The 57,015-nt window shown below is 33.9% G+C and overlaps 3 protein-coding genes across 3 annotated transcripts; 2 read left to right on the top strand and 1 right to left on the bottom strand.

The window, feature by feature from the left end:
* The first annotated feature begins 21,024 nt into the window (after nucleotides 1-21,024).
* Nucleotides 21,025-21,462, top strand: LOC130673872 (uncharacterized). The gene has a single exon (XM_057479085.1). The coding sequence runs from the start codon at nucleotides 21,025-21,027 to the stop codon at nucleotides 21,460-21,462; it is 438 nt and encodes a 145-aa protein (XP_057335068.1).
* Nucleotides 21,463-24,293: 2,831 nt separating this feature from the next.
* On the top strand, nucleotides 24,294-27,911 carry LOC130673467 (uncharacterized). The gene is made up of 3 exons (XM_057478485.1): nucleotides 24,294-25,148; nucleotides 25,264-25,377; nucleotides 25,465-27,911. Exon 3 carries the CDS (start codon nucleotides 25,956-25,958, stop codon nucleotides 27,909-27,911), a length of 1,956 nt encoding a protein of 651 aa, XP_057334468.1. The 5' UTR covers nucleotides 24,294-25,148; nucleotides 25,264-25,377; nucleotides 25,465-25,955.
* Nucleotides 27,912-44,943: 17,032 nt separating this feature from the next.
* LOC130673870 (uncharacterized) lies at nucleotides 44,944-46,896 on the bottom strand. The gene has a single exon (XM_057479084.1). The coding sequence runs from the start codon at nucleotides 46,894-46,896 to the stop codon at nucleotides 44,944-44,946; it is 1,953 nt and encodes a 650-aa protein (XP_057335067.1).
* Nucleotides 46,897-57,015: the final 10,119 nt, after the last annotated feature.

Here is a 57,015-nt window from a genome sequence, read left to right as displayed (position 1 = left end):
ATATTAGGGTGCTTCGTTTCCGGCGAAAGTATTTTTTTCGTTGTTCATCAATCAAAATATTATTCCTTATGCTAAAACAAAAATTCTTGCCAAGTTCGAGCTCTTAATTTTAATCCTAAGTACTTTCCATTTGATTTCACAGATTTCCCATTTAAAATACACGTAAATTAAATTACTTTTTTTTTAACTTTCTAAGACTCAGCTGCGTTTTATGATATCGACGCGGTTTTGGTCGCAAATTGTAGGGCATTTGGTGTTCTTCAAAAGTGCCCATGGTTACTTAGCTGTAATTCCAGCTGTTTCACTTGTGTCCGTTGCGGAAGTCATTTTTCCTATGAAATTGACCTTTATTGGCTTGCAGAACTTAAACCAATGGAAGTACACTAAAAACGTCAATAGGAATTTTATAGGAAATTTTATTCCCTTTAAAAAAAGTCCTATGAGTTAAGTCGCTAAAGTCCATAGTTTCCGAGTTATAGTAATTTTAATAATTTGAAAAATATAATATAAAAGAAAAATTATAATTGATATTTTATTTTTCAAATTATTAAAATTACTATAACTCGGACACTATGGACTTTAGCGACTTGACTCATAAGACTTTTTTTAAAGGGAATAAAATTTCCTATAAAATTCTTACTAACATTTTTAGTGTACTTTCATTGGTTTACGTTCTGCAAGCCAATAAAGGTCAATTTCATAGGAAAAATGACTTCCGCAACGGACACAAGTGAAACAACTGGAATTACAGCTAAGTAACTATGGGCACTTTTGAAGAACATCGAATGCCCTACAATTTGCGACCAAAACCGCGTCGATATCATAAAACACAGCTGAGTATTATCAAATCAAATTTAAATATAGATATCATATTTTATGGAGATGTTCAAAAACAGTCAATTTTTGATAGATATTTTATTTATCGAGATATTTATTTTTACATAATTTTCTTATATACAAGTTTAATTATGCCAATGTTTGTTTTTAGAATTTTTTTAATCCTAATTATTCTTTTAGTTCTCTTTAAAATTGCATACTCTAATTTATTCATTTATTCAATTAAAGAAAATATTATAAATATATTTAAATGATTTTACTATTATAATTATAGTTGTTTAAAATTATTTATGTTTTCATGTATTGAAATTAAATTTTATACAGTAATTTATATGAAAGTATATCTTTATTTATAGTAATTACTTTTTATTAACTTTTTAATTTAGTTCTTTTTGATTATGAATATCTTCAAATATACACAAAAATTCTTTACGAATTTTTAGATAATGACCGTACTTTTTTTTGGTGATTTACAAATCTACAGATTTTTTTTATTGAGACTTTTCTTTTATTCACTCATTTTACAAAACATTCACAATTTTACATTTAATAAACATACATATATTTTTAAATTTGAATTTTCTTTTTACAATTTATGATTTTTAAATTTTTTACATTTAGTAGAAAACTAGTTATACATATTTTTATTTTCAGAGATTTCTTTTTTCCCGATGCTATACTACCCGACAAGATCTAATAGTCAATATTATATATATATATATATATATATATATATATATATATATATATATATATATATATATATATATATATATATATATATTTATGTAATATAACGGACTTTTGAGGACACGATTGCGTCTACAATCCTCATCCGATCTTAATGAAATTTTCTACACTTATTTTATGTGTAATTACGACGGTTAAGTTCGAAGATGGGCTGAATCGGTCGATTAGTTTAGAAGTTATAGCTGTTTGAAATTTTAAGGATTTTTCGAAAAAATTAGATTTCAATCACTTTTAAAGTCCATATAACTTTAAAACTAAAACTCATACATAATTTCTGTAAAAAGTATTTTAAAGCTTGACTAATAAGCTTCAATTTATGACCTTAGACTATATATTTCGACCATTTCATCCTATAATTTGATGGCCTTGAAAATTTTGATGGAATCAAAAAATGTTGAAAATATGGGTTTTATTCCACATAACTTATGAATTTCCCATTATAATCCGGTTTCGTCAGTTGTATTTTATTGTGCACAAAATAACCTGTAAATTTCACTGCTATTTTATATTTTAAAAGTATTTCTTTTATTACTTATGATGGATCAAATGTACCTCTACTCCCTATGATTATCACTGGTCTTGTCATTACGATAGCACCTACAGTTCTTATTGGATCTTAATGAAATTTTCCACACTTATTCTATAGGCGATTATCTTGATCAAGTTCAAAGATGGGCTGAATCGTTCGAATAGTTTTGAAGTTATGGCTGTTTAAAATTTTCACGATTTTTCGAAAAAATCAGTTTTTATTCACTTTTAAAGTTTATACAACTTTAAAACTGAAACTCATAGATAATTTCTGTAAAAAGTATTCTAAAGCTTGACTAATAAGCTTTAATTTATGACCTTAACCTTTATGTTTCGAGTATTTCTTTCAATAATTTGATAGCCTTGAAATTTTCATGAAATCAATAAAAGTTGAAAATATGGTTTTCATTCCACATAACTTATGTATTTTCCATTATAATACAATTTTGTCAGTTGTACTTTATTCTGAACAAAATAAACTGCAAATTTTACAGCTATTTTATATTTTAAAAGTATTTCTTTTAATATTTATGATGTTTCAATCGTACCTGTAGTCCTAAAATTATATCTGATCTTGCCATCGTAATAGCAATTACAATTATGATCTCATACTAATTAAATTTTCTATATTTTTTTCCGTGAAGGTTACTTTGTTAGGTTACCTATAAAATGTTTTGTCGAATCAACTATCTGAAGTTCTCTATCGAAAATAGTCGTTGTATTTTTTTACCCTCACTCTAAGAAAACGAGCCTAATATCATATCATGTCTATATACACTAACATGTATCACAAGATATGTCTGTATGTGACTTTTTATAAATCTACCTTCCATTTCGGCTGCCGAATGGCCTTTTTTTTATATTTACATATATTTTTTTTGTTTTTATTATTAATCGAGATATTTTGAGTAGGTTCTTTTATAATTATAAAAAAAATACTATTATAATTAAAAAAAAAAAAAAAAAAAAAACAACAAATTTTCAGGAAAGAAAATTTTATATATTTTAAATTTATTCGTGCTTCCTGCCATTTTATTATTATTATTTTATTATTTCATAATAAATGAGTATCATGAGTCGTGCACTTTTGGATTTTCCAAATTTTTTATTTATTTATCCTTTTATCACTAATTCACAGCACTTTTACTTTCTTTCAGTCTTTTAGATTTTGTAATTGTATAATATTCTCATTAAATAAAATTATTAATTTACTATATACACTTTCTTATTACCTAGATTTATTATATAAAATTTCTGGCCTTTTTGCCGAGAAATTCAACTTTTTAATTTAATTTTAGTTCTTTAATTAATTCTGGCCTTCTTGTCGAGAATTTTATCCGACGGACCGCGTGTAAATTAAATTTTGAATTCTGGCCTTCTTGCCGAGAATTCGTAATTTATTTTAATCAACCGGAAATGGCGACTGCCCATGAATTACTTAATTATTATTTAATTAATTGTTCAATAAATTGTGGCCTCCTGCCGACAATTTATTTACCTCTGTATAATTTTCCTTCCCAAAAACTGATCGTGGCGTCGTTTATTTCTCCAGCCTTCCTGCCGATTTCCGTTGACCACGTTCTTTCCTCCAACAATTTTATTTCCGCCTCAATTTGTATATATTGTAATGATTGGTATCTTAAATTAATATCACTTATACACTACAATGATAACACACTTATATTAGGAATAATAACACCACAATTAACAGCAGTAAAAGAAAGGCAATCAAAGATATAGTTTATTGAGATACAATGTTTGCTGTTAATCTGTCAATATCAGACTGACTGACTTTTGTCGCGTATCTATAAAACAAGAGAAGAAAGCATTTGTTTTCTAGCTATTCAAATATTTAAAAGATCAGTTTCACATTCGTTACAATATATATATCTGTGACCAGTTCAGTACAAGTCAGTAATTATACTTTTAGCGTATCGGCTACCGGTCGGATACACGATTTATTAATTTAGTTAATTTATTGCTTCTAGAAGGTTCCACAGAATACCTCTCTAGAGTTTATATAATTACCTGTAGATATATGTTGTCACCCGTCTGGTGTCTGTGCCGGTCCGTCCGACTGTGTCTGGTTTCACCTCGTGCACGCACTAATAAAAGTGTCAGTTCGTGACCTTTCGGCAATTATCGTAAATGTTCCCACTTGATTAATTCTAATTGGATCGTAAGGACGAGCCCTCAAAACTGGCGCTCCCGGTGACAAGTCGATCAACTCGATCACGGGGTCCGCCTATTTCAAATAATACAAGCCGCGGGAAATTCAAATGTGTAAAATTTAAATTGTTAGAATTTTAAATTTTAATTTTACCCTGTTACAATGAAGACAAACGATGAACAGTTGATTTTAAATAAAGAAGCTTCAGAAAATCCAATGCCTACTGAAGTTGATAAGGAAGTGAACGGTAATATGATAAGTCTTATAAGTTATAGTTTAAATTTATAATTTCTAGTATATTTTAAACCAATGTGAGACGTGCTCTTTTATCAAGAGTTAAAAAAAAATTGAATCTCGTTCTTTGAATAAATAAAATTATCTCTACCTTGTATATCCTTATCATAAATATTACTTTCAATAGATTGGGATCCTAGTTATGCAGCTGATAATGATTCCAATGCTTCTATTGATGAGAATCTCTATGAAAATAATGAACCCGGAGAAACTATTAGCATAAAAATGATGTTACAATAGTAATTCGAGAAAATATCATTTCTTAAGGATTTGATGTATCTTTGCCTATTCGACACGTTCCCTCATCATCGAAAGTATCTGAATTAGAACACAATCCAAGTGACGGTGGTCTTAATGAAGAGAGGTCTGTCGATCAGATACTTAATGACAAAAATGGCACTAATGACACAGAAAAAAATGCAGGACGTAATTCTGAAGACGTCGATAAATCCTCTAAAATCTCTGAAATACCAGAGCGATTGGAAAATACTGATAAGAGAATTTTAGTTAAGCCGTGCAACTCAGGAAGTAAAGTTCATGCGTGTTTATACTGCATGAAACTACAAACACGATTACCCAGGCACTTAGAATTGGTTCACCCAATGGAAAAAGATGTTAGAGCTTTCCTTGCGTACCCTTGAAAAAGTTCGATTAGACATGAATTAATTACGACGATTCGGGACAATGGTGATTATATATATAATAGTAATTTAGAAGGTGAATCACTTCGTAATCGGATTGTGTCTAGGTGGCCTAATGTGTCAAATCCCAAAGATCCAAGTGAGTTTATGTTTTGCCCTAGCTGTCAGGTGTCAGTTCCTAAAAAAACTCTTTCAGTTCACTTCAAACACTGTACCGGACAAAATGGAAAAAAACACAGAATCATTAATAAACTGGCAAAAATATATGATAATGATTTACATCCTAAAGCATGTAAAAAGTTACGCAATCTAATCGTTTGCATGCATGTTGACGATGTTTCAAAAACTTTAAAATTCGACACTCTATTGATACGGTTTGGAAATACGCTTTGTGAAAAGTACAAACAAGATCAGCAAAATGAACTGATTCGGAATTGACTTAGACTCATTTTAAAGCTACTTGTAACGACACAAAAAATTGAAAAACACACATTCGAAAAAAATAATCCTGGTAAATCTTTTATTTTCACTCCAAAAATAAAAAACATGACTTGTTTATTTCACCCACAACATATAAATACTTTCATAAAAGCAGTTCATCTAATGGCTAGAGGAAACGATAAAACTTACGACATGAAATCTCCGTCGGTTGCATCTTCAATCGGGACTTTGTTCAAACAGCTTGGAAATTTCTTGAAATGTGAAAATATCATGAGTAATTTGAAGAACAAAAATGAAGAGATTGATGACTTTCTGTTGGTTGTGGAAAGAAAGTGGGCAGACGTTATAAATAAAAACGTTCAAGAATCGCAAATTAAAAAGAAGAGACAAAAAAAAAAATAACTCTACCCACGACAGACGATATTAACAAACTAATGGATCATTTACTAAATCAACAAATAATAGCTTACAATTCTCTTAAAGAATAGTTTTCAACTGAAAATTATCTTTTGTTGGCTGAAACAACACTCATGATTGTTCAAATGTTTAACCAGAGAAGAGCAGGTGAGATGGAACGGGTTCTATGGAAAGATTTTGAACTGTATAATAGTCTCAAGCAAGATCGACTCAAAGAAATTATGGAAAGTATCTCTGCCCAGGCCAGAGAGTTCTGTAATAAATACGTAAGATTTTCAATCCGAGGCAAGCGTGGAAGAGATGTAACAGTTCTATTAGATGAGACTATGTTTAGTGCAATTGAAATGTTATAAAAAAAAAGATTGAAAGCGGGAATCCGTCAAAATAACCCGTATATCTTTGGGATACCTGGAAATTCCGACGATAAATATTGTTATTTACGAGCTTGTGTACTGATTCGTAAATATTCAAAGCAATGTGGAGCTTAAAATCCTGGGTCTTTACGTGGAACAACATTACAAAAACACATTGCTACCTATTTAGTAAACCATAATGCAGCTAATATTGATCGTACTAAATTGGCTAACCATCGAGGCTATAACATGGGCATGCATGAAAATTACTACCACCTTGTCAATGTTGCTGAAGAAATTTGTCAACAACCGAGAGTGTTTAGAAAGTGCTTGTGGCGCAAAACATTCTAAAGACAGTAATCACGATTCATCTGATGATTCTGATTCGAACTCTGAAGATGAACAATCAGAAGCTGATAACTATGAGCTGTTTCAAAAAAATAGTCTCATGGAAAATTCATCTATTAATGCCGGCGAAGTATCATGTTCTAATTCTCCAAAAACTTTAAGTGGAGTTTCATTAGACAAAGGTATAAAATCCATTCATTAGACGTGTCAAATTTTTTTTGTGTTTTTTTCTAGTATTTCGAAGTTAAATAGTTCATTTTTTATTATCTTAAATAAAAGTATACTAGAGTGTTTCAGAAAAAACAAATTTGTTTTGGTATTCGAAAATAGTAAGTATATTTGAAAATATAAATGTTAGTGCCAATCCGAGTGCCAATCCATAATAATGATACTAAGGTTTGCCTCCATACATTTTTCTATTTTCCATTTAAATAACACGGAAAAATTTTTTTTTTTTAATTTTCTAGCTTAAAGACCACTCAACGGATTTTTATGCGCAATGAATATTTTTGTAGGAAATTGAACACTCTACAAAAAATGACATCATTTTGGATAAATCAAACTGTTCAGAAATTATTGAAGCTTAAAGTCATATTTATAGTAAATTTTGAGATCTTTTCACTTTTCCGGCGAAACTATCAGTCTCATCACAAAATGTCATGGATACTATTTTGTAGATAATTTTATTTCTTACAAATTATAACGAATAAGTTTTTCGAAATTTCGCATTGTTTTCAAGTTATTTTCATTTCAATGTCAAGCTCTTAAAATCAATCAGAAATCTATTTTTTCAAAAGCTTGATATGGAAATAAAAATAACTTGAAAACAATGCAGAATTTCGGAGAATTTTATTCGTAATAATTTGTAAAGAATAAAATTATCTACAAAAAACATTTCATGATATATTGTGATAGGACTGATAGTTTCGCCGGAAAAGTGGAAGGATCTCAAAATTGACTATAAATTTGACTATGAGCTCAAATAATTTTTGATCAGTTGGAATTACACTTATCCAAAAAATTAAAGGAACATAACAATTTTATAAATTTTTTAGTGATTTTTGGAAGGCTGTATTTTCGTGAAAAATGATCGTACCGGAAAAACAAAAAAAGCAAATTGAAGCTTGAAATCTCTAGTTTAAAGATCTTTTAGCAAAATATTTTTTCGAGCCACGGTTTTTGCGGAATCATGAGAAAAATGTCGAGACAAAATTTTTCTAAATTTTTTGGTTTTGTTTCTAAGGTCTACGGGGCCGGGAAAAATTTTTTCAAAAAAACGAATTCATGGCTCGCTTTGAAAATTTATTCAGCACAATTTACTTTTTTTGTTTCTCTGTACAACAATTTGCTGCTGAGATATCAGCCTTCAAATGAAAAAGGATCCTGTTGTCTTTGATTATTGATATCTCAGCAAATAATGGCCGCCCAGTTATTTGAAGGGCAGTCCAAGAAACTTGAATAAATTCCCTACAAGCTCCGATTTTGATTTTTTCAAAAAAAATTTTTTTTTTATTCTTGATATCCATTTGAAAAACCGTTAAAAAAATGGCCATTTTCTGGTTTTTTAGTCGACTTATCGCTACTCTGCAAATATTGATAAAAAAAATAATGGTGCCAGGTAATTTTACAGCTTAATGTACCCTCAAAAACCCTGGGGTTATTCAGATTGATCCATTAAACTGTTTGTCCGGGCCAATTGCTCAAAGTTTTACAAAACAATTAAAGGAACAAGTTTTGTTCCTTAATTTGTGTGATCATTACCAAAATGAAAAAATCAATTTTTTTGGATTTTCTTTAATTTTTGCGTTGAGAAGAGAAAAAAAAAAATTTTTTTCCGAAAAACGAGATACAACAAGAATTCTTTTCTTTTTTTTTTTTTACGTTTTATTCATTTTTTTTGTTTTTTTCGTTTTTTGGAAATTTTTTTTGTTTTTTCTCTTTACCTTACATTTGCTGAATAACTAACGCAAAAATGAAAGATAATCCAAAAAAAAATAATTTTTTCATTTTGATAATGATTAGACAATTTAAGGAACAGAACTTGTTCCTTTAATTGTTTTGCAAAACTTTGAGCAATCGGACCAGACAAACGGTTCAATGGATCAATCTGAATAACCCCAGGGTTTTTGAGGGTACATTAAGCTGTAAAATTACCTGGCACCATTATTTTTTTTATCAATATTTGCAGAGTAGCGATGAGTCGACTAAAAAACCAGACAATGGCCATTTTTTAACGGTTTTTCAAATGGATATCAAGGATGAAAAAAAATTTTTTTTTGAAAAAATCGAAATCGGAGCTTGTAGACAATTCATTCAAGTTTCTTGAACTGCCCTTTAAATTACTGTGTGGCCATTATTTGCTGAGATATCGATAATCAAAGACAAAAGGATCCTTTTTCATTTGAAGGCTGATATCTCAGCAGCAAATAGACGTACAGAGAAACAAAAAAAAGCAAATTGTAGCTGAATAAATTTCCTAAGCGAGTCATGAACTCGTTTTTTTGAAAAATTTTTCCCGGCCCCGTAGACCTTAGAAACAAAATCAAAAAAAATTTAGAAAAATTTTGTCTCGACCTTTTTCTTATGATTCCGCAAAGACCGTGGCTCAAAAAAATTTTTTGCTAAAAGATCTTTAAACTAGAGATTTTAAGCTTCAATTTGCTTTTTTGTTTTTCCGGTACGATTATTTTCCACGAAAATACAGCCTTTCAAAAATCGCTAAAAAATTTATAAATTTTTTTGTTCCTTTAATTTTTTGGATAAGTGTATAAAAAAATGATAAAAAACTTTTCTTGTGGAGCGTTCAATATCCTACAAATTGTTTACTGTGCATAAAACTTCGTTGATCGGTTTGTGAGCCAGGAAATCCAAAAAAATGAAAAAAAAATTTTTCCCGTGATATTTAAATGTAAAATAGAAAAATGGAGTGAAGCTATTGTAAATAAGTGGATTAATATTCGTGTTTGGATTAAGTTTATTTATAATAACAGTAATACAATTAATAGTAAATGAGTAAACGACAATACGACGTGCACGTGGCAATATCAAGTAAGGCCCTTGATAGACTGAACTATATATATACTAGACGGCGGGTAAAGTGCAAGCATGCACACAGAGCACACTTACGACAGCGTAGGCATTGCTAACTATCCAACACCCCCTCTCAATGTCTACGTGAAGTGGCTTATATCAGCCTCAAGGCCTCACAATTACGAGAATGTTTGATGGCCTTCAATGACTTAGTGAAGATGTCGGCTAACATCTCGTCGCTGGGTACATGCTCCAATCGCAGGGTACCATCTAATATCTTTTCCCTGATAAAGTGATGACGAATGTCTATATGTTTCGTCCTTGAATGATGAGTCGGGTTCTCTGCTATCGCTATAGCGCTTTTACTATCACTGAAGATAGTACCATCCGTCGCTCCGCAGGCTCCCAATTCCTCCAGGAATCTGTTTAGGAATATGGACTCCTTGGCCGCTTCAGTTAGCGCCATATATTCTGCTTCAGCCGTCGACAAGGCAACAGTTTTTCGCTTTCTGGCCTGCCAGCTGATTGCAGCTCCGCCCAATAAAAATACATATCCTGTGTAGGATCGTCGATCTGTGGTACTTCCAGCCTAATTGGAATCTGCGTAGCCTTCCAATTTATCTATTGGCCGTCGAAAATGTAAGGAATATCCTGGAGTTCCTTTTAGGTATCGCAGTACCTTCTTCGCCGCTCCCCAATGATGATCACTTGGCTTATCATTGAATTGAGCCAACACACTCACAGTGTGTGCGATGTCCGGTCTTGTGCCGACCGCTAGGTACATCAATGACCCGACCAGTTCTCGATAAGGATACTTCTTGGTCATCTTTCCTGGATTCGTATTTCCTTCCAGTTTTGCTTCTGGGCTTGCTGGTATGTCTGTAGCGTTACAGCTGTCCATCTGAAATTTACATAATATTTCATGGATATATCTCTTCTGACGCAGCTTTATTCCGTCCTTTTGGTCTATCTCTATGCCTAGACAATGTCTGGCTTCGCCGAGATCTGTTAATTTTAACTCTTTATTTAATTTATTCTTTATGACGTTTAATAAGTCGTCGTTATTGGTTATTGCTAGCATGTCGTCGACGTAAACGGCAATTATGACTATGCTTCCTTGATGAGTCATCTTGAAAACGCATGGGTCCGACGTCAGTAGTTGGAATCCCAATCTCTTCAATATGCCTTGTAGATGGTTATACCACCTTTTGCTGGACTGTTTTAGTCCGTATATCGCTTTTCTTAATCTGCATACTTGGTTTTCTTGCCTCAATGCCTCCTGCATTTTTAATGCCGCTTTTTGCATTTCTGAATCACGTCTTTCATTGCGTACTATTTCATCCACGGCTTGAACTAGGAATTCTGGTAATTCCATATATAGTTCTTCTTCGACGTCGCTATTTAGGTATGCTGTTTTTACGTCCCATTGTTGGACTTTTGCTTCCAATTCGACGGCTATCGCCATCAATAATCTGACGGATTCTAATCTGGCTACCGGTGCAAACGTGTCATGATAATCAAATCCTGGTCGTTGCGTAAAGCCTCTCGCAACTATGCGTGCTTTTCTTCGTTCGACGTTACCGTCCGCATCTAGCTTGTTTTTCAGCACTGTTCTTGTTCCAATGACGTTTTTGTCTGCCGGTCTGGGCACGATTTCCCAGGTTCCATGCTCTAAATGTGATTTAATTTCCTCGGTGATTGCTCTCATCCACTGGTTAGCATCTGCTCCGTTGAAAGCATCGTTTATTTGCACGTCCGTAGTAAGTGCCATCTGCTCGACGATATTTATCGTCTCATCGTCGCTCTCCTCCTGGCTGTCTGAGCTTTTTGGCCCTCTAGGTCTCTTTTCTACCTGTATCAACGACGAGTCCAGTGGTCTCTTTTGACCTCGAGTAATGTCATCGTCGAATACATTGTCTTCAACGTTATCGTCTCTCGGTTTTTGTAATACGACGGTGGATGTACTATCAGTCCGGAATACCTTTTGCGGTCTACCGTGACTTCCTGATCTTGCTAGTCTGGGTCTTCCTCGCAGTCTTTTGGGCATCATGATCGCTGCATCTGCCTCTTCTTCTATTTCCCCTCTTCGTCGTCTTTCTCCTCGCCGAATGGGGTCAAATCAACCTCTACATAGGTCTTGACCTCAGTTGCCTTCTGCGATACTTTTGTATATGGTTTTTCAGGAACTTGGTCCATCTCTGGTCCTTTCAGTGGGTCCACGTAGTCCTTCACTGGCTCTAAATTTTCGTCGAAACGCACGTCGCGTGTTATCGACACCTTTCCACTGTCCAGATGTACCCTGTACGCCTTCGATTGTTGGTCGTAGCCGACCAAACGCCCTGCACTGGCTTTTGGGTCCAATTTGCCGCGTCCCACGCTCTTGTCTAGAACGTATGCCCTCGCGCCGAACACTCTCAGGTGTCTTAAGTCTGGTCTTTTGCTATACCAAACTTCATATGGTGTGTTTCCGCTGATACACCTACTTGGGCAGCGATTTCTCAAGTAATTGGCGGTGGCCACTGCTTCTGCCCAATATGATTGAGGTAGTCCTGCCTCAATTAACATACACCTGGCTGTGTCTAGTAGCGTTCTATTTTTTCTCTCAGCTACTCCATTTTGTTGGGGCGTATATGGCGCTGACTATCTCCTCTGGATCCCTTCGCGTTTCAAATACTCATTGAACTCATTATTACAGTATTCACGGCCATTGTCAGTCTGCAAAAATTTTATCCTTTGGCCAGTAAAAGTTTCAACTATATTTTTATATTCTTTAAATTTATCTAATATCTCACTTTTTGTTTTTAGGAAGTAGATCTCGCACCACGTGCTGTGGTCGTCGATAAACGTCACCATGTACCTGGCTCCTCCGTTTGAATTCACCCTCATGGGCCCGCAGACATCTGAATGTACAATTTCTAACGCCGATTTGCTCCTGTCGACTCTCTCCGTGTATGGTCTGGCTGACAGCTTCCCGCGGCAACAAACGTCGCATACGTCGATTCTTCCTCTTCGTGATAAATTAATCCCGGTCGCTAGTTGCTCTTCGAACAATTTTCTTACTCCGTTTTGGTCTATATGACCCAATCTCCTGTGCCAGAGATTCAATGGACTCTCAGCTGCTTCGTCAGACTTCGACGGTCTTTCTGAGGTTTCTTTACCTGTTCGGGTAACGACTTGGACTTGTTCGCTTGTACTTTCTCGAATAAAGTATAGATCTCCAATTCGATCCGCAACTAGGATTGTTTTACCTTTGGAATCTTTTATCGTCGCCGTTTTGTCGTCAAAAATTACTTTATTGCCTTTATCTGTGATTTTTGATACCGACACTAAATTTGTTCGTAGACTAGGCACATATAGTGTATCGTGAAAATTTGCTGACTCACGTATTCCACCACTAATGGCTATTTTAGCCACGCCTTTAATTTTTGCTGTTGTTGAAGCGTCCGTCGCTAACTTCAATATTGAATCGCACGCCGTTTTACTTATTTGTAAACTCTCGTCGCCACACATATGCGTTGTACACCCGCTGTCCAGGCACCACTTCAACTTAGGTTGACCTTGAACTTTGTTAGCTTCCTCTCTGGTTTGTGCCTGCACATAAAAATCTTCAGTCGTGCTCACTGACGCTCGTGATGATTTTCCGCCGCCCTTTGTACGGCAATTTTTAGCGAAATGGCCGAATTTACCACACTTGTAACATTTTCCGTGATTCTTATATTTACTATCATTCGTACGTTGTGTGTTCACATGCGACCTTGAGCTCGCTGCAAATGCTTTGTCGTCAAATTCTTGTGAGTCATTACCTCTGGCTAAACTTTCATTAAGAATCTTAATCTTTAAATCCTCCGGCTTTGGTAATGTGTCTCGACTTTCGATGATGCATCGGAAATTCTCGAAACTTGGCGATAGTCCATGTAACATCATCGTTGTTAATAATTCCTCGTTGATTTCGATGTCCATGGCAGCTAACTTATCCACTACGTCGAAGAAGTCGTCGAGGTACTGTCGTACGTCTCCTCCTTCGTTTAATTTCCGCATGAATAGCGACTTTAACAGCGTCGCCTTCCTCGCCGGGCCTTTTGATGCGTAGATCTGCTCCAGCTTTTGCCACAGTTCATTCGCCGTTTTACAATTTTTAATAGTTTTTAATTCCGACGGTGCCATTGCTAAAATAATACTTGCTCTGGCCGATTGATCTGCTTCAATCCATCTTGCGACTTCATTTTCATTACCACTCACTTCGTCTGGTTTCACGACACTTCCATTTGCGTATTGCCACAATTTCTTCTGAATTAACAAGGCTTCGATTTGAATCCTCCACGTATCGTAATTGTCCTTCGATAACGCCTGTATGTTAGCGTTCGTATTCGCCATAGTTATATCGCGCGGCACGACGCACAAGACTGATTTTTATAATCAACGACGTAATACACTTTTTAACTTCACGCAAAATTAATCTCACAGCTTCCAGAACGTCCTGGGCCCATAACCTATTGTAAATAAGTGGATTAATATTCGTGTTTGGATTAAGTTTATTTATAATAACAGTAATACAATTAATAGTAAATGAGTAGACGACAATACGACGTGCACGTGGCAATATCAAGTAAGGCCCTTGATAGACTGAACTATATATATACTAGACGGCGGGTAAAGTGCAAGCATGCACACAGAGCACACTTACGACAGCGTAGGCATTGCTAACTATCCAACAGAAGCAAACCTTGATATTATTATTAAAAAGAGCTCGAAGTGCTACAAAATTTTGATTTTTTGTTATACTTTCAATTTTTGGAAACCATAAAAAAAAATTTTTTTTTTTTATTTTTTTTTTTTTTAAACACTCTAATGTATACTTATGTAGTTGAGTTGATTAGTCTCTTTTTGGTTATGAACTGTACCATCTGAATTATTTAAAATGCTTTTATAATGATTCAGCATAGTGAACACTTGTGTAAAAACTGAAAGTAAGTTATTTTGTTATTGTGAAAATTATATAAATACCAAAAATATAGTTTTAAATAATTCTTGTTTTTTAATATCGCTTTTCATGTTCATATTCAGTTGATTTTTCACATGATATTCTTTGTACTACTAATTACGATAAATGTAGATACTCATAAACAATGAAACACAATTTCATTCTAAAAACAATTATGAATAGAAAAAGTGTTAGTTATTAATAATCGATAATAGGCTAAAACAAAAATTTGATTGAAATTTTTTTTATGTAGATTTGGATGAATCAATGAAAACTTCGTGCAGAAGGCAAAAATGGAATGAGCGCCACATCGATGCGATGCTGAATCATTTTAAAGACGAAATAAAAGATGGACGCTATCCAAACAATAAAAAAATGCTGAAAGTATGCTCTATCGAGTCACTATAAAAAAACCGCTCAATTCCAGCCATGAGAACATAGTTTTCAAATTACTATAAGAAAACAAAGCCAAAAAAGCAGAGTGATTTTGATATTTGATATTAGTCGCGAGTTATTTTGAAAATTATTTAGTGAACAGAAATAGAGGAGTGTTGTGATAATGAGTCAATCGCTCTTAGTTTAGTTATATTGTAGAAGCAAATATTTCTTAACTTTTGATAATGCTATTTCGTTTGTTTACGATAGTATGAATAGTCAAATCCGAACAGTGCAATGATACTCAAATATTTAAAAACTAAAAAGAACACTTTGTAGTCTTAAAATAAGTGATTATTTTAAGGACCAGCTCCGAAATATTTGATAGTCAATTGTATTTAAGTTCAGCGCTGAATTTTTGAAAAGTTCACTATGATTATTTTCTTTCCTTAATATAACGCTATTTCGAAAGAAAAGTAATTTTTTTTTTTATTATTACTCAAATATATTAATAATTTGATAGCCAATTATATTTAAGTTTATCGCCGAATTATTGATGTCATTATGATTATCTTCTTATCTTCATGTTATGTTTTTTAAAAACAAAATTTCTATTTAATTGTTACTAGCATTAAGGTGTTTACTTATTATGATTCGCTTAAATTATATACATTTTTATATCATTCAATGCGTACGTAGCATGAAGCTTATTGATAAAAAAAAATTGTCATCAATAATTAACATAGATATTAGGGTGCTCCGTTTGAAACGAAGATTTTTTTTTTTTCGTTCCCCATCGAAAATCTTGTTCTACATGTAAAAATAAAAATTCAGTGAAATTTTGAGCTCTTAATAACAATTTTAAGAACTGGAACAACATCGTTGAAGTTTTCCCATGCTAAAAGCATGTAAATTTTGATTCTTTTCTTTTTATCGAATAAAACTCAGCCCCATATTCACATATCTTATCGGTTCAAAGTTTTCTTGGAAGAGAATTGTATGCTCTCTGAAAAAGCCTGTATGTGCTTAGCAGTACCTTCAACTACAGCCCTCATGGAAGCCTTGAAAGTCTAATTTCCTACGAAATTAGTGGTTTTTTGTTGTTAACTTGTAAACGGTTGACTTTTGGGAAAAAAAGTAGATGACATTTTTTGTAGGAAATTTAGTCTTCTACAAAAAAGTTCTTATGAGTCAAATCTCTAAAATCAATATTTAAAAAGATATATGAACTTTAACTAAGTAAAATTCGAAATTTTAGCTAAATGTCAATGTCCAATACTATACAATATATTCAGTTATTAACTTATGGTAAGTATCAATTAATATATATTTATATAAAATATAAAATGCCCGTAATTATTCATCGAAATTGTTCTTAAGTGCCAACCTCATTTGCAATTCTTTTCAAAAAATGAATGATTAAAACACAGGTTTGAAGAATCTCGTTCGAATTTTCAATTTCCTTAGGACCTAACAGATAGGTTATGTTCGAAAAAACATGTTTTATGTAATGGTTTTTAATTATAAACCCGTTAATCTTGATATTTACCTAAAATTTTGAATTTTACTTAGTTAAAGTTCATATATCTTTTTAAATATTGATTTTAGAGATTTGACTTATAGGAACTTTTTTGTAGAAGACTAAATTTCCTACAAAAAATATCCTATAGTCTTTTTCCCAAAAGTCAACCGTTTACAAGTTAACAACAAAAAACCACTAATTTCGTAGGAAATTAGACTTTCAAGGCTTTCACGAGGGCTGTAGTTGAAGGTACTGCTAAGCACATACAGGCTTTTTCAAAGAGCATACAATTCTCTTCCAAGAAAACTTTGAACCGATAAGATACGTGAATATGGGGCTGAGTTTTATTCGATAAAAAGAAATGAATCAAAATTTACATGCTTTTAGCATGGGAAAACTTCAACGACGTTGTTCCAGTTCTTAAAATTGTTATTAAGAGCTCAAAATTTCACTGAATTTTTATTTTTACATGTAGAACAAGATTTTCGATGGGGAACGAAAAAATAAAAATCTTCGTTTCAAACGGAGCACCCTAATAGATATACTTGGAAAATATGTTCAATTTTATTTGCTAGAATTTGTGATAAATCCAATTTTTTTTTGTTTTTTTTTTTTTTTTTGTTTATTGAAATGTGAATTGCAGAACTATTGTTACGATTCAAAAACTATAAATGATTAATATGTCAGAATTATTTCACTCACCATTTTTTTTTTTTTTTTTTTCGTTAATTTATAAAACAACTACATGATTATAATATTTAGTATTTCATATTATGCTTGGTTAGAAAAACGATCGTAATATGTAGAATACTATCATTTATCAGAAAACATATTGACGTGATCATACTTTAGTTTGCTTCGAAAAGTTGATAATAAATCGTTTTTGTATTTTAAACGATGCATCCACAAATTTCCGATTAATAAAAAAAAAGTATTTGACCACAGAGAATAGAATAATCGTATTAATTTGAAAAGAATGATACTACTAGAATCTTCACAGTTTTTGAGGTGCAAAAATTGAAAATAAACAGTTCTCGAGACGTACAAGTAAAAAGTTACGTCATAACAATTTCCGTTTTAAATTGTCAATATTTTTTGTTTTGTGTGAACGGAAAAGTTATGTTTCTACTAATTTTCTGTTTATAATGTTGATTGTATGTAATCAATTACTTTAATTTAACTCTTTTCTTATTTTAATAATGATATAAACATTAATTTTCAATAAATAAAATTTCTCTGGTAATTAAGCATTATTAATTAATTTCTGGTTCTAGAATATATAAGATTTTATACTTTTATGTTTATGCAATTACATAATGATACTTATATTCAGATGCATCTGTATTTTGTTGAAATAAACACTTTTCTTTAAGTACGAACGTTATACCGCCATACATCAATGTGATAAACAATTGGTTTCTATCTTATCTTAATAAATACGATTAGATCTTAATATTAAGACATTACTCTACTATCAAGAAAATAATTTTTGTTGGGAAATTTACTTGTCTTAACTTTGAAAATGATTATTTTTGCTACAAACCGATAAAAAATAATTGATAATAATAATTAACACAGAACTGTATTTTATTAAATTTGTGATTAATTTTTCCGAACTCAAACTCATATCAGTTCATGGAATCGCGGATTCAGTGATGTTGGGAAGTCAGCAAAATTACAAACTTTCATGTACTTTTCTTAAAATTGTTTTATTATAACGAACGTTAATTTGGAGATTACGCTGTGATTAATATAGTAAAATTTTCTACGATAATTACGGCATATGGTCGCTACAATTTACGTTTCAATTAGAAGTCTTAGAAGTTGTCAATATTACATACCAACTTCTTAATAAGGATCATTTGCTCATCAGAAGTTAAAAATAACTAGGAAATAATAATTTTAAGGAATTTAATAAAATTTGAAGCCACTTATTTGGGAGAATTTTATCATATTTCACTGCTAAACAAAATGACTTTTTGAAATAGTATAGTAATTTTATAAAGCTCTGTACGATGTCTAAAATTAAAAAATTACGTAAGATCATATAAAACATAAAAATATTTCAAATCCATGAAAATGAAAATATATTGCTTCGCAATATATCATTATTTTACTATCATATTTCGGATGGCAAAAACAGAATTACCTGAAATTTGTGAAAGCATACAGATAATTAAAACGATTATAATATAAACGATCGAAAAAATTGTCATATAGATGTCATTTAAGTCCTTAAGTTGATTGGCATCCAACATAAGTATATCGTCAGCAATGATTGATTGAAGTGGTTTAATGATTGGTAAGTAGTTTAGATTTAGCGCCTGAATGTCGGGGTTGAATACAGTTGACATCAAGATTTTCCATTAAATAAAGAGACAAATTATCGGTTTTAACAACTAATTTCAGTCTAAGAACTTTTAAGATATCAATTCGTGAAGACCTATGAGTTTTTCACAAATAGATTTAAAAAAAAATATTTGCAATAAGTGTACAGTATGTATAATTTGATGAATTTTGTTAAAATTTAATCAGCAGTTCAAAATTTTACATTGAGGCTTTATTCAATAATTTTTAGCGGGTGCTGCAAATTGAATATAGATCTCCAGTAATCATTTAATAGAAATATCTCTTGCAATAAAAAATATTGATGAAGAATCCAAATTTATATACAAGAGTTGTCCGTTGGGAACGATTATTTTTTCTTTCACTCTCATTTAAAATTGTTGCTGTAGACATTGGAAAAAAAATTCCCTGAAAGTTTTAGCTCTCAATTTTAATTTCAAGTATTTTCCATTTCATTTTGAAGTTTTACCCTTTATAATACATGGGAAAGTCAGGATTTTTTTTTTGATTCTGTACAGCACAGGTACATTTCAAGTGATTAAGTCGCCATTTGCGGCATTTGATAAATAATTCAGAACTCTTCAAAATTCTCCTTAGTAATTTTACTCAGATTCTAATTGTTTTTTCTGTATTGGTTCTGAAAAGCATTTTTTTAATAGTCATTTGGTTTTTTAATTGATATTGACTGAATAACGAAATTTCGGGAAATTTTATTCTCTACAAAAAGGCACTCTTAGTTAAGTAGTGCAAGTTCGTCGTTCACGTAATATCAGGATTATAATAATTTTGTAAATATGTTTTTTTTTTATATTAGACCGAATGCCTTTTAATTTCAAAATCTTCTAAATCAATAATGATATAAGCAATAAGTCACTGAAGTCAGACTTGAGTAGCTCTGTTTAAATAGTCAATTTCAACGACTATTATGAACCGAGTTAATTCTGATAAATGTCGACGACAGTCATCGAAAATGTAGAATATCGTCAAAGATAGTGCATGTTTATTCAAATTGTCATCGAAAACCGAGTTATCCGCAGATATCGTAGTTTGAATTAGGATATGAAGTCGCCGAAGTCAGTGTATGATAAGAAAATATGTCTCCGAACTCAAATATATATGCCAAGTAAGATTTGTATACAAAGTTACTAAAGTCAGATTACAATATTATTTAATTTAGCTAAATTCAGACTACGATATAAAAATATGTCCCCGAATTCCGATGTATAACACAAGTCATATTGAGATACAAAGTCGCCAAAGTCAGAGTATGATATAAAAATATGTCACCGAAGTCAGATATATATCGCAAGTAATGCTAAGATACAGAGTCACCAAAGTCAGAGTATAACATAATAATATGTCACCAAAGTCAGATATATATTCATTTGATTCATACTCATTTGATTCATTTACTGCTTACCTACCTAGTTGACAGGAAGAACTTCGTATACTATCTTGGGCGTCAATCGAAACCTTATGTCTCTACCTCCGGAGTCCCACAGGGCTCCAATCTTGGTCCCCTTTTATTTCTTGTTTTTATTAACGACTTGGCGCAGTATATATCTTGTTTCTTTGATTTATATGCTGATGACTCAAAGCTTTATATGAAGGTACGCAGTATTGCAGACGCTTGTTTTTTGCAGCGCAATATTGACTGTCTTGCTGAGTGGTGTGCTGACAATAAGCTACAACTAAATTTTGATAAGTGTAGTGTGCTAACACTTACTCGAAAAAAAGTTCCTATCGTTTTTGATTATAGTTTATCTGGCAGAACACTGGGGCGAAGCAGTACAGCAAAAATACTTGGGGTCACGTTTGATGATAGGTTGACATTCTCTATACATATAAACAATATTATCTCACAAGTTTGGAAAACTCTTGGGTTTGTCACTCGAGTGTCTAAGAGCTTTGTAAACCTAAACGCGATAAAGCTACTGTATAACACATTTGTCAGGCCCAAGCTAGAGTATGCCTCGTTAATATGGTTCCCAATGCATCAGGGGCAGTCTGCTAGGATTGAACGAGTCCAAAGGAGATTCTTAAAGTTCCTTATTTGGAAGAAGACTGGACAGTACCCACCGCGTGGTGTTACTGATCTAGCGCTCTGTACGGAATGTAGTTATCCAACTCTTGAGGAAAGGTGCATCTGCAACGAATTTGCTTTTGCCACCAAACTCTTCAATAACCTGATAGACTGTCCTCAGCTGCTCTTAATGTTCAGATTTAAAGTACCATTTCCTGGGCTAAGAAATCATGCGCCAATGCATATGCCTTCGGCGACGATCAACCTGGCACAGTCGACACCATTGTATCGAATGTCTAAGACCGCGAACCGCTTCTGTGCAATGGAGGAATCCCTTGATCCCCTGGACTGCCCTACGGGATATGTGGCCGCATCATTAGCTAACTTAATTGCAAAATGGCGTTAAGTCATAAACACTTAGGCTCAAATCAAATCTTTCCTTTTCTTTTTCTTTTTCTTTTTCTTTTTTACAAATCTGTTATATTTTATTTTTGTAATTTTTCATCTTTATGCTCACCTACTCGAGTAACTGTGAGTGGATCGATGTAATCCGAATATATTATTTAATTTTTTTTGGTTATGATTGTCAGTAAAAAAAAAAAAAAATAATAATTTTAAGAATAACTAACTTGTAAAAATTGTTAACCCTGTTAATGGCTACGGCTGTTGGGTTTGTTTGTTTATAAATAGATAAATAAAATAAATAAATATATCGCAAGTATTACTGAGATACGAAGTCACCAAAGTCAGAGTATGATATAAAAATATGTCACCAAAGTCGGATATATATCTCAAGTAATATCACGGGTCAAAAAATTAGATCTTTTGAAATATATGATAAATTTAAATATTTTTTCTTTAATTCAAGTTTATAAATCGTATTTATTTTAAATAGGAGTTTAATTTGTTTTTGTCCGTACTAGTCATTATCCAGGCCAATTTCAGACTTAATTTCGTATGATATTTAGACTGTTTTAAATCGGGTTTAGACTAAAAACAGACTTTTTTATTATAATTATTGGCCTGTGTTCAATTGTTTTGAAGGACAAAAACAGACTTTATTTACTATAATTTTTAGTCTGTGTTCAATTGTTTTTAAGGTCAAAAACAGGACTTTTTATAAATATAAATAATAATAATAATAATCTAGAATTACAAATTTATTTTAATTTTCTTGGTATTTGATATATGCTAATGCGCTTCGGAAATAAGATGTCACACGGAGAAAAATATTGGCTCGAAACCTACCAATTTTCACAATGCTGTCGACCAAACTTGAAACAGGAAGTGAAGCATCCAAAAAAATATTGTGCTCTTATAAAAAATTACTATGCTACATCACAATACTTACAACGCGCGAGATACTTATCGATAAGCATTAAAATCAATTACTTCGATACATTACAATAATTTTGATGCAGCATAATAATTTTTTATAAGAGTATAGTAATTTTTTGGATGCTTTACTTACTGTTTCAAATTTGGTTGACAGCATAATAAAAATTGGTAGGTTTCGAGCCAACACTTTTCTCCGTGGCACAAGAATTTTGATGTTTTCGAATGCCAAAATATTTTCGATTTTATCCATTAAATAAGAAAAATTTCTTGACATTTTGAAAGTTGTTTTATCACTTTTATTCAATGCTATAAATATTCAGCCAAGACAACTCAAAATTTAGCTGTCAAATTTTCATTAACTGCCGACATTTTCAAACAAAAGATACTAATTAAATAGTAAACAAAATATAATCAATTCTGTAACTTAATTTTAACTTCCCGCAAAGAAAATCGATGACTTTCGAAGAATTCGGGAAGTTACTATTTTCACCCCGATTTTCAAAAATCGAGTTTTAATCAGATGTCGACGTTTTGAGGTCCTAGGAAACTATTCTGACTATTTTCAGAATGATTTCCGAGTGTGTGTGTGTGTGTGTGTGTGTGTGTGTGTGTAAACTCTTTGTAACTTTTGTTACGATGTTGGCATCGTACGCCTCCGTTTATCATCGGGTCAGAACTGTCACATGACAAATGCGGCAGTCCTGTCTATAAAAGAGCGCGTCAACGTGCTACCGGTGCTTTTTGTGTCCAGCTTTGCTCATAGCAAGTGGTCTTTTGAGTTTAGTTGTCACACGATAGTAATCGACCTGTTCGCTGATTGTCGTTACTATTTATCAATTTAGTCTTAACTCATATTTGTTGGTAATTCGTCTAGTGTCCGCGATAGTTAGTTCAATAAATTATCCAGTACTTATTACATCATATTTGTTTGGAATAAGTAATAGCTCATATTTGTTGCTATACCGAAGACGGTTATTTGATTAAATTGGTAGAGAGCCCTGTACGTGTTAAGTACAGTAACTGTATTGAGAACCAGTGTGTGTGTGTACGACGTGGCAATTAGTTTATTATTAGTTCAATAAATAATTAAACTAATACCTGAAACCAGTGTTGAGTGAATTCACCTGTGCTTTCCCTAAGTCCACATTAGACAATTAAGGGTCTTCTCAGTCCATACATTGGGGAATCAGTACAAAGGTCCAAGGAGGAGATTTCTGAGGATCAATCAACGCCAGTCCAAGGACATCAAGGACTTATCCATCTCCGAACACAATCTTAGGCTAAGTACTAGTATTAGTTTAGAATTGTAAGGCCAGTTCGGGTAAGTTAATTAATACCTAACTTAAATATCACAAGTCAGAGTTTCATAAAGAGCTAGCGGGGCAAACTTTGACCCACGAACTGCACCCTTCCACCAGTAAGTGCAGGATAACGTACCCCAGCGTTACAACTGGCGCCCAACGGGTTTTAATTAATGTAATAGTTAATTAAGCCTATATTTTATTGTATAACGCAATAAAGCGCAACGGATTTGTTAAATTTCTTCGAGTCAAGTTAATTGATCAAATCTGTAACTCACATCATTTTAATTATATAAATTCAATTAATCACTGTATAGTTAAAATTTTTGGACATAAAATCAGTAATTTTCGAGTAGAGTCCACGAAATAAAAATAAGAACACCGGACAAAGAATTGTCGAGTATCAAGCAGGTTCAATTTGAGAAATTGTTCCCGAAAATTCCTAAGGCCTTGACTTTTTAGGCGTTTTATCAGGAAGAAAACGCACACTACCAGTTTTTCTATATTTTTCGCTCTAAAAATATAATCTTTTTTTTCATTTTTAGTTTATCTTTTTTTGCTTAAATTTTTTGTTCAAAAAAAAAAAAAAAACCAGATTTTTAGTTAATTTTTAGGTAAAAATTACAATTTTGTTTAAAATTATCTCTAAAAATTAGAGAATCAAAAGAAAAATTACCCGGGATTAAATTTTTCTAGAAATTTCTTTTCGCCCGGGAACAAATAAAGAAAAAGGTGATAAAATCACGCTTCCGGTATTATCGTTATAAAATAATTCAAGTTTAATTTCCCAAAGAGAAAAAATATAAATTCCGTTGGAATTAAGAATTAGTATAAACCGGAAATAGATTTAAGTAAAATATTGTTAAGTGAAGTGAACAGTGTAGTGTATAACATTGTAAATTAATTATAAGTAATTTTATAATTTACTTAATATTTAAGATTAAATTTAAGTATAAAATAGAAAAAAATATTTGTTAAGTGAAACAAATAATATACCGGATATAGAAAAAAAAAATTAAGTCTTTATACAAATAAAACCAGTAAATAACGATTAAAATCTAAATAACAGACTGTGTGAATAAAAATTCTCGTAGTAACAAGAAAAAGACTTAGTAAAACCAGTATAAACCAGAAAAATCTGGATATAAAATTTTGTCACGATAAAATTTCAGTAAAGATTAAAATTGTAAAGCAAACAGGAAGTAGCTTCTGTTAAGTAAATAAAATCAACTAAGTGACAAAATCACAAAAATAAAAGATTTAGAGTTTGTAATAGCATAAAATAAAAACTTAGTCAAGCAAACAAAAACTCTCATGAAATAAACCAGAGTAAATAAGACTAAAATTTTGCTTTGTAACAAACCGGAAACGAAAAAATTAATAAATTGAAATTTATTCAAGATAATAATAATAATCGGCTTAGTAAATACGAGACAAATACCCGAACAGCCAGGTTGACTCATTGTTATGACTAATTTATTATTGTAACATAAGAATATCAACATAAAACAAAATAGGTGATAATCCGCAAACGCGGGAAACTTTTAAATTCAAATTATTTGTTTCAGAAGATCGCCTAGGAATTCATCAACCTTACTGTCGGTATAGTAGAAACTTAGTGATCAATTCATTGATTTACCGCCATCTACCAGGGTAATAAATAACCGTATTTATTAGACAAAGTAACGTATAAAAAGTTGTTGACAGATATTTTATTACGCATCACAAGTCACAACCAGTTCAAAGTAAAATCTTTTTTTATTCTTCAGTAAATAAATAAAATAGAGACAGTTTATTAAAAAAGTTATCAATAGAAACTTAATATATTATAAAGTAATAAAATACATTTAATACGAGTAATAAACGTATACAGAGACGTAAAATAAAATATATTACGAGATATAAAATCCAGGTTATCCACGTGTTCGCATACTAAAAGGTATTGATTTTAAGTATTTTTATTTAAAATTTAACAGTAAAATAAATAGAAAAATATAAATTAAAATTTATATTGTACCAGTAGTTAAAATTTTTATACTTTTTGCATATAAAATATTTTTTAATCCACATACGTGATCGCGAATAATAATACAGAATTATTGTAAGTCAACAGGTTTATATCAACGGAGATTTTGGTCAGCACGCAACGGGAATACGTTGCAAACACTTTATTTATTAATCAACTAATTTTCGTGTTTATTTTTTTTCGTTTTATTTTTTATTTCGAGTCGGAATTTAAATTTCTGTTTATTTTTGCAAAATGGTTAAGACAAGGAAATATACAAAAGAACTTCAAGCAGAAATGCGATCGATGGTAAACCAATCGATGGCCGAAATAAAAAAGGAGGTGAAAGAAACGATTCAACAGCATCTAAACACGACAGTACAGCTTGACAACCAGAATCAAATACCAAATAGGACGGACAACTTTGATCAAATAGAACAGATGTCAGAATCACAAGAAGTAAACAAACAAAAAAAGATACCAGTAATTAGAGAAGACAGAAGATTAACAAAACCTTTGTTATTTAAAAAACATGGTGAATGGATGTCAGCAGACCAGTACAACTTCAACAAATCGCCTGAAGATGACGAAGAAGTAGACAGCGAGGAAGTTATAATCCACGCAGTACCAGGAACAGCACAACAAAATCTAAATGTAACAACTCTAACACACGAGGAGAGAGTATGGAGCCTAGATAAAATTAAAAGGAACATATTCATGTCAAATATAAAACAAGTAGAAGAATTGCAAGTACACAATGCAATCTGGTGCAAGACGATGGCTGACATGATCAACTGGACAAAACAAAGAGTAAAAACAGAAAAAAACCTGACAGCTCGTATAGAAATAATTGAATCTATGCCAAAAATTACCAGCCGCAAGCACGTAGAACAACTAGAACGAGAACTAGGTATAAAGAAAGGAGATGTTGGATATTGGGAAAATTCCATAATAAATTATATAGTGAAGGATGTACAGCTATGGGACAACACCGAAGATCTGGAGGGAATTCAAAACTCAACCCAAATATACCAGAAAACGCAACAAGAGATGGGATCACGTGAGAAAGGAAACGTGCCCATGAATAATTACAACAAATATTCAGTGCAGTACACGCAACCTCAAATGTATGCGCACAACGGACCAAATGTACAGTATACACACATACCAGACCAGAGAACCCAATATCAAGGTCACCAGGGATTCAATACAATGAATACTACGTATAACACGCGTGAAGACAACATGAAGAAACGTGCAGACAAAATAAAATCAATGGAAATATTGATTAGAAGTAACAACTTGAAATATACAGCAGATTCACAGCCTAAACAATGGTTACAAGCATTTACTGAGACCTGCATCGAACAAGAAATGGAGTTCGAAGAAAGAATTGACTTATTAAAAATAGCAATAGCCAGTGAGAAAGAATGGTTTAAACAGAACGTTAACACATGGACAAACTGGGAAGATGTCAAAAAATCATTTAATGTGGCATTTTGTAAAACAACTCTAGACACGGAAGTACTTCAGGAAATATTCAGCATATACCAAAGGAAAAATGAAAATACACAGGAATTTGTGAGACACATGAGAAGCAAATTCGCTGAGCTAGAAGATCCAATGACAACAGCAAAACAACTGGAAATAATAAAACCAAAGCTGACCATAGAAATTCAGAGAGAATTGAATTCTATGCAAAAGGCAACGACGTATAAACAATTTGCTGAATTAATATCAATCGCAGAAAGCAGAGTAGCGGACATCCGGAGAGTGAAAGAAGCCAGAAAAATACCAGTACGTAGGCTACAAACAACAAGAGATTCAGTGAATGAATCTACGGAGTCAAGTTCTGAAGAAGAAGAAACAACTATATGCAGAGTAAAAAGAAAAAGCAGGAGAACTGCTGTAAATAAAATTAAATCGATAAATCACAATAAAGATGACGATAAAAAAATTAATGTCATCTTTAACAGGAAAAACCAGCACAATGACAGAGAGAGATCAAGATCACGAGATCGCAGCAATAGATCTGGGTCCAACACTTCAAGAGGCACGAGTAAATCTGTAGGAGGCACCTACACGTGCTTGAATTGTGGAATGAAAGGCGGACACAAAACCAGGGATTGCGAAGAGGATAGAGTCGACGTTTGTGTGCGATGTTTCACCGTGGGAGCAACAGCTAAACAGTGTAGCTGTAGAAAAAACTAACTGAGCGAGTGCGATATACGCAGTGTCCCGTACTCGCGACAACGTTAGCAGACTGCGCTTCGGAGCAAGAGGGGGGAGGCCACCCATCTCACCACCCCATGGAAACAGAAAGTGATGGAGTATCAGACGACCGACAGTCAACGGCCGAATCAGATCAAAGTGACAACGGTGAAGTAAATAAAAACAGGTCTGATATAAACAATAATTATAAAATTAATAGTAGTGTCCAGAATAGTGTCGTGATGGGTAACTGTATAGCTAAATGCTGCGGCGCAGACTACTACGTGCCGTCTCCTACAAAGGACAAAACACCTGCAGTACCTAAACCAGCGATTAAACAACTCATTACAGTATCTGAGGGAGCAAACGTGAAGCAAAGCGTACAACTAAGCGTAAGTAAACATTTCACGTGCTTAGTAAAAATAAATAAAATAAAATGTACAGCATTGTTCGACTCAGGTGCCGGTAGAAATTTCATGACACAGGATATTGCCAGTAAAATCCAGGATAATATAATAAAAATAAAATTCAATACTGCTAAAAATTCATTTATTTTAGCAGATAATTCAGCAATACAAAGTCTTCGGAGAATATTTGTTGCGTTCGAGATTGAAGAAACCGAGGTACACGCATGGTTTGAAGTATTCGACCGGATGCCCGATGACATCATCCTAGGGATGAGATTCATGATGGATAACGGGATACAATTACGTGCCGATAACATGACGTGGACATGGAAACATGATGATCATCCAAAAGTTTGTGAACCAGTACAACCAGGTAACACAATCAGATCAATTCACTTGAACGTAGACGAACAAGATAAATTAACTAAATTTCTAGACCAGGAATTTGTATTAATGGACAAAGCTGAGCTCGGTACTCTGAAAGGAGTCGAGTATGAAATTGAATTAAATAATTACACACCGATACGCGTAAAGCCATATAGGAGGTCACCGAAGGTAACAGAAGCATTACACAAAATTATTGAGCAACTACTTGACCAGAAAATTATTCAGGCAAGTACTAGTGAATGGAGCTTCCAGCCGGTGATGGTGAAAAAGAAATTACTACCAGGGCAAAGCGCGGACGACATCAAGACATGGAGAATGTGCATCGACTATCGACCGCTAAATAAAATAATGAAAATGGTCAATTATCCAATGAGACGCATCGATACATCATTGGAAGTCATCAGAGAAGGTGCATATAGAAGTGTCATTGACTGTACAAATGCCTATTATCAGATTCAGATAAAACCAGAGCACCGTAAATACACGGCGTTTGCTGTCGAAGGAATGGGGTCATTCGAGTTTGTAAGAATGCCTTTTGGTTTGTCAACTGCACCAGGAACATTTCAACGTAATATGGATCTGATAATTCAAACAATGAAGCAAACATTACGCCAGCTTGAACTACCAGCACATTGGATAAATTTTATCCATCCATACATGGACGATTGGGTAGTAGCGACACCAACATTTGAAATTCATCTACAAGTCCTGGGGATTTTATTCAAAGTCTTCAGAGAGGTAGGACTATTAATTAAAAGAGAAAAATGTTGTTTCTGTGTTGCAGAAATGAAATATCTGGGATTCATTATTAAAGGTAATGAATTACATCCAGATCCCAGCAAGCTGAGCGCCATAAGAGACTACCCAGAACCAGTAAATAAGAAACAGCTGAGACGGTTCTTGGGAATGGTAAATTGGTATCGCCGACATATGAAGATGGTTGCAAAAATCCAAGATCCACTCACATCTATTACCAGTGAGAAATCAGTATGGGTATGGGGTCCTGAACAACAGCAGGCCTTTATTGACATGAAGAAGTTACTCTTGGAGGCACCAGCATTAACGGTACCAGATTATAATTCACCTTTCATACTTTATACAGATGCCTGTGATACCGGTATTGGTGCCGTATTAACACAAAAGGGCCAAGACCGAGAATATCACATAACTGCTATCAGTCGATCCTTGAACAAGCATGAGAAAAATTACACCACGACAGAAAAGGAGTGCCTTGCAGTCATTTGGTCGTATCAAAAACTGAGAGGTTTTTATGAAGAATATCCAGTGACAGTTGTCACCGATCATGCAAGTCTGAAATGGCTTCAGAATGTCAAGAACCCGAGAGGACGATTAGCAAGATGGGTAGCAGAATACTCTCTGTGGACAATAACAATAGTTCACAGACCAGGCATTAGCAACGAAGCGGCTGACGCTCTCTCCCGAGCTTACGAGGGTATTGAACCTGAGGCTGAGAGGGTCAATCGAGTAAAAGACATAGTACAACAGTGGTACGACAGAAAAGTTAACGAGGTCAAGGCTACTCCAACACGCTTTCCTCAATGGAAATTCCTCGATAATGACCTATATTATTATCGACCGCGGCATCCCACGCAGTTATTCGACGATGCGCCGGAGCATTGGAAATTAGTTGTCAAACCAGATCAGCGCAAGTCAGTTATCAGCAAAGCGCATGACGAAACAGTATCCGGACATGGCGGAATAACCAAGACGTATCACCACGTGGCCAGTCATTACTATTGGCCTAATATGTACTTTGACGTAACCAAATACGTAAGCCAGTGTACTGTTTGTAAATTACAAAAACCAGATACTAATCCACCACAGGTGATACCAGGGCACAGACCAATCACCGAGCTATGGGAAAGTGTATCAGTTGATACAGTGGGACCACTGCCCAAGTCGCAGCATCAAAAGACACATTTGATTGTGTTATGCGATATGTACTCAAGGTATCTGGAAGTCCAGCCTATATCAGAACCAACCGGTAGTAAAATCATATTTTTTCTACGCTCAGTGTTTAATCGTTGGGGCTACCCGCGAGTAGTTGTAACTGACAACGGAACTGAGTTTGTTAATAAAGTTGTTTCTGAATATTTACAGACTAACAATATAGTACACGAATTAACACCGGCATATCATCCACAGTCTAACCCTGTGGAACGAATAAACAGAAATTTAAAATCTTTAATTCGAACTTTTCTTTCAGATAAACATTCTAGATGGGACCAAAATCTCCCAGAACTTGTCTATGCTTATAATACTTCTGTTCACAGCTCGCTGACAGTAAGCCCAGCTTACTTGAACTTCGGCCGTGATCCTCGGTATTTAGACCTTCACCGCGGGGGAAAAGTTTTGACAGAATTAAATAAACCAGACCATAGAAACACGGTATTATCTTTAATCGATGAGCTCAGACATTACATCGAGTCATTTATGATCAAAGCTCAAAACAGACAAGACGAGAAGGTACCAGATCCCAATATTACTATTGCTATCGGTGCTGAGGTATTTATTAAGAATAAACAATTGAGTAAAAAGGTTGATGGATTCGCAGGTAAGCTTGCGCCTCCTCGCAAAGGGCCATTGTATGTACACAGTTTTTATTCAAACAGTTTAGTAAATGTCTGTGATAAAGATAATAATATTATTGGTAAATTTAGTATTAGTGATCTGAAAATACCGCGCAGATCAAACCGTAGAGTACCTAAAGTCGAACATTGAGTCGGTTAGGTATTATTGAAATAAAATTGTAACTCTTAGAATAAGCTAATACTAGTACGTTGCACAGTCTAATGATAGTTCTTTCACAGGATGGCAGAACTTGGGAGATTCTTGTACAGCAAGGAGACAACAAAGGAAAGGAAAGCAGATCAACAACTACTGAGGACCTGTAGATTCCATGGAAGAATCGGCGATCGTAATTCATACTGGGCTAACCCCGTATTCGCCACACCAGCAGCGTATCTCAACTTTGAGATCCCGGTAACAACTGAAGTTACATTGGCGGCAGGCTTTCACAGGCGCTTGTCAAATGTATTAGTTTATCATGAGAAGAATTCAGTGCTAGCTATGCCTGAAAAATCAGTTACAACACCAGTGCAGACACCAGAGCTCCCAATTCCATCAATGACGGTAAAATGCCAGATGATGATTGGAAGAGATCTCAAGATGGTTGACTCCAATTTAAATCACATGCTCTCGCAGGCTGAATGGCGAGAAATAGTAAAGAAAATTACTGAGTCAATGACGCCGAAGTCCACCAGAACCATCGCGACTCAGACAATTGAAACAAGACTGGCTCCTGTACCGGAACCAGGTTGCCTCAAATGCAAAGAAAAAGGGCACACTCATGATCAGTGCCAGAATGAACTCAGAGGTGAGTGCTATTGCACTAATTGTCGACGACTAGGGCACACTAATAACACGTGCCCATATCAGCACTGGAACACCGATGGCTACCGAAAAATGAGAGGCTACTGTCGTCATTGCTCAACTACAGATCCGTTCATGAACGACGCGTGCCAGACATGCAGAACTAGAGTCCAGATGTCACGAGCAGCAAGAGGGGCATTCCAAATCTTGCCACCATGAACTAAGACATTCTCCCGGACGAGACCAGATGTACATGTGATAAGTGACAGCGTTATCAAGATTGCTCAAGAAACCAGTATTACATAAAGACAATAGTATTTATATTATCAACCGGTTTTTAGTTTATTATTATTTTTTGATTTTTTATTTTTATTTTTGTCAATCACATAGTACATTTGAACTATTTATTTATGATTAGAGTAATTACTTGCAGGAAAATTGCTCAGATTTATTAATGCATGTAAATCATGCCAATTTATTATTTATTATTTATTTGTCGTTGTTCTAAAAAGAACATACCAGTATTTGCACAATAGTGTTGTATTCAGTTTTTTTTGTTTGTATTCTTTATTATTTATTTTTTTTTGTTGTTTTTGTTTCTACGCACCAAAGTAGTGAATAGAAAAGGACATTGATGAGTCCAGTACTGATTACATGTGATAATATTTATAATAATCAAAGAAAATGTACAACAGTGCTTATATTTTGCTATTAAAGAGGTACTCGTCAGAGTTATTGTAAGACCAGTATCTCTTGCCACAGTATGAATGAAAATAATGTTGTATGGATGGATGAAAAGTTACTGTCGGCGTAAAATACTTTCGATAAACTTTAACCAGTAAATTGTCAGTTTATCATAGACAATACCCGGGTTAAAGTTAAGGAGGGTGGTGTTACGATGTTGGCATCGTACGCCTCCGTTTATCATCGGGTCAGAACTGTCACATGACAAATGCGGCAGTCCTGTCTATAAAAGAGCGCGTCAACGTGCTACTGGTGCTTTTTGTGTCCAGCTTTGCTCATAGCAAGTGGTCTTTTGAGTTTAGTTGTCACACGATAGTAATCGACCTGTTCGCTGATTGTCGTTACTATTTATCAATTTAGTCTTAACTCATATTTGTTGGTAATTCGTCTAGTGTCCGCGATAGTTAGTTCAATAAATTATCCAGTACTTATTACATCATATTTGTTTGGAATAAGTAATAGCTCATATTTGTTGCTATACCGAAGACGGTTATTTGATTAAATTGGTAGAGAGCCCTGTACGTGTTAAGTACAGTAACTGTATTGAGAACCAGTGTGTGTGTGTACGACGTGGCAATTAGTTTATTATTAGTTCAATAAATAATTAAACTAATACCTGAAACCAGTGTTGAGTGAATTCACCTGTGCTTTCCCTAAGTCCACATTAGACAATTAAGGGTCTTCTCAGTCCATACATTGGGGAATCAGTACAAAGGTCCAAGGAGGAGATTTCTGAGGATCAATCAACGCCAGTCCAAGGACATCAAGGACTTATCCATCTCCGAACACAATCTTAGGCTAAGTACTAGTATTAGTTTAGAATTGTAAGGCCAGTTCGGGTAAGTTAATTAATACCTAACTTAAATATCACAAGTCAGAGTTTCATAAAGAGCTAGCGGGGCAAACTTTGACCCACGAACTGCACCCTTCCACCAGTAAGTGCAGGATAACGTACCCCAGCGTTACACTTTTTAACTAATGAACCGATTTGGATGGTTAAGGTGGCAATTGAAAGAGCTTGTTGGCTGTCAACTTTCCTGAAAGTTTCAGATTATTTTTAATCAAGTAGACTCGAAAATATTGGGGAATTACGAAAAAAAAAAAATTTTTTTTTTTAGTTTTTTATTGATTTCTCAGGAACGAGTTGAACGATCAACTTCAAAATCTAGTCAGCTCTTGAACTTGATAAAACGCGTCGATCGTTGCCTCAACCATCTCAATCGATTAGTTTGTTCGAGAGATATCGTTGGAGAAAGAAATGGTAAAAAACGGGATTTTCCAAATATCTTCAAAACGGCAGAACCGATCGATTCCGAAATTAGATCAGCTCTAGAATTCGAGAAAACGCGCCAATTGCCACCTCCAACGTCAAAATCGGTTCATTTATTCAATAGATTTCGGCGCTGAAAAGTTAAAAAAATAACATAAAATGTTTTTTTTTCCGGATAAATCAAAATCTAATGCACTAAATGTGTCTGAAATCATACCAACTATTCCTTTTTATAGTCTCTTTCGATCATCATTGAATGTCATCTAATTTGTTCTTTAGTTTTGTAACGTCGGGGTAATCGTACAAACTATATTTTCGGTGTTGGATATAGTTTTCGTGAGTCTGACCCAGCTTAACTCAATTTGAGACTCGTCTTTCTTTAATTTTTACCCGAACTGGCCTTACAAGACTAAAGCTAAATCTAGGTACTTAGCCTAATCTCAATGTTTGGTGTTGAAGTTCCTGATGATGGTGAACTGGCGGTTGATCGACCCTTGGAAATCTCCTCCTTGGATCGGTGGTTGACCGGGTGCTGCTTTTCTTATACTTAATTAGAGGAGTGTGGACTGGATCAGATGAATTCACTCAAACTCTGGTTCAGTTTATAGTTTGGATAATTATTTATTTAACTAATAATTATCAAACGGCCACAACACAAGCACACTGGTACAATTCTGATAAGCACACAACTAACTGTGTGTGATATCACTGTTACTGTGACTACCTGCACAGGGCTTCCTACCCAATAGTGCTCCAAATAATAGGATTATTCACCGATACGCGTGTAACGCTAACTGGTTACTATAACTATTAACCAACTGTAATAATTATACTGGTTAATTAACCTGATTAACTAACTGTTATCAACTATAATGTTAATCAACACTGACTCTGATACGGTGGCGGCAAAGCAAGTACGACAAATAGCTCAATGCCAAATAGACTGCTGGTAGTACAAAAAAGCGTGGGGTACTGGTTGTACGTGCTTATATAGGTGGCAACGCCATATTGAAGCATGTGACAATCACTACCCGAGCTCAAACGGCGGCGTACGATCCCCCATCGTAGCACCACCCCCCTTAACTTTAACCCGGGTGGAATCAACTACCGAGTTGAGGGTAAGCCAATTGAAGAATGATAATCGCGCCGACAGTAACAATTATATCACACGATACTAAGCTCACATTCACACCGTGGCATAATCTGGTAATACTGCTGTATAATATTCTAGCAAGTATCCCAGTATCCATCAAAATAAATATATATATTTTTTATAAACATCTTATAAAATAAACATGAAAACAAATATTAAAATCGTCAACAGACATCTTTTAGTATCAAACACTTAATAGTTCAGTCATGGACTCATCAATGTCCTTATACATTACTCTACTTTTCCAGGTACACTATTCCAATAGTAGACAAAAAATAAAAATAGAAGATACAAATAATAATTTTTCTACATTGTTGTATAATTCTTGTCATAAATAATAATGAAATAGAAAATGAAACTGAACATTTGCTGTATTGAACTGTTGTCAAATAAAAATTTTAACCCACTACTCTGGTTAATTATTAGTCTGAATTGATAATTCTGAATTTATGCACTCAAAACAAAATAAAAATAAAAATAAAAATGAAAAACAAAAAAATAATATTGACCATGTAATAATAAGAACAAAAAACCGGTTCATAAATTAAGTCACTATTGTAGAATATCACACTTTTTTTCTTGAGCAACACTGGTCGGATCTCTGGTTGATGCATAAATTCCTGGTTGTCATCTGGTGCTTACTGGGGCAGGATTGAATACGCTCCCCGTGCTGCCTTGGTTACTAGACTTCTCTGTCTGCAATCTTGACAGGAGTCATTTTCGAACGGATGCTGTGTCGAACAACAGCGGCAGTATCCTTTCATCGCCTGATAGCCATCAGTACGCCACATCTGGTATGGACAATCGTTGTTAGTGCGTTCAAGCCATCTACAATTGGTGCAGAAACAATCACCTTGTAATTCATTCGGGCATTTGTCAAAAGAATGACCCGCCTGCTTACATTTAAGATACCCTGGTTCTGGAACTGGTGCAAGTCGGGTTTCAATCGTCTGTGTGGCGATTGTACGGGTTGTTTTTGCAGTCATTTCTTTAGCAATTTTCTTCACTGCCTCCTGCCATTCGGTGTTGGACAGGACATGCTTCAAGTTGGTGTCGACGTACTGCGTGTGTTGACCCATTGTGATCTAGCATTTTATTGGTACCGATGGTACTGGTATCACTGGCAATTTGACTTGTACCTCCACTGGTTTCTCTGGTACCGCTAATACTGAGTCTCGTTCTAAGTAAATAAATACATTACTTTTTCTCCGGTGAAACCCTGATAACAACGTAATGTTTGTTGTCACGGGGATGTCAAAACCCAAATAGCCGGCTGGTGAGGCGAAAGCCGGGTGCAACCAATATGATTGTCGGTCGCCGATTCTACCATGGAACCACTGTGCTCTCAGCAACTGTCGAGCATCCGATGTCTCTTGTTGTGACTTGGTCTTTGACGATAATATTTGCCCCAGGGCTCCCATTCTGAAATAACACTGAGATTAAACTGTGTACATTACTAGTATTAACGTTACAATATTTTGTCTAAATTTCTAACACCTATACAACTTATTGTTCGACTTTTAACTAGTGTCTACTGGATCTGCGCGGTATTTTCAGATCACTAATGCTAAATGTCTCTATTAATACATTATTTTTGTCACATATATTTACTAAACTGTTTGAGTAAAAACTATGTACATAAAACGGCTCTTTTCTGGGTGCCGCAAGCTTACCTGCGAATCCATCAGCCTTTTTACTCAACTGTTTATTTTTAATAAATACCTCTGTGCCAATATCGATATCGATATTGGGTTCTGATGCCTGCTCATCCTGTCTATTCTGAGCTTTGATCATGAAAGACTCGATATAATGTCTTAATTCATCGATTAGTGACAAAACAGTTTTACGGTGGTTTTGGTTATGGAATTCAGTTAAAACTTTTCCTTCTCGATGGAGATCTAGGTACCTCAGGTCACGGCCAAAATTTAAATATGCTGGAAAGACGGTCAGCGAGCTGTGAACAGATGTATTATAAGCATAAGCAAGTTCTGGAAGATTCTGGTCCCATTTGGAATGCTTATCTGTAAGAAAAGTTCTAATTAATGTCTCTAAATTTCTGTTTATTCTTGCCACAGGATTTGCCTGTGAATGATAGGTGGGTGTCAACTCATGTATGATATTATTAGTCTGTAAATACTCGGATACTACCTTATTTACGAATTCTGTTCCGTTGTCTGTGACAACTACCCTCGGGTAGCCCCAACGATTAAATACAGAACGTAGAAAAAATACAATCTTTCTACCTGTAGATTCTGAGATGGGTTGAACTTCCAAGTATCTTGAATACATGTCACACAAGACAATCAGATGAGTTTTCTGGTGTGTTGACCTGGGCAGTGGTCCGACTGTGTCCACTGAAACACTTTCTCATAACTCTGTTATCGGTCGATGTCCTGGTATGACTTGTGGTGGATTGGTATCTGGTTTATTTAACTTGTAGACGTCACAATTGTTGACATACTCCGTTACGTCATAGTATAAGTTTGGCCAGTAATAATGGTTCGCCACGTAGTAATATGTCTTGCTGATACCCCCGTGTCCGGATACGAGTTCCTCATGCGCATCGCTGATTATTGATCTGCGCTGTTCTGGTTTGGCTACTAGCTTCCAGTGTTCTGGCGCATCCTCAAATAGTTGAGTGGGGTGTCGCGGTCGATAATAATATAGGTCATTATCGAGACACTTCCATTGAGGGAAACGGTCTGGTGTAGCCTTGACCTCAGTTAACTTTCGATCGTACCACTGTTGTCTAATGCCTTTCAGTCTACTGACCTTTTCTAGTTCTGGTTCGACGCCCTCGTAGACTCTTGATAGAGCGTCGGCCGCTTCATTGTTGATGCCCGGTCGATGGACGATTGTTATTGCCCATAACGATTATTCTGCTACCCATCAGGCTAGTCGACCCTTTGGATTTTTGACATTTTGCAGCCACTTTAAACTCGCATGATCGGTAACAACTGTCACTGGATATTCATCGTAATATCCTCTGAGCTTCTGGTATGACCAAATGACTGCTAAGCACTCTTTTTCTGTTGTCGTATAGTTCCTCTCATGTTTGTTTAACGATCTACTGATCGCAGTAATGTGATATTCGTGCTTTGGTCCTTTCTGAGTAAGGACTGCTCCGATACCGGTGTCGCAAGCATCTGTATATAAAATAAATGGTAAGTTATAATCTGGTACCGTTAATGCCGGGGCATTTAAAAGCATTTCCTTGATCTGATTGAACGCTTTATGTTGATCTGGTCTCCAAGTCCATATAGCTGTCTCACTGACCAATGATGTGAGTGGTCCTTGGATTTTTGCGACCATTTTCATGTGCCTCCTGTACCAATTTACCATTCCCAAGAAACGTCTCAGCTGTTTCTTGCTGGTTGGTTCCGGGTAATTCTCGATTGCGCTCAGCTTCTCAGGGTCTGGGTGTACTTCGTTCCCCTTGATGATGAACCCCAGATATTTCATTTCTGAAACACAAAATCGACATTTTTCTCGTTTTATCAACAAGCCTACCTCTCTGACCTTGAATAAAATCTCTAGGACTTGTAGATGATTGTCAAATGTCGGTGTTGCTACCACCCAGTCATCCATATATGGATGAACATAATTGATCCAATGGGCTGGTAGTTCGAGCTGGCGTAATACTTGTTTCATGGTTTGTATAATCGGATCCATCTTTTGTTGAAATGTTCCAGGCGCTGTGGATAGGCCAAAAGGCATTCGCACAAATTCAAATGCACCCATTCCTTCTACGGCAAACGCTGTAAACTGGCGATGCTCTGGTTTGATTTGGATCTGGTAGAATGCGTTCGTGCAATCAATTACACTTCAATATGCACCTTCTCTGATGGCTTCTAGTGATGTGTCAATTCGCCGCATGGGATAATTTACCATCTTCATGACCTTGTTAAGTGGTCTATAGTCGATGCACATTCTCCATGTTTTAATGTCATCTGCGTCTTGCCCTGGTGATAACTTTTTCTTTACTATCACTGGCTGAAAGCTCCACTCGCTGGTACTCGGCTGAATTATTTTCTGGTCCAGCAACTGTTCAATGATTTTATGTAGCACTTCAGTGACTTTTGGCGATCTTCTATATGGTTTGTCAATTTAATTTCATATTCGATTCCTTTTAATGTCCCAAGCTCGGCTTGGTCCATTAATGTAAATTCAGCATCTAAAAATCTGGTTAGTTTGTCTGATTCGCTCACATTTAATTGAATGGTACATAGTTGATACCTGGTATGGCTGATTCACATGTTCTTCTTTTACTCTCATGTTTCCATGTCCAGCTCATACTGTCAGCGTGTAGATGTATTCCGTGGTCCATCAGAAACTTCATACCGATGTTACGTCCAAAATGTGGTGTGTATCGTGATTTTGGACATAATTTATTATTATTAGTATTTTCGGCCCTAGTCTTTCGACCAATAGACCGGGATCGCACTGAGTGTATTTATCTGGGAGGTGTGTTGAAATAAAAGATGTTTGATGTATAAATTAAATTACTATATTTTATAAAATTGAAAAAACTCGAAGATATGAATACAATAAACTTGATATTATTTTATGAAAGTATTAGGTGGCTAGTCAGCCGACTCTAATGTACAATAAATTTCGTTTTAATTACTAGAGAGGACTATAGAATTTTGAATACAATTTCCGCGTGTTGGAAATGTTTTTGATTTTAATACAACATAAACTTAAAAATTACAATACCTGTAGTCGCAGCAACTGGATGTTTGTACAATCGTAATTTTCACTGACTCTAGGTATTACCTTTGCTAACAATTTACTTTAACAGTTGAATTTAAACTTATAAAACCACTAATTTAAATAAAACTCTTAATAAATGTGCGGACACTTGTATAATATAAACTAGTACGGAACTAGTGTGAAAGCGTGAGGACGCTGTATATAGAACTGAACTAGTACGGAACTAGCGTAAATAAGATTAAAGTGTGAGAACACTTGTATAAAGCTGAACTAGCACGGAACTAGTGTAACTTAAATTTTGTAAAGACACTGTGACTTGAACTTCACTGCCTCAATGGACCTCTTGTCCGGGACTAACGATTTTTTGTTTTACGACCCTTTTCAATTTCTTATCGGATCCTATTTCGTCTATTGTTTGGGGGAAACTGTGTCCAATCGGAACACAGTTCCTATGGGTCCTTTCCCTTTCTCTAAGATTTTCACCTTAGGAAAGCGTTAAGGGCACACCCCTATGTGGGCCTATGTGCGTGCGCACCCACACATCCATCCACATGTACAATTTTTTACTTATAACAATATTTTAAATTTAAATGTTTAAGTTTATTTATTATTTTTTGTAACATTATGATTTGTTAACTTAAAATATTAATTTTAATTAACATTATATTTCTTTGATTGGCGTTGAGCCTATATTATTTATTTATTGTTATAAATTTTCTACTATTTTTGTTAGTCAATTAAATCCTAATTTAAATTTAAAATAGATGGCTAGCAGCCGACTCTATTTATTTGATTATTAGTTATTCTTTTAATATTTGAATCTAAGAAATATTACGTTTTAGAAATTATTTATTTGGTTATTAATTATTTTTTTTAGAATTTCATTATTTGAATATTACGTGTTAAAAATTATTTATTCGATTGTTATTTATTCTATTAAATTGACGTTTGAATATTTTTTATTTATTTTAAATTATTAAATTTTATTTAATGACTATTTCGTCATTAAAATTTAATTTTTCTATTTGTTTTCTGATGCCAAGATGTCTCGACAAAAGTGCACTCAAAGACAAAGTGAGGGATTAAGATTATTTTTATTTATAACTAAAAATATATTCCACGTACACTTTTTTGATAAAAATATTTTTGGGTTCCTACGAAAAGTGTTTTCAGCTGGCCTTTGGGCCTTTACAATTGCCTGAGGAGTCATTATAATTACATTTAGGTGTTTGCTCTAGCATTTCAAAAAAAAAATATCAAAGCAAACAAGTCTTAATCCCTTAAAAGCATTTTACTTTCGTCATGTCTTATCACTAAATATTATCGAAACATAAAAATGATAATAAAAAAATAAAATCTGGTCGTCGGCTCAATTTTAATAAATACAACAGAAATGAAAAATAAAATACAACGTTCAGCATTTTAGCTGGACGTAACACCGAATATTATGTCATCTGGCATCTGATCGAATACTTCGAACCATGTACTTGTCTCCACTCCATCGATTTCAAATGTGACGTATGCCCTGTATAAACTTTGGATAGCTGAATTATCTGCTAAAATAAACGAGGTTTTAGCTGAGTCAAATTTAATTTTTATTATATTTGCTGGTATTTTGTCTGCGATATGCTGTGTCATAAAATTCCGGCTGGCACCTGAGTCGAACAATGCCGTACATCTGACATTACTTATATCGACTGTGCATATAAAATGTTTACTTACAATAATTGTCGTTTGTTGACACAGCCCCTTCTGGTATGATGATGGTGTGCGCCTCTCCTGATCAGGCTGCCGTTGGTTGCTTGTTGACTATCGCTTTCTTCATATGTACCGGCGATGGCTTTTAATAATCGTCCCAACAAAACGTCGCAATACCACCTCCCATTATGGCACAGATATCTTTACAATTATTAATTTTATTATATTTAATCCGGTAACTCCCGTCCGCGCTCACTTCCGACTCACTCGATGTCGCGTGGTCATCTGTTATGCTATCCGTGTTATCCAGATAGATGTGGCTGGGCGGCCTCTCCCCCCTGCGTTGACGGGTAGTTGTGGGGAGTATTTGAGGTACGAGCAACAATTCCCGCTGATGTGCTCGCCTCTCTAGTTTTTTACACAGTTACATTTCGTTACTGTCTCCCCTATTTTAAAACAGCGTACACAGACGTCTACTCTGTCTTCTATTCACTCTCTGGTCTTATAATCGCCTTTCTTTCCGCAGTTCGAGCACGTGTACGTGTCGCCTACTGATCTCCCTGATGATCTCGATGTATCAGATCCTGATCTTTTACTGCGATCGTTTGACTTCGATCTATCTCTGTAACTGTATTTTTCTTTGTTAAATACGACATTTAATTTTTTCTCGTCGTTATTGTCGTCAATATTTTTATGCTTGGCTTCGTTCTTTTTTGTAATTTTTTTATGTTGTTTATTCCTTTTCTAGATTCTTCTGATTTTATCCCGTTCTGTTTCTGTTTCCGATTCTGTTTCCGTTCCTGCTACAGAATCTTTTGTTGACTGCAGCCTACGTATTGTCGATCTTCTGTTTTCTCTTGATCTTCTCATATCTGCGACTCTGTTTTCAGCTTTTGATAATGCTTCAGTTAGTTTTTTATATGATAATAATGCTCGAATATATGCAGTTTCCTCTGGATTTCTGCATCTAGCTTCGGTATTATCATTTCTAACTGTTTCTCCATATCCATTGGGCACTGGAGTTCATCAAACTTTACCCTTATATTTTTGATAAATTGCTGAGAGTCCTCATTTTTCCTCTGGTATGTCGAGAAAATTTCCTGTAGTACGTCTGCATCCTTTATTGTCTTACAGAACGTTTATCTGAATCTTTTTTCAACGTCATTCCAGTTGTTTCACGTGTCGATGTTTTGTTTAATCCATTCCTTCTCCGTGTTGAATTCCATTTTAAATAATTCCAATCGATCATTAAAATCTAGGCTGGTTCACTTGGGTTGAATTTCGTATTCCGTCTAGATTTACTGTCTCGTCGAGTAATTGCATCCCTCTCGTGACATAATCCACTATCGCATTTTCCCAGTTTCCGTTGGCTTCTTCTCCTAGATTTAGTTCGATCTCTAGGGCTTTTATCTGGTCTTCTTTTGTTATATGCGGCATGGACTCTATTAACTTGATGCGTTTCTGTAAGCTTTTTCTTTTTCTTACTATATCCCTTGACCATTGAACGTATTTTGCCGTTGTCTTACACCATTCGACCATCTTTTCGTTCATTTCTTTGTTTTTCTCCATGTTTTGCATGAATATGTTACGTTTATATTCATCCAGCAACCATATTTTTTTTTCTTTTGTGAGGAACGTGATATTTCCTTTCATCTGTTCTTCATGCTGGTTTGGTTGCGGGTGTATTATTACATCTTCTTCTTCATCGTCAGCTTCTTCACCAAAGTCGAATTTTTCTGCCGATTTCCAGCCTTGTTGGTCTACTTTGTCTTTTCTTATTTCCAGTCGTTTACTCAGAATTTTGTCCTGCGTGATTACCGGTATGGTTTTTTTATTTGATTTAGTTTCTTCCAGTGTTCTGTTATTTTCATCTTTTTCCTGGTTCCGTCTTTGACTTTCTGACAATTTTTCTTGTAATTTTGCAACTGTTTCATTTAGGCGTTGCACTTCTTTTTGAAGATTTCCCACTTGTGTTCTTGTTTTAACTATCTTGATGTTTTTTTTAGTTCCCATGGGGAGAGAATAAACAGAAAATTGGACAAGCGAAAAAAAATCAAAAAAACAAAAACAAAAAATAAAGATGTAAAAAAATTAAAAATAAAAATCAAACAAGATATTCGATGACCAGAATCCTCCGCTTGCCGCTTGTTACACCTGTTGACTTACAATAAAGCAGTATTATTATTCGCGGTCACGTTTTGGGATTAAATGTATTGATTTATAAAAAACTATGTTTTTTTTTTCCAAAATGTTATACTAAATATTTTTTAAATATTTAAAAATTTAATATTTTATAATTGATTTCTTTTACTTGAATATAAAATATATTCAAATCAATACCTGTATATATGTGCGTGGATATCCTGTTATTAAAAATTTTATATCTCTGGGTATATCTCTTATATCCCTTTTATTTACTGGTACTTGAATTTATAAACTTTACTATATAACTTTAGTTTTATTTTATATCAAAACGTTTATAATAATAATAATAATAATAATAATAATAATAATAATAATAATAATAATAATAATAATAAAGCTTTATTCAAATTAATTCCATGCATGTACATATCAAACTATAACAATTGGTAACTTATTAACCTACGAAAATTCAATTACATTTATTCCACTTATTGTTAGATGAATTCGATTTCTAATTATAAATTCTATTTTGTTATTAGTTTCATTATTGTTTGCTTTAATTTCAAATACCTAGTTAATTAATGCATGGACCCCGTTCGGGTAAAAGCCTCCCCCAAGGAATGCTATCCTTCTCTATCATTAGCTCTGTCCAGCCAACTACCGCCCGCGCACGCTGCAATTTCGTCTGCCCATCTGGCCCTTGGTCTACCTCTTGATCTGGTGCCTTTTGGTCCAGACCACTTTACTGACCGTAGAGTCCATCTGTCGTCCTCGTAACGGGCCACGTGACCCGCCCACTTCCATTTAGCCTTCACTGCAAAAGTTAAGGCATCGCATACTTTTGTCTTCTTTCGAATGTCAACGTTCTTTACCTTATCCTTCAGTTTTATACCTAGGCAACTTCTTTTCATTCTTCTCTGGGTAGTCTGAATTTTGTTCCTGGTTTTGAGATCGAAGGTCCAAGTTTGGCATCCATAGGTGAGGCACGGTAGAAGTCCTGTATCCATGACTATTTTCTTGGTCGGTAGCGGAAGTTGCGATTTTAGTATTTCCTTATGGTGCCAGAACTTATTCCAGGTAATCGCAACTTTTCGGTTAAGTTCCTCAGTGTTTCTTTCCTTACTAAAAGAGATTTGTTGAAATGTAGTTGTTGACAAACTCGAGAGGTGTGTTATTTGTTAAGATGGGCGTTGCACTGCGGTTAGACATAATTTTAGTTTTGTCCAGATTCATTTCCAAACCAGTTTTTATACTAGCCTGGTTTAATTCATTTACCATTGTATTTAATTGGTGAGGGGTTTCCGAAAATAAAATTATGTCATCAGCAAATCTGAGATGACTCAGAAAATTCCCATTTATATTAATACCTTGATTGGACCATGGCAGCTCTCCCATTGCGTGTTGTAAAACGGCTATGAATAATTTTAGTGAGATCGGGTCTCCTTGCCGGACACCTCTTTTTATGTTGATTACTTCGCCTACTCTATCCAGTTTGACTCTACTTGTGCTGTTAGAGTAAATATTTTTTAGGATATTAATATACTTTTCATTTGTGTTTAGTGCTTTCAGCGATTCCCAGATGCTCTCGTGTGAAATTGAATCAATAGCTTTTTTGTAGTCGATGAAAGCTAAATACAGGATATGATCCATCGTGCTGAAACCGCTTCTGAAACCAGCTTGTTCGATCGGTTGGTGAGCATCGATGACTGGGGCTATCCTTTCAAGTAGACAGGAGGCAAAAAGTTTATAAAAGCAAGGTATTAGGCTTATAGGATGGTAATTGCCTATATCAGCTGGGTCACCTTTTTTATATAGTAGTATAATTTCCGATGTCATCCATTGATGTGGCACAGCTTCTTCATCAAGTATTTTATTCCATAGGATAGTGATTAGTGTCAGTAGTAGAGTCTTCGCAACCTTGATACATTCGCTGGTGATTCTATCAGGTCCAGGGTTTTTTTCTGGCTTAAGTCTCATTATTTGTTTCCATATTTCATTTTCTGTTAACTGGTGTGTTGGAGAGGTATCTGTGTAGCTATAGGAAACCATGTTTTGACTTTGTGTGTCTGATTGTCGATATAGATTAGCGTAGAAGTTAGTAGCAGCATTTATGATTTCTGTGCGAGATTTGCATTTGTTGTTGCCAGACTTGAGAAAAGGAACCCATGTTTTGGCTTGATTTAGCTCTTTGTAAGCTTTTTTGGCAGATCTAATATTATCGAGGTGTCTTAGTATAGTTGTTGTTCTGTAGGTAACGTAGCACCTTTTTATTTCTTTATTGGTAAGTTTATACAAAGATTTTAGTTTTTCTTTGTCAGTTACGCTTAATTTGGGCTTATTTTGTAGTTCGCTCCTATCTTTCATGAGTTCTAGCGCTTTCGCGGATAGGATTTTGTTCTTATGTGGTTTGTGTTCCACGGATTGTGTTCCTTTAATGTTTTTTAGACTTATCTTGATGTAGCGCATGATTTTTTGGTAGTACTCCTCCACATTATAGTTGTTTTGATTCTCTATAAGTTCTGGTATAAAGCTGTAGATGTTTGTCAGGTACATTTCCTGTTCCGCTAGAGTTTTTAGCTTAGTGGATGTGTTAGAGAAATTGCGCCTACTTTTCTTTGTTGAGTTTAGGAGTATTGTTGCTCTTAGTAGTCTGTGGTCCGATCCAAAGGAGAAAGATGGTTGTACTTCATATTTAGAGATCATGTGGTGCTTCATGGTCATGATATAATCAATTTCATTTCTTGTGTTTTTATCTGGAGAGATCCATGTCCAGCGGTTTTTTGGTTTTATTTTAAACATTGTATTTATAATTTTTAGGTTGTACTCTTGCGCGTATTGAATTAGTCTCGTGCCTCGACCGCTTCTGATGCCGTAACCATACTCTCCTGTGGCGGAACGTTTGTACTTTTTTGGAATTCCGATTTGAGCATTAAAATCGCCCATAGAGACAACGTACTCAGTAGATGTGGAATGATGGGCTTTTGCTAAGTCCTCGTAAAAACTGTCTATTTCTTCCTGTGATGAATTTTCAGTGGGAGCGTGCGCTTGAATTACTACAAAACACAGGTTTTCCATTTTGATTTCCAGTACGCACACTCTTTCAGATATTCCAGTAAATTTTATGATGTTATCTTTGTGTTTCCTCCTTACTAGAAAACCTACTCCTTCTAGTCCTTTTGTTTGGCCACTGTGGTAGAAGATGTATTCGTCGACTTCGAATGTTTTTTTTCCTAGGCGGCGAACTTTGCTCAAACCTATTATATCATGCTTAATATCTTCTAGTGCAGCTTTGAACTCAATATATTTTTGATCAGAAGATAATTACGTTGAGGGTGCAAATGTAGACGGTCTTTTTCGTTTTGATAATTGTTCTTGGGGGATTTTGGTCGAACTCTCCTGCGGTGACCGGCCGTACTGGGAGGTTAGGGGTTGGAAGAGGGTCCGATTTTGATTGCTATGCTGTGCTGTAGTCTGATGTCTTCGATTGGCGTTGAGTTGATACTGGCTGAGCGAGAATTAGTTTAGGCTTTTGTATTATATAGTTCTTCATGTCCCCTTTATTTGTCTTAGGTGGTTGTTTACTATTTTGTTGAACATTTTGGTTGTCAGGGTGGAGCGTCTCCGGGGACACTGGTAGGTTTCTTTTGCTTGACTGTTTCTGTGGGGATTTTTTGTTGCTCAGTATAATAATTTTATCGTATTTTATAAAAGCGGTGTTTCCTGCATCTTTTTCTTTCTGTAGTGGATTTGTAGCTCTTTACGCTTAATTAAGACTTCGATTGGGTAGTCTTCTTTTAAGTAATAGGAAGTATTTTGAAGGTTATGTTTATTTTTTTGTATTTTTAATTTGAAACCTAAAGTGTTGAATGTTATTACGATTGGTCGAACTTTTTCGTCCTTTTTCCCTAACCTTCTAACAGCTTCTATATTGGAAGTGTCGCATGAAATTTTTATGTATGTATTTATTATATTTATTACCATTTTTTCCAGTTCATCGTACGACTTTTCTGTCTCTTCTACGCCAAAAAAGATCAGATTTTTGCGTCTGCACTGTCTTTCTAGGTCATTAATTTCATTCGATTGCTCTTCTATTTTTATCTCCAAAAGCTCATTTTTTAGTTCCAAGTTGTTGAACTTCTCGTTGAGGCTGTTGATTATTGTGCCTTTAATATCTTCTTTCATCTTTAGCATGTCTAGCTTTTGCTGCATTATATCTTGCTGCATGCTAATTAGCGTATTTTTTATTTTATCCATATTTGGTTATAATTCGCTTAGCTTATATTAAAACCAATACCTGTATATATGTGCGTGGATAACCTGTTATTAAAAATTTTATATCTCTGGGTATATCTCTTATATCCCTTTTATTTACTGGTACTTGAATTTATATACTTTACTATATAACTTTAGTTTTATTTTACATCAAAACGTTTATATTAAAATTCATTTACTTTGTACTTTTATTTCTTTTTATGCAAATCTGTGATGCGTAATAAATTTGATTGTCAACAACTTTACTTGCGTCTCTTTTTATCAAGTCTGGTTATTTATTGACTCTATAGATGGCGGTAAATTATTGGGCGGATATTTAATCTGGTAATTTCTGTATTACCGACTGTAAGGCTGATGAATTCTCAGGCAGTTCTCTGTAACATACAATTTCAAATTTAAAATTTTGCCGCTTTTGCAGATTATCACTTGTTCTTCATGATCTATTATTTATGATCTATTATTCGTATATAATAATAATAATTCGATCGCGACAATGAGTCTCCCTGGCTGTTCGGGTATTTGTCGTTTTGATTTATTCTCTGTTACTAAGCGGATTATTATTATTATTTTATTTTATTTTCTTTAAAACTTAAGTTTTTTTCTCAAAATCTCTATTGCTAAGCGAGTTGTTATTATTATTTCAGTCTATTTATGGATTTATAATCCTTATTGACTTTTATTTTCTTACAAAGACTTTATTCTAGAATTTTCTGGTTTTATAATTCTTAAGTTTTATTTTGTCACTTCCGGTTTTGTACTAAATTTCTTTATCAGTTATGTGATAAATTTTTGTACTTTTAGATTTTACTTATAGATTAAAATAAGCTTAATTATTAATTACACATATAAATATCACTTATAATTAATTTTACAAAATTATTTATATACACTTAAATATTAAATTTAACAATCTTGATCTATTATTTTTCTGGTATTTTCTTTTAATTCCCTACCAGAGGAATGGGCACTGTTTGATTATTGTTACAATAATTTTATCTTTTTTTTTTGTTTGTTTCCGGGCAAAAAGAAATTCTTAGAAAAATTAATCCCGGGTAATTTTTCTTTTATTTTTTCCAATTTTTGGCAAATAAAAATGAAACACAAATTTAGTTTTTCTCAATAACTAATCAAAACATGCAACGGAAAATAATAAATTTATAATTAATTAATAAAAAATGTTTTAAATGAAAAAAAAATAATTATTGCGCGTTTTCTTTCTGATAAAACGCGGAAAAAGTCAAAGCTTTAGGAATTTTTCCGGAAACAATTTTTGTAATTGAACCTACTTGATAACTGATAAATTTTAACCGATGTTTTATTTTATTTCGCAGACTCTGACTCGAAATTTACTGGTTTTTATGTCTCGAACGTTTCTAATTACAAAGTGACTAACATAAGTTTATGCAATTTAAAGATGTTAATTTTAGGCTTAATGAATTAATTAATTAATTAAAACCCGTTGGGCGCCATTGTAACGTCGGGGTAGACGTACAAACTATATTTTTGGTGTTGGATATAGTTTTCGTGAGTCTGACCCAGCTTAACTCAATTTGAAACTTTTCTTTCTTTAATTTTTACCCGAACTGGCCTTACAAGACTAAAGCTAAATCTAGGTACTTAGCCTTATCTCAATGTTCGGTGTTGAAGTTCCTGATGATGGTGAACTGGCGGTTGATTGACCTTTGGAAATCTCCTTGGATCGGTGGTAGACCGGGTGCTGCTTCTCTTATACTTAATTATAGGAGTGTGGACTGGATTAGGTGAATTCACTCAAACTCTGGTTCAGTTTATAGTTTGGATAATTATTTATTTAACTAATAATTATCAAACGGCCACAACACAAGCACACTGGTACAATTCTGATAAGCACACAACTAACTGTGTGTGATATCACTGTTACTGTGACTACCTGCACAGGGCTTCCTACCCAATAGTGCTCCAAATAATAGGATTATTCACCGATACGCGTGTAACACTAACTGGTTACTATAACTATTAACTAACTGTAATAATTATACTGGTTAATTAACCTGATTAACTGACTGTAATCAACTATAATGTTAATCAACACTGACTCAGATACGGTGGCAGCAAAGAAAGTACGACAAATAGCTACGATGCGATATAGACTGCTGGTAGTACAAAAAGCGCGGGGTACTGGTTGCACGTGCTTATATAGGTGGCAACGTCATATTGGAGCACGTGACAATCACTACCCGAGCTCGAACGGCGGCGTAGGATCCCACATCGTAACAACTTTCATTCGTGAGTTTTGAAAAAAATGATACTTGATCAGGCAATTGTTTGTCATTAAGTTTATCAATGCATGAAATTTATTCATATGGAAATATACCTTTGTGCGTAACTAATTTAAATTCATTTGGGTCGGGATAGTGATGTTTCGTTATAAGCTTTTCATCATCACCAAGATTTGAAGCTAATTTTTCAAGGCTAGATGCCATAAATCTGAATGAGTCTATGAAACGTAATGTCACTGAAGTACATTCGATCGATTTTGTAAAAGATATACATTTTTCTTTATTAATTGGTAGTAGAGTTACATCACCTTTAATTAATGTAGCTAAACTTTTAATTAAAAAATGTGAATCATAACCGGATAAATTGTGAAAGAATATGAGAATAACATGAGATATGGGATAATTAACATTACAAGATATATGAGCTGGACCACGATAATTACCAGTGATCATAACACTTATCGGTATTTGTAATGATTATTGTTTCACAAATATGACAAAAAGTTGCTTGATCATGTGTCTCTTGCTGCTGTTTAGTAAGCGACTCCATTGGTATAAGATTTTTCAAATATCCTTCGTATTCAATAGCTAATTTTTTTAACTTTAAAATAAACCACCCAATACAAAATTTTGAACGATTTAATTCAAAGTTAGATAATTTATTATCATAACTGCAATGCTGATAGAATGCTATACTGTGTGGAACATGCTTCTGAGTTTCATCATCTCCTTGGGTCTTTTCTAGTGTACATTCCAAGTCAGCATATACAAGAAAAGGTACAGTGTCTTTATATTGATAGTTTTTGAATTTTGAAATTTGGTCTTTCTCTTTTGGAAATGTCATATGGACTTTATTTATTTTAAAACAATCAGCTTTGTGATTTTCATATGAATAATCATATTTGAAATGATTTAAGCATCTATCACAAAAAAATAATTTACATTTTGCCATGGAAATTTGAGATTTAACTAATTGTGACAGATCTTTGATTAAAGCAAAGTGAAATTTAGGTTGAAAATTCTTAATATCAAAATCAGATGTATTTAATTTAATATTTTGCTGTACCATTAAGAGATGAATAACTTTTTTGTCAGACTTTAAGAGCTTACTTAGATACAAAGGAATTATTATACTTTTTTCGGATTTTTTATTACAAAATTCTGACTCGATACCGTAGACATTGATTAATAAATTATTTAGTTTTTCAAATTTTGATATATCATTCAAAGCGATTGGAACTTTTATACCTTCATATTTTAATATCGAGCTGAAGTGTGGATATGATGATTTTTTCGCAGGATCACTATTAGCAGGATATAATGCTGCTACAACGCTCTAAAGAAAACAGTGTTCATCAGAATTCTGAATATTTAATACTGCTTTTTTCGTCTGGATGTCCTTGGGTAGCTTCACAAATGTTGAATCTCCAGCTTGAAGAGGCGCATATCTCGACATTGTAATTATCAAACTGTGGATTTCAATTAAACTCCACCCAGAGTCTTTTTGATTGAATTTCTCAACTTTCTTCAATAATTTATCATTAACATGATCTTTATACCAAGTAGCAAGAGATGTTGCATGTAAAATTTCTCGGCTCTTGGTTTTGAATGTCTTTGTTTCTTCAATGACATTTTCAGCTTTTACATTTCTAAATTTGCAAATCAATTCAACATTTACTTCAAGCCCAGCAAGATCTCTAAGCATATTCTCAACTTTTTCAATTATAAGATGTTGAGCATCATCAAGAAAAGTACGAAGATCTGTATGGGCTTGATTCACTACACATTCCGATCTGATATTATTTGAGAATGCGTTTTCAAGATCTTGCCACTTAATGAGACGTCGGTTTGCACGCAAATCACCACCAGTTACTTCACCACTCAATTGTGCAAATTTATCAGCATACCAGTATAAAAGTACAATATTTGCTTGTACACTTTTTCTGTCTTGAACATTTATTTCAGGATCTAGCAAGATCTCGTTGAAGTAATTAATTGTATCACTACACACTTGATAACACTTCTGATAATGTTCTTCAGCTAATGGCTGATCGTGTAAATCATTGAATGATTTAATTTTCGAATCTACTGGACGCTGAAGCACTACAATAAAATCATTTCGTGCCATTTTTTGATAAAATTGTTTTTTTTTTTTATTCAATTACTAATTTACTTGATTAAATATTTTCTGCTTAAAGTTTTTGAATGTAAAAAATAACTGTTTGAAGTCTAAACAGTTCTTTAACACAGAAATGAATTGTAGACATGATTAAAAAAATATTTTTGATATATAATCAGTCACTCTCAATGAAAAAAAATTGAATGAAAATTTTTTCTGTTTAAAGTTTTTGAATGCACAAAATAACTGTTTCAAGTCTAAACAGATCTTTAACACAGAAAGAATCAAAATTATTATTCACAATTGTTCATAAATAATTATTCTTAAAATAATAAATTTCTTTAGCACAGAGTTTTTTTCACTTATCAACAAATTTTTTACCACAAAAATCTTTTAAGCATGGAAGTTGGGTAAAATATATCACTTGAAATATTGATTATTAACAATCAGAATAACTTTAAATCACACAGAATTTCACACACAATCAACAGAGTGAATACACGGAGTTATGTACTTCACTGCGAGACTTGTACTTCTTTTTAATGAAGTATGCTCTCGCGCAGTGCTTTTATAGGTGGGGTGCGACTCATCAACTGCGCAATAAAAAATTTTATAGTTCTCAAAAGTACCAACCTTATAAAATAAAATCCCCAGAAACTGGAAAAAATCCCCTATAAATGGCAAAAATTCCCTAGATTGCATCAACATAACCTAAGATCTAGGTGGCGCGACGGAAAGTTTGACGTCATCTACTACGCAGTTGAAGATTTAACTGGATGAGTTATGATCTAAAAATAGAATTGAGTGAGTCATCATCTAAAAATAAATAGTCTACGGCGCAGTTGAAAATAAAAATACCAATGGAAAGTTTTTTTCTCGGAACTGGATGAGTCATCATCTAAAAATAAAAATTCTACTGCGTAGTTAAAAATTGAAATAACAATGGAATGTTTTTTTTCTCGGAACTTGATGAATCATCATTTAAAAAATAATCATTCCGGAACATTCTACTACGCAGTTAAAAATGGATCAAAGGAACTTGATGAGTCATCATTTAAAATATAAACATTCTGGAACATTCTATTACGTAGTTATCTCAAACAAAGGACATTTTCAACCAATGAAATTAAAAATTACTAATTAAAAATAGTGTGGTCGGGGAAATAATGAAAATAAAAAATAGCTGTATTAATTCTTCAGTTACTCTCTGACTGTTGCTGAGATACAAGCTATAAAAATGGGAATGATACTAGATGTTCAAGGGTTCAAAGGTGTTGATTATCAATTTATCGTGGAAGAACTTGCTACAATTACGATTCAACGTGAGATCGAAGGACATGAAGAGTTTTCATGTACACTATTCCAACCACCATATAATTGGAAATCGCTACTACATCAATGTCAGCGTCAAAACACCTGAATCATACATCATCATCTTGGGATCACCTGGAATGCTGGAAAGACACCATAATCTAAGCTACATGAAGTTTTTGATCATGTGAAAAGTGATTACAAGTATATTTATGTCAAAGGTGGTGAAAAAAATTTATAGGTACAAGATCTAGTCGGACAAGATAAAGTTGTCATCGACCTGGAAGATTTCAAATGTCCCGCCCTCAAAAATCATAAACTTTTCGATTGTAATTTCTGTAATTATCATTATAAATTAAATGATGAATATCTATGTGCTTTACAAAATGTAAAATTGATGAAAAATTGGTTCTTAATTATTGAATAAAATTAAAAAAAAAATTTATTTCTGCCTTCTTTTTTCAACTTGATTAATTTTTATTTCTGACTTTTTTTTCTTTCAAACTTAACTAATTTGAATTTAATTATTATAAAATAGTGTGAAGTTACTTGGAAAATAATTATATATAATATTTTAAAGTATTTAAATCGTTAATTGATTTTAATTTTAGCTTGATTTAAATAAGTGATTTTTATAAGTTAAAAATCATTTTAATTTAATAAAAAAGAAAAAGAAATGATTTTATTCAAAAGTGTGCAACTGTTCCATTTATTTGAAAAATATATAGTTATCAGGTAAGTATATCATTTGTTTATTATTAATTAATTTTTTTCATTATAATTTGAAAACATAGAGATGTATAGAATTAACATCAATCTCAGTAACCGGTTTATCCCGCTAGGTGGCGGCTATTTAACCGTCATTATTGATTGACTGTATACAGAATTGACAACAATATGGATGCATCGATTTTTATATGAAGTTTATCCCGCAAGATGGCAGTTATTTCCCGCACATTATTTTTCTAAATTAATTTTATGTGATATGAATAGAATGATTGTTTAAGAATAATACTTAAAATCGTCAAGAGATGTGTCTAAAATAATATTTTAATATAAATTATATCAATAAATATTTATTGACATTTTTTAACAAAAGTGCACGTGCTGAAGTCTACACGCGCGCCATTCAAAAGCGAACCAATCAGGTCTCATCTTTTATATAACAAGTGTTTTGATTGGTTGATTTTTACCACAACAAAAAAATTGTTTACTTGTGTTATGTCCGCCGCTTAAGTTTTTAATTATTTATCCGGGATTTCTCCCTTTGGTAGCGATAGTAATTTTGGACAAGCGGGTTGGAGGGTGCGGACAACAATAAAGAATACGAGGAAGAAATTATCTTCCTATAATTTATTATTTATAGTGGATCTTTTCGAGAATTAAGAACCTAAACGTCTTCGAAGAGACTGGTGCTCTTATTTAAGCCAAAAGTATTTTATAATAGATAGAAAAATTAGTTCTTCACCTACCTTTCGATGTAACTTCTTCTAGTACGGCAGATTTTACCCCTCCAGAACGTTGCAGCTCGCTTGACCTTCCTCCTAGGTTTGGGTTGAGTGGGCGCGGCTGGGTTATAGGATAAGACCTTATGTACTACTCTTGAATGAAAACCGCAAGGTTGAAGTGATGAACTTTGTCTTCATTTTGATGGTTCAAATTACAACGTTTTTAACTAAACGTCACTTACTCACTTGAGTTTTCACAATTTTTATGTTTACTGTATATTATAGGATTATTTATCCTTGACAAATATTTTATTAAGATTTCAATTTATATTTAATGCGTCCTTTTTACACACCCGAAAAAAGGATTTATGCGCAAATTAACTCGGCACGAGATGGAATCGCAAATTCACGTGATTTGCGTCACTGGTTCGATCGTACCGGATGATTTTTAAAATCCGACAAATATTGGAATAGACGCACGTTTACTACAGTTGCGTGAGATCGAATTTTTGATCAATATTTGAGGATTTTTAATAATGATTTGAATTCAATTACTGATTATTCAACGCCGAAACGGATTCCTACAATAATTGGATACAAAAGATTTTAGTTTTAAATTCCTTACTGATTATTCTACGCCTAGGGCGGATTCCTGCAGTAAGGTTAGTGATAAATTCACGATCTTTGACTATTTCTTATTGATTATTCGACGCCGTAGCGGATTCCTGCAATAAGAATTAGTCTAGATAAATTAAGAAATGCCTTATTGATTATTCAACGCCAAAACGGATTCCTGCAATAAGGTTTATGTTGAAATATTAAAAATCCTCTTATTGACTTTTCAACGCCTAGGGCGGAATCCTGCAATAAGAGTGCACGAAATTTCGACGTTCGAATCTTCGCGGACCGTAAGTTTTAAGAAACGACTAGCCCTGAGCTATGGGTGCTCAGGCTTTTTATAAACTTTGGTTGATGATTTGATGGGGAATTTATAATCACTAGGTTACGTGGCACGCGCAAGTGCGCGCGTTAATTAAAACCGCTTTCTATGAATGAAATAATGAACAACAGTGGGATATTCTTTTAGTTACAGGTATAGTTCTTTAAAAACAAAGTTTTTCACTGAATTGTTTACTCCTTGACTATTTAAATAGACACGCGATGAATTCCAAGAACGGACTCTTGATAAAGCTACATACAACTGGCCATGATTAAACACATCTTTTGTGAGATCGATAGCTATTTTATCAAATGTCTGACCCTGAGCCTTATTTATAGTCATACAAAATGCTATTTTAATCGGGAATTGATGGCGTTTAAATGTGAAGGGATAATGATTATCGCAGTACAATGTTAAAAGATTAATAAATACAATTTCACCTAATTTGTCTCCGGTCAATATCTTGCATCGCAAAACACTGCTTCCTAAGTCTAAAACCATCAACCTTGTACCATTACATAATCCTTCACTTAAATTTAGGTTTCTTATTAACATTACTATCGTATTCTTTCGCAGGCATAGTTCATAAGGTGGGAAATTTGGTGGATTTAAGGTGTTGAGATACTCTGGCAAAATTGCATCATCAATATCTTGGTTATCACAATTTTCGGTACTGTCTATGGCTGTGTAAACTTTTTCTGTAGTTTCGTCTAGGAGTTCAACAACCTGCTTATTAATCAATATCAACATTTCTAGCAGACAAAATCAAGGTTTTACAAAGTTCATCGAAACGTTTTCCTATTATAATTTTTTCATACATAAATTTAACGATATCTCCATTTTTCG

Source organism: Microplitis mediator, chromosome 8 (assembly GCF_029852145.1).
Source record: "Microplitis mediator isolate UGA2020A chromosome 8, iyMicMedi2.1, whole genome shotgun sequence".
Classification (NCBI taxonomy): Eukaryota; Metazoa; Arthropoda; class Insecta; order Hymenoptera; family Braconidae; genus Microplitis; species Microplitis mediator.
This window is presented reverse-complemented; position numbering and strand designations above follow the sequence as displayed.

Coding starts and splice junctions, on each gene's coding strand:
- LOC130673872 (XM_057479085.1), top strand. CDS start 21,025: ATGCATCAGGGGCAGTCTGCTAGGATTGAACGAGTCCAAAGGAGATTC.
- LOC130673467 (XM_057478485.1), top strand. CDS start 25,956: ATGGTTAAGACAAGGAAATATACAAAAGAACTTCAAGCAGAAATGCGA.
- LOC130673870 (XM_057479084.1), bottom strand. CDS start 46,896: ATGGAAAACCTGTGTTTTGTAGTAATTCAAGCGCACGCTCCCACTGAA.